Below are 72089 nucleotides of genomic sequence, written 5' to 3' on the forward strand. Positions count from 1 at the left end.
TGTAATGTGCTGGGCCCGCGGCTGGAGGTGTGAATGGTTTTGTATGTGTCACACGTATGAAAGGTGTATGAATGGCCTGTAAAGAGGTTGGTGCCTTGTCGTGGCTTTACAGCTCACGAGCTGTGAGTCAATGGTTCAGTTTCTCATCATTTCAATTATTAACAGTGCATTTCTTTTTTGTGAAATCTCTGGTTAATACAACTATATATACTGAACCATCGCTCACCCTCGTGCCAAATCCAACCAGTATGTATATGTGCTTGAGGAATAGGTGGTTGTGTAGAAAAAAATGTATTTTCTGGTTTTGTCAAGCAGTGTGTACCTTGTCCCTTTTTGTGAATGTTGTAATGTGCTGGATTTGTGCCTGGTGGTGTGAACGGTCTTGTGTGTATCATGTATGAAAGGTGTGTGAATGGCCTGTAAAGCGGTTGGTGCCTTGACGTGGCTTTACAGCTCACGAGCTGCGAGTCATTGGTTCGGTTTTTTGTCCATTTAATTATTGACAGTGCATTTCATTTTTGTGAAATCTCTTGTTAAGAAAATTGTACATACTGAACCATCACTCGCCCTCGTGCCAAATCCAACCAGTATGTGTGTGTGTTTGAGGAATAGATGGCTGTGCAGGAATATTTGTCTTTTTAGTCTCTCTGCCAAGGTGTACATTCCATCTAAGAATAACCTACCAACTGTAGATATTGTTGTAAACCCATGGGAGTACATGGTGATGTCTCTCTCGTGAATTCCAACAAGTTATTTTATCCACAATGTCCTGCAAACCTCAATATCTCACATTTTCCTTGCAATATTGTGCCAAAATTCTCACGCTGCAGAAATAAACAACTAATTATGTCAAAACGATTTTGTTTTGAAAGGGGAACGCCTACTCTGCATATCATTAGCTTTAGTTATCGCTCTCATCCGTGGCGATGTTTTTTGTGGCAGCTATTGCTGGAAAACTGGGGATATGGGCAGTTTGCACCTGCTTGGTAATAGTGTGACAAATCTATCGCCACCTTTGCGGTGCTAAAGTGCAGATACATCGGCGATAAGTCCTTGAGAATATGCCCTCATGTTTATTGCAGCTTTATGAGTAGTGCCTTTAGCAAGAGGTTACCCACACTGCCTTCCTTGTAGGGTGGGCGAACCGTGTTGGGGAAATCGGGGGGAGGGAGGCATCCAAGACTGATGCTGCCACCACCTGTACAACTCACCCTCCTTTAAGCTTAGCTACTTCTATGATAGATAAATGATATTCTTGCAGTAAGACAATATCTGACTTCTGGGAACCTTGGTAAGAAACTACCATTTTCCATTGTATGTCGGTTGTAATATCATTGACGACGAAAGATCAGCCTCTCGTTGTGTGCATCTTTGGTGAATTTTAGGGGGTTCGTTTTCACACTGTCTGTCTACATTCTGAAATTCTTGTTTGCCACAAGTGATGTGGCCGGATATCTCCAGCTGCGCTGGGTGTAACCCATGGGCAATGGTATATAGTTGGGAGGTCTTGCTATGAATACAAAGAGAAAGGGAAACGTGTTCAGGCGATCTAGAACAAGTCTGCGGGGAACTGCCTCGGTGTTTATATGGGTGAACAACCAACTGATCACACTGTGGGTTGCTCCCACTCCTAATTGGTAAAGAATGAAGTGGGCAACTTGATTGTAGACTCTGAGCTTTGAGGGGGATCATGATTTATATATGTTTCTTAAGAAGTGGCCCTCCTGTGATTGGCCTCTGAGGAGAGGATTCCTTGAGGACACAGAGGCAGGTGTACTAGATATTGCAGCGATAGAGTCTAACGTGTCGGACCATGATGATTCCTCACTTAGGAGAGGGGATGTTATCACTTCCATTTAAGTTTCCTCCTGTGTTTCCAATCAGTCTTCGGGTTCTTGTGGGTCATAGTATTCCCATGTTTTGACGAGTATCATAACTAGCATACTTACAGGATCAGGTATGCCATACTTGATTTTTATTTTTTATTTTAGGTGTGCATCGTAGGAGAAGCCACCAGCAAAGTAGAATGTTCTCTGTTTATAGATATTGGGGCTGTGTTGCTCAACTTGTCTGAAGAGTCGTTTTGGCATGGTGGTGGCATAATATGTACATCATTAATGGGCAAGATCGGTCAGTAGAGATTAGTCACTTAATTCTCAATCAATTAGCTCTCTGGAGCTCTATGGCTAAGCCAAAGTCACTAGTCATATGTTTAGGCAGGAAGGTGGTAGGTTGTCCCCCTCACAGCCTCAGGCAAGCCATATAAGTGGTTGTTGTCCCTCCTACTTCTGTCCTCGGGGTTAGTGACCGTCTCTCATAACTTCCATATTTCAGACCCGAATAAGAAGCTTCTGAACCCATTTTTTTAGTTCTGGTAGTCATGTTTAGGAGGTGTTTAATTGTAGCATGAAGCCAGAAATTTCAGAATGTATATCATTCACTTATAGGTTCAGCAGAGGCTTGCTACACTGAATGTATTGAGGTTTTAATTTCCTTAAGTTCATGCATTAGAGTGTCTAAAATAATGGAGAAAATTATGTGATTTGGAGGCGTAGCATGTGCATATTTTTATATTAAATATTAAAGTAAATTTATTTCATTTATTTACTTTAAATGTAGAGAAAAACAGAAAAAATGCTACATATCTATTAAATACATTTTCTGTTAAAACGTAATCAATTGAAATATATTAAATTAAACTACAATTACTTTTCCGTAATTCAAATTGAAAAATCAATTCCCACCTGAAGAAGAAAATGTTTTTAATGTGTATTAATAATTATTAAAATTGATGTATAGAATTAATTAAAATTAAAGCGTGTTAAGCTCCTCTTTGACTGCTCCAGTGTTGAAGCTATTGAATTATTGAGCCTGTTGCTTCGACGCTTTCAGATGTGCTCAGTCAATGGCATGGAGCAGATCAACGTCAATGGCTGTGTTGTCAGTCCAAGTGTTGTGGATTGTAGCAAAGGAGGCTGGTCAAGGAGGAGTAAATGAATTCCAGGAAGTTACCATTATGAGGTGATGACCCCCACAATAGGAAGCCTGGGGGGCTACAGTCTAAATGAGTTGTCCACTGTTTCGAAGGGATGTGGCCCGAGGCAGGATAGGATATGGCATGGATGAGACATGGTCAGCAGAGGTGAAACACCTGTCAGAGGGCGGAGCTAAGACAGGAAGTTTCAAGGTGTCACTCGAGTTATATTGTTTTCCTGTTCAAGTGCATCTGGAACGTTGGAGGATGACTTATAGCGAAATGCATCCACAGAAATGAAGACATATTGGTGGGATTGTGAATTAGGGTGAGAAGAGTTTTATAGGGATTAATGGGTAAAAGGCTGGTACTGCATCCACTTAAATTATTCTCATATTCTTGTGTGACAAGGTCTGATTAGTAAATTCAACGTACGTTTTACATGGAGAAATCAGAACAGAAGCGTTCAGCGGAGTATTGTGTGCATTTCATGTTTGTTGTATTTTGCATTAGTCTGTAAAAGTCTAACATATTAGTAATTTTTTGTATTTATGTTGACCATCGTGGTGCTTTTCTGCTAAACCTAGATGCTGTACATAACATACCCAGCATTACTATTGCAATATTTTCTTGTCACGTGTCCAAAGGCTGAGTGGTTTATAAATGTCACCAGAACTCCGAGGTGGCAATACAGCAAATCTATATATGTCAGTAATGGAACATATTACAAGTCACCTGTTATGCATTCTTTAGTTTTGATGTTTTCTATGCGGTAATTAGTTGGCAAAAACCTGTTCTCTTAATGGGCACTGATTGGAATTAGAATATTTAGGGTTTGTTTACCTTTCATTAATAATAACTCTTATAAAATAATGGGCAACGGTGAAGGGTTTTGGATTTATGTTATTCTGTGACTGCAGCGTTTACTGCGTAATTTATCACATTTAACACATAATTTGCAGATTTCAACGGAACATATTGTTTCTACCTCAAATGGATAAAAATAATATTTTCCGAGAATGTGCTACATAATTTGCCTTTTATTTCCTCTTAGTTTTGATAGCCATGACACATATTTTTGTTCTCCCTTGAGCCTAATTCTAGTAGCCCAGACAAGGGTAAAGGTCTGATGCAGAGTGCTTTTTGGGGCTGTGATTATGATGATGCAACCCATATTTCAATGAAAACTATTAAATATTTCCCAAACTTCATGGTAAATATGGGCTTTATACCACTGAATTTTGCACAATTATTGCACACACACGCTCACACATACATGACACCTTTCTTTCACAGCTGCATCACAGGAGGATTCATGGTAAAGTGTACCGCTGACAGCAAAGAGAAAAGACAGTTTCTATTTAAGGGCAATTTTATTTCAATAAATACAAACTCCAATATATTAAATAAGTTAAATACTATGTGTAGGTCCCTAAAACCCAAAATCTTCTATCAGTGATCCTTGAAGCTCCTCTCGATTGGGTGGCCGGCACCATCCAGTGAAGCCAATAGTTCTGGTTGCAACAATATGGGATGTCTGGATCTGACAGTATTCTGTCACACGAACCTGGTGAGAGGTCTGACAGGACCAGACATCCTAACAGTAACAAAATAAATAGAATTTTTCAACAACATCGGTATCAGCTATAAATTAAAATTCCTTTAGGGTAGAGGGTAAAAAAAATACATTTATGGTATAATGCTAGTATTTACCAGTGGATGTATTGTTATGTAATATTTGGCAGCTTAAATAGCTAAAACATGACGGACATCAAGGTATGATTGTGCATCTATCATTTAAATAGATATGGAAATGTACAGTTTTATAACTTCATTTATACGCAAAACACAAAATAAATTTGGATAAATACAGATAGAATGGTCCAAAAATAAATAAGGATAAAGACAGATGGAAAAGGCCAAAAACTAAATACCATAAAACCGGGAGCCTTAAATATAATGTACAAGCAAAGAACACAAACAGAATGCAACAGTATATATACATTGCATCTGTGCAGCTGCATCCTGAGGGGCGTGGAATCGAGGATCTATCGCTGTACACATCACCAAGCGCTGACTTTCAGGTCAATGCCCTGTCGGAGTGTGAAGGGTAGAAAATATCTGCAAATCAATCAAACTGAAGCATTCTGATAAAAAGTATTGTGAGCTGTCTGTAAGAATGTCCGACTCCACTGCCATCTGTAAGTCTGTTCTTGCAATGTCTTCCCTTCAGCTCAGGCTCGACGCGGATATCCGGCCTCAGATTGTGATACTTCTATTTCCGGTTAATAAAGTGCAAATGGCAGCTGGCTCAGGTCTTGTGCGGATGCTGCTGTGGTCAGTAGAACAAGACTTGTCGTAGCAAATGGTTGCCTCACACCTGCGCATTCTTCACCCGCTCGAACGTCTGCATGATGTGGCTGGTGGGGACGCAGCCCTCCCTCACGATGCTCAGGATCCCTGGAAAGGAAGAAGCACAACAGCATGAGATTGAGAGGGCTTAGAGAGTTATGAGGTCTGTGAGCAGCAGAGGGAAGGGAAGAGACAAGCATAATGAGCACAGTAGGGATTGGCTCCTCAGCATCCAATGGGTGATGGAGTCCAGGAGGGAACCGCCCTCTCACATGGCATATACTGACTGGAGAAAGCGTGGGGTCTGCGCCCTCAAGGAGACATTGAATGACTGGGGCAGGGTGGGATATCATGGAAACAACAAACTGCTAAAATACAGACTCGAAATCTTTCACTGCCAAAATATCTACCACAAACAACAATCCCCCTGCAAAAATGTCGACCCACAGTAAACTCACTATCAAGCACTTGACCAATAAATTCAGACAGGAGATGGAATAGTAAGTTAACTCTGTATTTCAATAATTATGGAGTGAGTCTCACTGGAATTAGGAACTTTTATCAGGTCTAGTGCTCTTTAAATAGATATTTGTGCATATTTGTGCATGGTCAATATTTTGTAAATCTGCATGTCAGAATCTGTGATTCTGAGATCTTTATTTTCAGATGGGAGCAGAGTAAGAACCTTCAGGCACTGGGTAACTTGGGCGGGTGGAATTGTCCCTGAGAAAGAACAATGGGTTTGGGGACAAAATAAAAGATCCCGCCTTGGGGAATATTGTCTTACTGAGGGAGGTTCTGGGTCCATGTGATAATTAAGTCGGAGTGAATTTGTAAGCACTATTACTAAATTTGATGAATTTGCAGTATGTAATGTGCATCATTTCTTCTTCACTAGAGATGGTTTTGAGCATTAAATGCCTCCGTAAGAGACATTTTTTGCTGATTAAGTCTTCTGCCAGTATCTAACATGACTTTTTAATGTGCGGTGTATACTACCATGAAAATTTCATGCAAGATAAAGGCGAACTGAATTTCACACCGTTCATGTAATTTTAGCAGAATTTTGTGAAACAAATTATGCAAGATGGTACACCAATAGTGCAGACTAATGATAAAGAGAAATGCTTGTAAAGTTGAAAGTAGGGGTCAGGGTTTGGCAGAGGTAAGAAACCTCAGGTGGCATCCCTGCAAACTTTGAACAAGCGCTTGAAGTTTTCCTCAGGGGCTCAATAAAGTGCATCTTTTTGTTACGCATTTATCTTAGCCCCTTTAATGATTCAGCTGTCCATTCATTCTGGGCTTTGTAAGTCTGAATGCCTTGGACACCAGGAATCCACTGGATTCGGACTGTTTTTTCCCAAATCTCATGGCAGGTGTTTGGCGGGTGGGAAGGGGTGGGGGGTGCAGAGCCCCCTGTTTATATCCAAGGATGCAACTGATCTAGTTTGGGAATAGCAGGGGACAGAGATGAAACAGAAACAAGCATTGGTTGAGACCCACCTTCGTCTATCCTCAGACAGTTCACCACCGTGGAGCCCACCATCTCGTAGGAGTCCCCATCACACAGCACCCCCTCCAGCTTGTGCCGTAGACGCCTGAAACACAGAGCGGAATACAAAATCACTCATTTAAAGAAATAATCGACAAAGGCTCAGGTGCTGGAGATTAAGGGAAAGCCGGAGGAAGGCAAACATCTACCTGACCTCAAGCTCAACTAGTCAAACACACCTGTGTTTAATGCGCCCACATATAGACTTATGCCAAGCATCTCAAATGCCCTAAAACATATGCGTGAGATATCATCAACACCATTTTCCCTCATTTCACCTTTCAGTAGCACCGGTCTAGTCACATGCTTAAAAAAAGTCTAAACTCATTCAAAATAGCTCACCGCCCATCAATACTCCAACACTCATTCATTCACCTTTCAGAATCTTCAGCTCACGCCCTTCCACAATCCTTGCCCCTGCCCTCAGCTCCTAGCAGCCATCTAGTAACTCTCAAACCCCAGGCACCATCTCTTACGCAGAAGGCCCACTCACAGCCTTTTCCTGATTTCAGCCCCTGTTCTGAATGAGTACTCACGAGATGACCATGTCATGGTGGGTGCTGTCACACTCCCCACTGGGATTGGCAGAAGTGATGGCCAGAGGGCCGGTCATGTCGGTCAGGTGGGCAGAGATAGTGTGGTCCGGCACTCGGATCATGATGGAGTCTTTGGTGCCCACAATGTCATAAGCTGGTCCAACTCCTACAGAAGGAGAACATAAAAAAATGAATCAGCAACAAGTCAGGTGTGAGTGATTGAGCATTTGAGTTTGAGTGTATTTATTTTCTCAGCATCATGAACAGAGTTGCTGTACAGTGGTGCCTTCATTTGGTTGTGCTTAATCTGAGCAGATGTTTGAATGGTCTAGCCTCAGAATATCAAGAGTTAATGAAGGTCCTTGAAGACGTGATTGCTCTAGTTGTGCAGTGGGCACGCATTGTCCATTAAGTATGAAAGAAGCTCTACTAAAGCATTTCAAACAGCCACGGTCTGTGCAGGATACAGAGGTGGGGCCGAGTTGGGGGGGTTTCTAAGGGACTATGCAGAGGGGAAATTAAATTAAAAATGTATTTTCCCTCTGTATGGTCCCTCGATATCCCCCCAACGCGGCCCTACCGCCCCACCGCTGTTACCTGCATGCACTGCGGCTGATTAAAAAACTGTGAAAGGCATGCACACATTTGTTTGTTATATCTTGAGAGGCCAGATGTCTGCAATACATATTGTTAAACATTCTTTAAAAAAGTATTTCTGTCTTATATCATTTTATGGCTGTTTAATATATCATTCTGTCTTCGCTAGGGACTATTTTACAACTGAAAAGTACACTGACTCAACACAATTCTTATACAGCCATAGTATACCGAGCGCAACCTTTCCTTGTTCTGTCATTGCTGCGGGGTTTAATTAATGTTTTAGTCAGGAATTGTGGAAGTCACATATATTTCTTTATCTGTTTTACACACATGTACACATACATCACACACACACACACATATATACATAATATATATAATATGTACATGCAATGGGTACATGAGATGGAGTCTGTGTGCTTATGGGGTGAATGTGCATGTAATACCTGCATGAGATTGGGGTTGCTACATATTAAAGGGGGGACCGGACCCTGATATGTATATGCAATAGCTCCATGTGATAGGAACCGCTACACAGAATTGGGGTCACTGAACCCTGATATGCACATACAATAGCTATATGAGATGGGGATCTGTAAACATCAGGAGGGTGAATGTACATGCAATGCTTGCATGAGATGGGGGTCTGTGGACATCAGGGGGTCCATGTGCATGTAATATCTCCATGAGATGGGGGTCTGTAGATATCAAGGGGTGAATGTGCAGGTAATATCTGCATGAACTGGGGTATGCATATATTGTGGGGGCTGAATGAACTCTGATATGTACATACAATAGGTACCTGAGATGGGGAGGTCTGTAGACATTAAGGGGTGAATAGACCCTGATCTGTACATACAATAGCTACATGAGATGGGGGTCTATAGACATTGGGGGGTGAATGGAGTGAAAGGTGCAAGTAATTTGGGCAAGAGATGGGGTCGGTACACATAAGGGGGGGTGAATAAAGCATGATTTAGACAAGCAACATATACATTAAGTGAGCACACCCCTGAATTTCCCAAGGCACAATTTCTGGCATTTGTATCCCTCACCCCTCTAGCCTCCCCAGCCCACCCTTCTTTGGAGAAAGAAACAGCCCATGCAAAAGTGGTCACACGTACCCATCCTCTTTAGCCACTCCCCCTTCTGGACAATGCAGCTGATACCCCCAGGGTAGACGCTCCCCATGAAGTCCCACAACAGGGGGCTGAACGGGGGTCTCACGGCCCGCAGCTGGTCCAAGTGGGAGATGCAGATACAGATGGGCTTCTCCAGGGGTCGGTCCTGCAGCGGATGGAAGAGAGGGAAGTAATGAATGGTTTAGAGAGAGAAGAGGGAGGGCAGGGCCTTCAGACATTATGTGCAGGATCATGTGATACCTAAGTGACCTTAGAACCAGTCACACCACCTCTGTAAATAAACTAAATGTCTCTAGTGCTAGACAACAGATTGTACAAGTTAAAAGTCTGTATGGCCTTCCAATGACACTTACACCGTGACTCCTAATGTATGATGATTTATGTTGAGCACAAGTTGTCTTTTGGCATTGTGACTGTTCTAAATATGTATCATTAATGTCACATATTGATGCAAATTCCTGAGGTCTGGAAATCTGTTGATTTCCATACCCGTCACGTTACCCACTGGACTATCAATGTTATTGTTCCTTTTTACTGCATGTTTAAATAAATACAATCCTTTCCATTTGGAAGTACCACACAGCTCTAATTGTAGTTCTGTGTTTATACACTTATATTGGTTGGTAGGAACCTATGTCTCTTGCAATACACTATTTCCCTCGGTCCCTCTTGACACACAGGGTTCCCTTGTTCTTTGTTACTCTCTTTCTAATGTCCTATAGCAGACAGACACTGGCCACAGAGTTCAACGCAATGGAATCTGCACAGTCTGAGAATGCAGACTCACTGTGTAATCTGGGGCATTAGTATCTTTCTTGTGCACGTGATAGCATCTCGCTGGGATCTACTGCCCCTAAAGCAGGGTTCTCTCCAGAGACAATGTGTGGACTGGAGCCCACACTTCCCTTATCACCCCCATCTCACACTCTCCCCCAAAGTATGACAAGCTACCCTTTAAACTGGCTGCTTTCCTTTTTAAAAATAAGTTTTGGAACTTTCTAGGCAGATATTACCATGAAAATCCTCACCTGCAGAATGGTTTTACCCTCTCATTTCCATGACAATATATCCAACTATATATACTACAGGCTGGTATCACCATGGTAATCACACCTCTGCAGAATGGTTTTACCCTGTCATTTACATGACAATATATCCAACTGTACATACTCCAGTCTGGTATCACAATGGTAACCACACCTCTGCAGAATGGTTTTACCCTGACATTTCCATGACAATGTCTCCGCCCACAGGGTGATTTCTAACTTATTCTAGTAAAAGGTGTCTCTTATTCTTGAATGACAGAGCATCTGTCTCGGCCTCGGGTAAATTCTGCGGAAGTTTGCTCCTCGGTGCTCACCTTGATGGTGTAAATCTTCTGTATGGCCTCGGGGTGTTTGCAGGAGGCTGCCAGGGCGTAGACAGTGTCTGTGGGGACCCCGCACACCCCACCCTGGTCCAGCAGGGCAGCGATGGTCCTTAGACTGCTGGTGCGATAGGAATCGGGGCACACGCAGGAGTCCGACGCCTCAACTTTCTCCTCTGACTTCGTTTCCTAAAAGTGCAAAGAGCAGACAAGGGGTGAGACAGCGTCACCTACAGCTGTCCTTAAGCAGCACATGCACATCCCAGAGTTAGAGGACTAAGATGGACTGGTTATTTGAGAGACACATTTATCAGAACTGAGTGTTAATTTAAGAATAGTAATCGTAACATATTGCATGTACTACCACTGTACCTTGAAGAAAGAGGGTCCCATGGGAATTAGGTCCTTGCTGAAAATGCAGTTTCCAAGAGATGCCGCTGCCCCGTAGATACAGACGAGACTGAAGACGGACAATACTGTGACTAAAAAAACACACAAAGATGGGAAAATTAGACTTTAAGTTCAATATTATCAACAAAAAAAAGAGGCGCGTGCTGATCACTGTCGTGTCTACTCACTTACAATGACGACAGACACGGAGGGTTCTCTATTCATGTGCTTTATTGCGTTCCTTACACCAGCATGTCTTTCCCTCAACTGCCGACCTGACCTCCCCACTCCGCCTCTTCCTGTCACCCCAGTCCTCCCCTATCTCCGCCCATACTGCTCCGCCCACACAGCCACTAGACCCCTCATCTCTACATCTCCCCCTTTGTTAGCAACGAACGGGGTCACCAAGAGTTACATCTCCTCAATCAGCCGCTTGGGCTGACGGATAGTTTGTCGTGGACGGAGTGTGCGGCCTTCAGGCACTGTATCTGATTCGGCTCCGGGTGTCTGCCCCACTGGACTGTCACCCTTGCTCTGTGCCTCGGGTTGCAGAGTTTTTGAAGGTGCAGGTTGCGACTCTAGAGTCTCTTGCAGAGCCGGGCTACACTTCTGAAAGTGAGACACATTCCGGGTTACACGCCTGGTGTCTGACTCTGCTGTCAGCATGGTGCCTTTCTGACGAGTGACCGTCAGAGGTTCCGCTCTGAACCTGCTGTCTGTCTTCTTGGATTGTTCTTGCTTGACAATCACGCAGTCCCCTTCGTGGAACGAGAGAGAGCGAGCCCGCCGTCTGCCATCTGCGCACGCTTTCATGCTTTCTTTACGAGCTTTGTCGGTGGCTTCAACCTCCCGATGAATACGGTTGGGAGAAATGGGTCGCAGCGCTCCCTCCCAAGTGGGTATCCGGGTCCTGACCGGGCGCCCCAACATAAGTGTAGCAGGGCATTTGCCTGTGGTGGCATGCGGCGTCGTCCGGTAGGCTCGGAGTACATCATTGAGGGCTGCCTGCGGGTCTCTTTTGTCCAGAGCGGCCTGTTGGAATGTCCTTTTTAAAGTGGCCATGAACCTCTCCGCTGTGCCGTTGGCCTGCGGCCATAGTGGTGTGACCCGTCGGTGTCGCACATTCATGAGCGTCAGGAAATCACTGAATTCCCGGCCATTGAACGGAGGCCCATTGTCTGTTTTCACCTCCGCGGGTAGGCCCCAGGCTGCAAAGACTTCATCCAGGATGGTGAGCGTGGCAGCTGCGTTGGTGGATGGGACGAACCGGGCGATGGGGAACCTTGAGTACTCATCTATTATAACTAACACATACTTGCCCGATGACATGGGGCCGTAGAAGTCCATGGCCAGTTCTTGCCATACCCCTGGTGGCAGGGGCGTCATCTGGAGTGGAGCGGGTGGGTCTCCTTGCCTTACCACTTGGCACTGCAGACAGTCTTTTAGGGTGTGCTCTACCATTTTGTCTAGGAAGGGGAACCAGACACGTTCACGAAGCGCTCTTTTCGTCGTGACTACTCCTCGATGACTTTCGTGTGCCAGGTTGACGACTCCCTGTCTCAGTTGTTGGGGTATTACAATTCGAATGTCTCGCAGCAGTAGGCCATCAGGTGTGACGGATAGTTCTTCGCACACATTCCGGAATGCTTGCCACTCCTGACGCCTTGTGGTATCACCCTTTTCGTCCTCCGACTCTTCGTGCCGCCACCTGTTCGTTCGGACCCTTCGGATCACCTGCTGCAGCATGGTGTCTTGCTGGGTGGCGTCCAGGATGGCCTCTAGGGGGACCGCCGGTGGCCGCGCTTGGTCCACCACAAAATGGACATACTCGTCTGCCATGGACGGTGTGTGTCGCTGTGAGTCTTCCGGGTGGCGCGACATATAGTCAGCCGGGTTGGCAGCCTTCCCTGGCTTGTGCACGATTGTGAATGTGTATTCTTGCAGACGGAGTCCCCACCTCTCGATGCGGGGTGGCATCTTGGACCGGGGGTTGCCATAGATGGTGACGAGGGCTTGGTGGTCTGTTACCATGGTGAAATGCTTCCCGTAGATGAACACGTGGAAATGCTCACACGCCCACACCACCGCAAGGCTCTCCTTTTCCGGTTGGGAGTAGGCTTTCTCCGTGTCGGAAAGGCTCCGGCTGGCGTGCGCCACAATGTGGCGGTGGTCCGTGTCCTTGTCATATTGAGCCAGGATGGCTCCTAGCCCGACGGGGCTTGCGTCCACTGTTATTTCTGTCTTGCGATCTGGGCTGAAATAGGCCAGGCTTTCCACCGAGCCCACCGCTCTCTTTATGTCCTGGAAAGCCTGCTCGCATTCGGGAGTCCACTCAAAGGCCTGTCCTTGCTTGGTGAGCGTGCGAAGTGGGTGACTTATTGTGGCATAGTCCTTGATATACCTTGAACAGTAACTCGCCATGCAAAGGAAGGATCGCACATCACTGACGTCAAGTGGACTCTTGGTGCTGTTCAGAGTACTCACTTTGGCAGGGTCTGGTTGCATTCCGGCTCCTGAAAAGATGTGGCCAAAGAATTTCAGTTGCGACTGATGGAACTCGCATTTCTCCTTGTTGAGCGTGAGGTTAGCCTCCAGGAGAGCATGGCAAACCCTATCTAGGGCCGTGTCGTGGACCTGGAGCGTCGCCCCGTAGACTAGAATGTCATCGCTGTAGTTCAGCGTATTTGGGATGTGATGTATCGTTTGCCGGATAGCTTCTTGGAATATTTCAGCGGCTGATGAAATGCCAAAATTCAGTCTCTTGTATCTGAACAACCCTAGGTGCGTTGCAAATGTTGTGATATAGCGGGAGCTCTCGTGTAGTTCCAGCTGATGATAGCCTTTGTTTAGGTCCAATTTAGAAAACACCCTCGCCCCATTGAGGGCGGCAATCATGTCACTTAAATGAGGTCCGGGATGACGCTCTCTCTCAATGGCGGTGTTGGGCATTCTCATGTCCACACAGAGCCGCACTTTCCCGGGTGTGCCTTTCTTTGGTACGATCACGACGGGAGATACCCACGGTGTGGCCCCCTCCGTCCGTTCGATGATGTCGGCGTCCAGCAGGTCTTGTAGCTCATCCTCCACCGCTTGCTGGAGGTGGAACGGAACTTTCCGCGGGTGTTGGGCAACCGGGCGGACCTGGTCATTTATGTGAAGGCGGATCTGGCCTCTGTTCATTTTCCCGAGTCCAGAAAACAGCTTTGGGAACTTGTGCACGGTGTCATTTTCACCAGTGACGCGGTACAGGATTTCCACCAGTTTCAACCGTTCAGCGGTTGGCAGACTGAGGAGACAGTCAGCTTCCGGTCCCTCGATGACGTGAATCACGGCCGGAATAGATGTTGTTCGATGCCTTAGTGTCGTTGAAAACTTCCCCAAGCATGGGAGCGGCTTCCTGGACATCCAGGTGTAGACACGCACATGTGCGGGGTCGAGCCGAGGCCGAGGGTTCATTTTCTGGTATTCGGTCACTGGGATGTAGTTGAGGGATGCCCCGCTGTCCATCACGAACTTTGTGGGATGCGTGCCAACGCAAATGTCCAACCGAGGGTATTTTTTGAGCTGATCGGGATCGGCAATCATGTTTGCATATTCTACAGAGTATTCGTGTTCACTCGAAGGTGATTCGGAGTCTCTTGATGGTGATCTTCTAGACCATCTTGAAGACCGTGACTCCCTGCTGGACTGGGAGGATTTGGAGGAGGACTTCCGGCGGTCACGTACCGCTCGCGCGTGGTGGCGGCGTCTCACCTCTTGGTGACCTCGTGGAGGCTTTTTCTTTCTCCCGGCGGTAGTCTCCGCACATGGTCTCAAAGTGATTGTTGCGACCACACTTGTGGCACTTCTGTCCCAGGGCCGGGCACGCTCCGATGTGTGGGAAGTCGTACCCGCATCGGTAACATCTTCTCAATGGCGCCTTCTTCCCATGATCCTGGCGCCTGCTTCTCTTCCCCGAATCAGGCCGTCGATGACCGGGGCGACGGTGGTGTCTCGATGGCGGCGGAGCTTGTCGTTCCCGCTCTCTCGACCACCGGCGAGGGCGGTCGGTGCGTACTTGACAGACTACCTCCTTGCGGTCCACGCGTCCTGCCTCCATTGTCTTGGCTTGCTCTTCAGTCTGATCATGGAGCCTCGTGATCTCTTCTATTTCATCCAGCGTGTGACTCTTTTTTAGTAACTTCCTGCGTAGCGTCTCCGACTGGCAGCCGTCGATCACCCGTAGGCGAATGGCGTCGTCCGTCGAGAACTCGTCGAACTCACAGTGGCGCGCCAGGCGCCGCAACCTTGTGATGTATGAGCCCATGACTTCATCTTTTTCTTGTCGCGCTCTTTGGAATACGTATCGTTCATAATCTACATTCTTCTTGTGCACAAACTTCCGATCCAGGGCTGCGCGCACATTCGCATATGTTCCCGCGTCCGCGGCGGGGAGTTCCTTTATCATCTTGCTGACATCCTTGCCCACGAGGTTTCGAAGTGCGATCAGTTGATCCTCGCCCCTGTCACCTTCGAGCCCTTAATGTAGTCCTCAAAGTCTTCAATCCACTCTTCCCAGCGAGGGCCCATGCTGCTCCCAACCACGAGCGCTAGGGGTTCTGGGGGGCGCAGGTGCGACAGCCCCATGATGATTGGCTTCGCATCTTGGCGCGCTGGAGAATGGGCTGGGGACCCATGATTCGACATCGCGGTGTGCGTGTGATGCGCGCAGCGGCAGCGCAGAGCAGGCCCAGGGAATCCCTCGTGGAGTCTTGCGCTGTATTTAGGTAGGTCCCCACGTTCTTTTTTTTTTTTTTTTGTATTTGCCTGTGCTTGATGAAATTTCAATGTTGCCTGACTTCAAAATGGCCGCCCGGGCCTATTTGCATGGGGCGTCTGAGAGTCCGCCTGACTTTAAGATGGCCGCCGGCTGGGGAGCGTGTGTAGACGTCCCACGTGGTGCCGGGCTCTCGAGTCATTCATTCCGGGGGCAGCGCGCTGCTTGGACGGCCCCTCTCATGGTCAGTTTCATTTATTATTATTCCTTTTCACTCACGGCTTCACAGGCGGGCGGGCGGGCGGAGTCCTCACATTCACTGCTCCGATCCGGCCTGGGAGACACGCGCGTCGGCGCTTTCACTTTTCCTCTTGCCTGTCACGGCGGCGGTCCTCTCCACCGCAGAGCGCTCGCTCCTTCAGCTGCTTGCCACGGCGGCGGTCCTCTCCACCGCAGAGCACTCGCTCCTTCAGCCGCAGGCTCTTCACACGCTGTCACGGGTGGCGGCGCTTTCGCTGGTTCCTTGCTACCAGCCCCTCGCCAGCTTACTCGGCGTGCTGGTGTTTCGGGAGAGCATCCAGCTCCATCCCACCTTCGTCGCCAGCTGTCGTGTCTACTCACTTACAATGACGACAGACACGGAGGGTTCTCTATTCATGTGCTTTATTGCGTTCCTTACACCAGCATGTCTTTCCCTCAACTGCCGACCTGACCTCCCCACTCCGCCTCTTCCTGTCACCCCAGTCCTCCCCTATCTCCGCCCATACTGCTCCGCCCACACAGCCACTAGACCCCTCATCTCTACAATCACGTTGATGTTAAACCAAGACAGGGGTTCCTTCAGGAGGGATTTAAAAAAGGTAAATGCCACCCAAGACGATAAAATATAAACATAAGACAGAGATTAATTTTTCACTCTACTTCGGTCTGTATGAAATTAAGTGTGGTAAAGCATTTAAACTGGTACATGAACCCCTGTGTTGGTTTATACTTAATTGCCCTGGTTCCCTGGGTTATGGGGCTCACCCCAACTCTTCGTATTATAACAAGGTGATGTTAAGGCAGCAGCGGAGAGACAGATACAAAAACTAAGAAATGTGGAGGTCTGGCAGAGAACTAGACACATGTCAGGGTTGTAACTGACTCCATTCCAGCCAGGCACACTCCAGTCCTTTCTACAGACCACTCGCCTTTGGCCACCACCACATTACAAGTGGACTCGGGATGGCACCAGTGCTTAATTTGTAAAATATTAAGTGCCAGGGCTCTGACCAGGAGGCCACTGCAGCTTGCACCGCACATCACCCTTATCATCGCTGCCAAAACAACTACTAATCATCTCTCTCGCATGAAAGTGCGACAGTTCAGATAGTTCCAGGTCCCCAAAGCTAAAGAAATGGCTGGGGAGGAAGGTGTTAGTAATTTTATAATGTATATTGTTTTCCTAAATAACTGTGATACTGCTCATCTCTAAATTACATGAGCAGCGCCACCTTGTGGCAGACTGCCCTAAGTGTGGTGTTGACAAGTAGGTGCCGGTGCCGAGCACCGGAAACCAATTAAGTGCCGGTGCTCAGCACCGGAAAGCTCCGGCTCAAATTCAGCACTGGATGGCACTTGATAGAAATTGCCTGTTAATCATGTATTAACCCTTTAGAGATCACTGACATGAATTAACTCACAAGAGGAACCCACATGGAAGGTGTCAACTTACTCTCGAGCGCGAGGGGCAGGCATTCCAAGGTGAAGAGCAGGAAACAGACCATCACCGCCTCCATCAGCAGGGCGAGCAGCACCAGCACCACGTTGGCATAGGCGACTATGGAACAAGCAGAATAAGATGGCATCAGAGGTCGGACATGACATATTTCAGAGGTCTGCGGGGGTCGCAGTTGCTTAAGTCCTCAGATGAGGACACTACGATGCCCCAGAACTGTGCATATGGACCATCGAGTGACAGACACCGGCCCGTACCCACTACAGCCGGAAGCAGCTGCTGTCTGTCAGGGCACTTGGGCCTCAAGTACTCAACCGAGGGATGACTGGACATCGGTATCCGGAGAGACTTACCCAAGGACATCAGGAAGACATTGATGACCAGGAAGGTGACGGCACCAACAGTGAATGCACCATAACTGGCGACGTGGATATTCAGCAGGGGACCTGGAGAGGGAAGAGAAGGAGGAGCAGAGGGTTAGTCATGGATGAAACAGAACATAGGAAGGAGCTCTTCCTTCAAAGGCAGGAGATGGCTAGGAGCAGAGACAAGGGATGGAGGAGGACCATATACTGCCCAACACCTCACTCATATAACAGCCAATCATGGTGTTGGATATTGACTTCTGATGATGTGTAAAACTGTATCTTCCACCTCATCCTGAACAGGTGCGCCCTGATTTGGTGAAACACACTTCTCAAAAACACCTAATCCCCGTTTATCTGAGTGATAATTCTGGTAAATATGCCCAGAGGTACAATAAATGAGCAGTTATTTGAACAAAGGTGATAATAACTATTGGTTCTTCCCACAACTGGATTATCAACAATAGTTTATCCAGATCCATTAATGGTTTCATAAGTCATTAGTCCCCTCCTAGTGGCCACCAGCTGCACTCCTCTTCCACCCTTTGCCCTCCACCTGGCAGCCATCAGATATGATCCCTACCAGGTACTTCTTCAGGTCACTGGTTACAAGGACCCCCAGTCAGAAAAAGAACTGCATGTGACATCATCAAGAAACTACCTGCATGCATGGCTACTCCAAATGAAACTCATACCCAGAAATATACATCACCCCCACTGCCCCTACTGGTATGCCTTAGAATCTAAACCACACAGAAACTTCATGACACTTGATCCCTAGGACTTTTCTGAAAACATTTTGCACATTGTAAAGATTAAGATTCAGAGATCACAAGTTACCTGCAAGTCGGAGCCACGCCCATGTGGCCCATACAGCCGCATAACAGAATGGTAGGACCGACCCAAATCTTCGACCTCTCTGGACCACGATCCTGCAGACGTACAACTGGAAGAGAGCGCCAGGGATCAGCACCCAAGGGATGGAGAGGTGGGCTCTGGTGGGGTCATCTAGGGACCCCTGGATGGCAGAGAGTGAGGCCAAGCCATTGCAGATGAAGAAGAGGGCATCCGGGAGGTGGCATCTGGTAGTGCTGACCTCCTGGCCCTCCTTAGACCTGCTGGTGACACGCTTCAGGCACAGCAGCAAGTCCTGGAGCGTAGCCGATGACATCACTTGAGGTCCAGTAGAGATCAATGACTTATCAGCGATGGAGTTAATGAGGCTGGCAAAAGTGGCGTAGAGGGAGGTGGCTGTGTAAATGCTGCAGACCACTCCGAAGAAGATATGGGATCCCTGGAGTGGAATTTGTTGGATGGTGGAGACAGTGAGGAGGAGGAAGCATGAATTCTGCAGCACCTCCAGGAGGTCTCTGTTGAGGGACATCAGGCAGAGGATGCAAGCGGCGACCAGAAAGAACCAGCCCCCCACCATGCCCGCTCGGCTCTTGTCCACATTGTCCCCCGAGAGGAGCACCGTGAGGATGAACTCTTCCCAGGACATCAGCAACCAGAACAGGCTGTGGAGTCCAAGCTTGGTGGTGTGGTAGACGTCTTCTCTCAAGTAACTGTAGTAGCTGGCGCAGAGCTGGGACAGCGCATTGATGCTGACCCAGATGGCGCCAATGTAGAAGGTCTTCATGTACCCAAAGCAATAAAAGGCAAAGATGAGCGAGGCCACAGCGTCAGCGATGTGTCCCAAGGCCATGGGCTCCGCGTACTTGGAGTTCTTCTTGGTCTCCTCCCCGATGCCACTGGAAGAGGTGCTGTTGGCCGTGCCCAGAAGCAAGACGCTGAACATGGGGTTCCCGAAGCCTGGAAGGACGTTCCTCTGGGTCAGGCCCTTCAGGAGCAGGGCAGTGGCACCATAGAACCCAAATAACACAATGAGCAGTTCCAGGGTCCCGGAGACCACCAGCGCCCACTGTCCGAAGAGCCCCACCGCCTCGCAGACCAGCGTGAGGGTGATGGCGCCAAACACAAAGGGCATGACGTAGTTGACGGTGGCCGAACAGAAGGAGAGGATGAAGGCGACGGCGGTGTATGCCACCAGCCCTGCTACTGCGCTCTCACTGAGCGGAAAAGGGGAGGCGGCCATGATGGTCTGGCTGTTAGAAATGTTCAGGGTTTGTGTGGTGTTGTGGATGGTGGGATACGCTCCCAGGACGACACGTGTAGCCCCGTAGCTGCTCCAGAGGGCCGCGAATGCCACAAAGGCGGTGCTTCCAAGGTGATCGTACTTCCGGAAGCACAGGAAGCCAGCAATGAGTTGTGTCAGTCCTCCAATCAGGATGAGATGGACCCCTGCAAGAGATAACACAGGAATTGAGCAACACGTGCGTGTGTGTGTCTGTTTGCGCGCGTGTGTACCCCCTCCCTCCAAGTGTCTTATGCATGTAATCCCAGCGCCACCTGTAACCCTTTGTGTGATCTGTGGCTGCCACACTCACCTGCCAGGATGTTCTCCACACCTTCAGCGTTCACTTTGGTGTGGAAGGAAAAGAAGTTCTGTAGGGCCACCAGGAAGGCGCTGATGACGTTGGCGAGGAAGCCCATGACGGATGGTTCACTGTAGTACACAGAGGCGAAGCCTTCCATGGTGAGTGGCAGACCTGGGGAGGGGTCAATAGATAAGAAATTAACCACAGTTGAGAGGGAACAAGAGGTGAGATTCGGACAGGAGGTGAGAGGGGCAGGAGGTAAGAATGAGATGGAAGACGGGTAGCTGGGTGGGTAAGACCCAGATTCGATTGGTGCGCGAGGTTAGATGGGGAATAGGAGGTGAGACAGGAGCCAGAGACCTAATATCAGACAGAGGTGAGATGGGAACAGGATGGGAGAGTGGGACAGTGAGTGAGATGGAAGACATATGTGCAGTGGGACAGTGGGTGAGATGGAACTCGTGAGAGTAGGACAGTGGGTGAGATGAAAGACACGTGAGTGGGAAAGTAGGTGAGATGGAAGAGACATGCCAGAGTGGGACAGTAAGTGAGATGGAAGAGACATGCCAGAGTGGGACAGTAAGTGAGATGGAAGACACATGTGAGAGTGGGACAGTAGGTGAGGTGGAAGAGATGTGAAAGTGGGACAGTGGGTGAGATGGAAGATATGTGAGAGTGGGACAGTGAGTGATATGGAAGACGTGAAAATGGGGCAGTGGGTGAGATGGAAGACGTGAAATTGGGACAGTAGGTGAGAAGGAAGACATACGTGAGAGTGGTACAGTGGGTGAGATGGAAGACACAAGTGGGACAGTGAGTGAGATGGAAGACACATGTGAGATTGGGACAGTGGGTGAGATGGAACACACATGTGAAAGTGAGACAGTAGGTGGGATTCGAGCCAGAATTAAGATAGGGGCACACGGTGTGAAGGGAACCGGAGGTGAACTGAGAACAGCCAGTGAAAGGGGTGCAGATGGGGTGGGCAGTGAAATTGAGACTAGGGCAGGAGGTACAATGGAGCTTAGAGGTGAGAACAGCATTTGAAAGCTGGTGAAAGTTTAGGAGGTGAGATGAGGTAAGGAGTTAAATCTGAACCACAGGTGAGATCTAGGCCAGGAGTGAGATAGGACATGAGAGGAGAGGTGGAGGGGAGGGAGGAGGGGGAGGGTCATAGACTGAGGAAGGGAGAAAGGTGAGAAAAGGAAATGCAGATGTTGACCTCAGGAAAGTACATGACATGAGACAAGGGTGGTCGAGGAAATGAACGGAGGTGAGGCGAGCTCTGTCCAAACTCTCAGAACACTGGAATGCATACATAGGACTCAGAGATCTGTACATCAGCTTATCTTATATATGTGATAAATGTCCGTGTAGACACTATAAGGGAAACGTTAAACACCAGGCGAACCCCATCGTGAGGTGGGCAGGCGCCCGGACAGCAGTAGGACAGCGCTTCTCACGAAGGGTGACGTCACCTGCCTGTCTATACCTTTAAAAAGGAGTAAAGAGAAGGTTCACCTAAAGAGATAGGAAAAGCTTGATGCATAATGTTGGCTCGGCGGGTTGATGCTAATGCTCGCGCCGCTGGCAGGTGTGATCTACAGTCACGAATCTGGATCCTGTCAGGGCCGGCTCAGCCTTCCATCCTTGTGAGGTCACCGCTGTTACTTTTGGAACAGTAATACTTGTTTTCATCGACTAGAAACTACAGGCGTTAGTTATAAAGCGCTACACAAAACACGTTCATATTATACAACCGCAGTGGGGTCATCGGAGCTGGTACCTGTAGTCACAGGCGGTCTGTTGAAACCTTTCTGCGGGCTCTAATGACTTAAATACTGTGACCTGCATCCAGGACTAGGACAGGCGTTCACTTCAGAGTCTGTCTCATCTTAATTCTTCCCTGATCCCTGCGGGTGGAGTGGGGGGGGGGTGAGGGGGGCTCTTGTAAGTGCTCTCTCTCTCTCTCGTGTTAAATCTGGGTCTCCAAAACCTGTGAGCCTTTCACTGCCAACTTAGCCCATCTCCCCCATTCAGGACAGTAGTGTAAAGAGGGACAGATTGTACACACCAGGACAGTAGTGTAAAGAGTGACAGCAGGAAAGGCAAACGAGGGAACCGCGAGGTGCTGTTTGTGTCCCCTCCATCCTACCTGGAGCCTCCCCGTTGTCTGCCTGGGCTCCTCTCGCCGCCGCCTCACCGTGCGGCCATAGAGCGGGGAAAACTACCGCTCCCAGGTGCCCCAGCGGCTCCTGACGCCGCAGAACGCGCCCGGAGGCGCTTAAAACTCTGGTGCTCCCTCCGCGTCGCGGGACGCGCGCGGGCGGACGCCGGGCTAAGCCCGGGCAAAGGGCGGGCCCTCTGTGGCCCTCAGAGGACCGATTGAGGCCGGGACGGGCCCCTCCACTAAACTGTAAGACTTTGGATTGTTTTTAATTGTGTGGTTGTTAAGATTCATTAGGTGTATTGACACATGTTGGCGTTGCCGCATCTGTGTAAGTTTAATTGAAGTTTTAGGCCCTCCCAGTGGTATAATAAAATATGGCTAAAGCGATAGCAGGAGGTAAATCGGCGCCTATCTCTACGTTGGATAACTATCTAGTTAAAGTTGTCACCAAAATCAACAGTGATAGACGTAAATCATTAGGTCATGGTTCAAACTCATTGCCTGATGGTCCTTTGTTGAATGATACAGATATTGTACTCTCTACTTCATCCCACGTCACAAATTGTGTAAATGGAAAGAATGATTTAACACCTTTGGATGATCACATCCCTAGTGAACAGGAATTACTTGAAGTAAATAGAGATTTAACAACTGACGTTAACGAGACTGTAGAAGACTCTCCGGAACGGCCATCCCAGAGAATGTTAAGATCCCGTAAACGGACTTATCTTAAACAGGGTCCCACACGAAGTAATCATAAGAAGACGGGCTCTGTGCCAACTATTCAGGCCACTAAGCATACAGCCACCACTAATCATCCTATGGCTAAGCTAGATTCTGATCAATTTGAATCCTTGTTAGGCCTCGTAGAGTCTAAAATCTTGAAAATTGTTGAACCCCTAGTCACCAAAATTGGCGAACTATCTGTTGAGATTGAAGGTCTACGTAATCTCTTGGCAAATAAGACCATTTCTTCTGAGAAACCGACCAAAGCCGCGGAGGACCTACCTGTCTCTGTTGATATTATGAGGCCCTCAAAGGACACTGTAAATAGCACAGCCCCATCGATGACTGTTCCACCAGCAAATGAGAAGATTATCTTTCCCCCTGGCAGTTGCCTAAGCAATAATAATGCAACATCAAGTACACCACTGGGAGGTGCAAAACCAGATCTCCCCCCTGACTGCGCCCCTTTTGTTATTGTGCTAAAAAATGTTCCTCCTTTGAAGGATGTTGCCCAGAACTCCTCCCTTGAAACCCATGAATCTCTTAAAAACAAATCAGTCTCGTGGCTAAACAGGAATTATGGTTTTCCAGTACATCTATCTCATCTGATTTTAACCGCGAGAAGAGTTTCCTGGGTTGGGCGATCACGCAAGACTATAAAGGGGGACTGTGTAATAATAAACTTTAGTAATCCCCATATAGTGCATAACATCCTATCAAAAGCCACCCTGCTTCCTTACACTGGTGAGGGTATCACCCTGCATTCACTGGGCCATTTCTATAAAGAACAGAAAATACTACCCCACAGTGTTCCATGGGAGTCCAGAGTAAGTCATCCTGAAAGTCAGTCTTCTCAGGGTCTTGCCGTTTCAAATCGCTTTCAGGCCCTGAGTAACTTAGACTCTAATGATTGACTGCATCATGGGGGCACTATAAGACTTAGCATGGAGAACTTGTCCGTTCTGGAGGGTGAGGTCATGGCACCAGGTGGTTCTGTATCAACCACATGTGGAGAGGACACACAAAATGTCATGCCTGCATCGGGGACTGTCAATGATGAAAGAGTGGATGCGACTGTCAGTATCCCTCAAATGCCCCTTGGCACAAGCGTCCTTAGTTGGAACATAGCTGGATTAAACAACAAACTTCATGACCCTATTTGGAGGGACACTTTATTAGGTAATGAAATCATTGGCTTGCAAGAAACTTGGGACACTGAAAACACCTTTCTACTTGACGGATTTTGTGCCTTTTGGTCACCAGCGGTGGCCTCAAATAGGGGAAGGGCTAAAGGCGGTCTTTTGACCCTTATTGCACTAACCATTGATGGCAAATATAGCAAAGTGGAAACGGGTTCGCCTTACTGTTTAGCAGTCGAAATTAATTCCAACTTAAATGGGATTTGGCTCATAGTAAATTTTTATAATTCTTTTATTCAGAATATGCCTAATGAACACTTACGCAGTCTATTTGATTTTTTACAAATGTATAATGAACTTTGTAAAAATCCGTATTCGGTTATTGTGCTTGGCGATTTTAATGTTCATCTATGTTTTAAAGATTGTTTTATATGGGACAGTTTAGGTCCACAAGATCAAGGTAACTCCCATTTTGAACACACACCACAGGGGACTTTTTTAGATGAGCTTCTAGTTGGGAATCATTTGGTTTATCCCGTAAATGATATAAATGACACCCCGACCTTTAAAGGAAGTGGAATAGGATCCACTATTGACTACATTTTTGTTACATCTAACTTAGCTGGTAATGTAAGTCATTATAAGGTTAATTGGTCTACTCTTAGTGACCATAATCCTGTCCAGTTAACTCTTACTGATGATCTTAAAAAAGGAATAGCGGATAAACCTTCTGTCAGTTTACTGGACATAAGGCCGACAGACCAAATGCGACGCCTGAAATGGTGTCAGTTGGTCCCAGAGGATTTTACCAAAAATTTGTGGGAGATGGTTGGGGACGAAATACTTCTGTGTTCACAGGATGGGATTTGTAGTGATGCAGTGTTGACAGCTTATCAAAAAATCTGCTGTCAGGTGAACAGTGATCTTAAAAAAGTATGTAAGGATAACCCCAAAGTTGGGGAGAAATGGTTTGATCACAGTTGCTCACTCTCCCAACGGAAGCTTATGTCAGCTCTTAAAGCGGTTCCACCGGACAGAGCGGAAATTACCATCTGTAGGAAGGCCTACAAATTGGCTCAGAAGAAACGCAAAACTGAAATTAGGGAAAATGCATGGAATGACTTACTGTCTACTGATGTCATTAACAATAGTGCGAAATTTTGGTCCATCATAAATAAACCTTTTTTTAACGGTAAAAGTAACACTGAGCTTGAATGCGGCATCCAAGAGGATGCCTGGTATGCTCATTTTAAACAGGTTTATGATGGAGATGGTTTAAGGGCGGGGCCCTTATTTAATTTTGACAATTATACGTTGACCTTCACAGAAATAGAGGTGACAAATGCTATTTTACAAATGACAAGTAATAAGGCGCCGGGACCCGATGGAGTCCCGGCTGACCTTTTCAAATCAGATATTAAACTCTGGTCTAAAATTCTTTTTAATGTTTTCATAAATGCATGCCAAAAGGGCCTCCCTTCAACATGGGCGAAATCGGTCATCGTCCCTATTTTTAAAAAGGGGGATAGAGGCGACCCGAGCTGCTATCGACCAATTTCTCTTATAGACTCCTCAGTGAAAGTCCTGGGGAGAGTTGTTCTTGCCCAACTAAATGGTTGGCTAGAGGAATCTGGAAAACTCTCTATGGTCCAGTATGGATTTAGGAAAGGGATGGGCACCATAGACCAATGTTTAAACCTACAACTTTTAATTGGTAAATACACGGTGGCCAAAAAAGGAACCTTATTGGTTGCCTTTATGGACTTGTCCTCGGCCTTTGACCGTGTTAATAGATCAAAACTATGGCCTATGCTCCTAGATCTTGGTGTTGATAAGGAGATTGTCTATTTTTTAGCGGACCTACATAGAGAGTTAATAGCTACAGTTCGTTATGACCAAAAGGGAAATTGTACCAAAGATATACCCATATCTTATGGGGTTAGGCAGGGGTGCATCTTGGCACCTCTCCTTTTTACTTTATATATAAACGATCTGGACACTACCCTTGTCGCCTCATGTAAAGATATCCCCCATGCGGGGAAATATTCAGTCCCTGCCCTCCTATATGCTGACGATGCTGCCCTAATCGCCAGAACGGGAGTGGGCCTTCAGCTACTGTTAAATTCTTTCGCTGATTTTATGAAGGATTTGGACTTATCTGTTAATTTTGTTAAATCTCATGTCATGGTCATTGGCCCTAAATCTGCCAAATCCAAAACTTTTTCTTGGGGGGGGCATCAATTATCGAGAGTTTCTTCTTTTCCTTATCTGGGCGTCCTCTTTGATGATCGCGATTCCGGGGTAACCCAGATACAGGCAAAAAAGATTGTGTTCGCAAGAGCTACAGTAGGAGTCCTGGGCTTTGCAAGAAAACTGGGAGCCAGACCACTGAAGGCTCTTATCCAAGTCTACAAGGCTAAGTGTCTCTCCATAGCCTTGTACGGAGCTGAGGTCTGGGGCATTAAAAATGCTAAAAGCATTCAGACTGTCGAGGATAGATTTTTAAAAAATCTCCTCTCAGTACCAATTTGTACGGCTAATTATATCGTCCACCAAGAACTAGGAATTGGTTATCTTGAAGACAGCATTGCCCTGGCCCCGATTCTGAAATGGACTAGCATCTGGCTCAACCCGGATTTACACTTGAACCACACCATTCTGAGAGATTGTCTCTCGCTCGATCATGGTTCGTATATACCTTGGTTGAAATACATTCGGACCCTGGCCAAAAATCTCGGGAGACCAGAGCTGTATCTTTCTCCCGAGACTTTGGTAAAAGGCGACATTAACTGGTGTAAAGAAAGTTATAGTTGCATATCCTCTTTGGCAAGGGAAGAGAAGGAGCTGGTTAAGGGTTCCGTTAGGAGCCACCAGCTCTGTAAAACAACACTTCTTATGGAACCTTATCTGGGATATGTAACAAACCCAAATCATTGTTTTCTTTTAACCAGATTTAGGTTGAATCAACTACACTTATTGATCGGAGCTAAGACAGATTGGAAAAGGGTGCTAGACCCTGGCCCTTGTTCCTGTGACAATTTCTCCCCCCAGGACACTATTCACCTTTTTTTCTTTTGTGAGCACTTTATTGACATCAGGAAACGTTTCTTAATCCCAATTTTAAAAGATAAAGGCTTTGTCCAAGTAAGACCTGCTTTTTTCTATCTACAGCTTTTAAATAATGTTTGGGAAACCTTCAACATTGCAAGTTTTTTAACTGTGGTAATTCGTACCCTGAAGAAATGAACTGCACCCTTTTTAATGTTGGTATTGTATTATTAATGACATTTCTGTTTTTAATATGTATTTATTGTAGTATGCTTTTATGGTTTGCACTAAAACCGAATAAAGACTTTATGACTGACTGACAGACTGTACACACCAGGACAGTAGTGTAAAGAGGGACAAACTGTACACACCTGGGAGCTGTATAAAGAGAGTTGAAGTGCAGAAATGTAACTTGAGACGCAGGCAGAATGTGCACACCAGGACAACAGTGTAACTTGAGACACAAGCAGACTGTGCACATCAGAGCAGCAGTCTAAAGAGAGACACGATCAGAGTGTACACACCTGAAGCAGTGTAAAGGGACAACAAGCAGCCAGCATATACCTGGATTGTAGTGTAAAGAGGGGCACACACTAGGAGAGCAATGGAAAGGAAGACACAAGCAGACTGCGCTCACCAGGATAGTAGTGTAAAGAGGGGGCACACACCAGGGCAGCAATGGAAAGAAAGACCTACGCAGACTGTGCACACAAGGATAGTAGTGTAAAGAGACGGGGCAGACTGTACACACCAGGATAGTAGTGTAAAGAGGGGCACACACCAGGACAGCAATGGAAAGGAAGACACACGCAGACTGTACACACAAGGATAGTAGTGTAAAGAGGGGCACACACCAGGGCAGCAATGGAAAGAAAGACACACGCAGACTGTACACACAAGTATAGTAGTGTAAAGAGGGGCACACACCAGGGCAGCAATGGAAAGAAAGACACACGCAGACTGTACACACAAGTATAGTAGTGTAAAGAGGGGCACACACCAGGGCAGCAATGGAAAGAATGACCTACGCAGACTGTGCACACAAGGATAGTAGTGTAAAGAGGGGCACACACCAGGGCAGCAATGGAAAGAAAGACCTACGCTGACTGTACACACAAGTATAGTAGTGTAAAGAGGGGCACACACCAGGGCAGCAATGGAAAGAAAGACACACGCAGACTGTACACACAAGTATAGTAGTGTAAAGAGGGGCACACACCAGGGCAGCAATGGAAAGAAAGACCTACGCAGACTGTGCACACAAGGATAGTAGTGTAAAGAGGGGCACACACCAGGGCAGCAATGGAAAGAAAGACACACGCAGACTGTACACACAAGTATAGTAGTGTAAAGAGGGTCACACACCAGGACAGCAATGGAAAGGAAGACACACGCAGACTGTGCACACAAGGATAGTAGTGTAAAGAGGGGCACACCCCAGGGCAGCAATGGAAAGAAAGACCTACGCTGACTGTGCACACAAGGATAGTAGTGTAAAGAAGCGGGACAGACCGTGGTATGCACCAGGAGAGTAGTGAAGTTTGTCTTGGCAGAGAGTACAGATCACGACAGCAGCGTAGAGACGGGCAGATTGAATTCACTAGGAGGGCAGTGTAAAGAGAGACGGGGCAGGCTACAGATCGGGACAGGAGTGCAAAGACTAGAGAGATAGAGCGGACAGTGCAGATCAGGACAACAGTGTACAGACTCAGGGAAGTGAGAAGGGCAGACTGCACCGATCAGTGTAAGACAGTGTAAAGGGGCCACACTGTGCAGTGTGGAGAGACAAGGGCAGGCTGATCACACTAAAAGATACAGGCATGGACAGGTTGTTCACAAGAGGAAAGTATCACAGAGGGACAGAAAGTTTGTACATACCGAGGGACGGGAGCTCTGTTTTCCGCCACGGGGCCGCGCCTCCGTTTTCTTTGAGGGACTCTCGGGTGAGGGTCGATGCTGTCTCTCCTCTATGAGGGCTGCTCTGGTGAGGGTCGATGCTGTCTCTTCTCTGTGAGGGCTGCTCTGGTGTGGGCCGTCTAGCTTCCTGTGCCTGATGAACTCTCTTTGAGGGTCCGTCCTGTTCTGCAAAGACGCTCTGTGAGGGCTGGTCCTAACTCCGAGGACAGCTCTGTGAGGACAGGTCTTGTTCCTTGGGGTGCACTTTGAGGGCCGGTCCTGCCTCCGAGGAGTTCTCTGTGAGGGTTGATGGGTCTCTCCTGTTTTCGACGGATGATCTCTGAGGGTCGGTGTGCGTCTCCTGACTGAAGAGTCCTGTGAGGGCTGGTCTCGTCTCTGAGGGGTGCTCTGTGAGGGCTGGTCTCGTCTCTGAGGGGTGCTCTGTGAGGGCTGGTCTCGTCTCTGATGAGCCCTCTGTAAGGTTTAGCCGGTTGTCCGTGCGAGGGTCGGTCTTGTGAAGTGTCCGCTCTGAGGATCGTTCTTGTTTGGAGTGCTGTGAAGGTCGTTCTTGTTTGGAGGTGCTGTGAGGTTCGTTGTTGTTTGGGGTGCTGTGAGGTTCGTTATTGTTTTGGGGTGCTCTGTGAGGTCCTGACCCCTCAGACAGCAGCTGCTCCTTTTCTGCCTGTTCCCCGCTCGGGCAGGTTTTATACAGTCTGAGGTGGGCGGGGCTGGTGGTGGTGTTGGTGGTGGGGGGGGGGGGCGGGCTGGAAGGTGGGTGGAATTTCCCCCTCGTCGCTCTCCATCCTCCACCCGTCACCTCACCCTGTCCCTCCTCCGAGCTCCTCCCACTCCAGGAGGCCGAGAATGGCCCGTAACTTTTATTTATCTTGAAACAAAATTTTAAACACAGAGATTTCTCTTCCTAGGACAAAGGTCATAGCGTGGAATGTAATCTTATTATTACTACAATTAATAGTAGTAGTAATAATAATAAGAATAATATTTTCAGGTCAGGTTCGGGCGCCGAGCTTGTGACACAGGGAGTGAAAGTGAAGGTCGCTCAGCCTTTCACAAGAATCTCCCCGCGGTGACTTCAGAGTGCCAGGAGTGGACCCGCGCCCGGACCCAGCCTTGTACAATATCATGGTGGCGGCACCAGGGCTGCGGGTGTTGTCTGGAGCCAGTGACCTGGATTGAGGGGGGGGGGGGGGAGGGGGTGCGGAGCCCTTGGTCTCGATCGCTCATTCACAAGGAGCTTACTGTGGTGACTTAGGGGGTGGACCCTCCCTAGGAGCAACCCTGTACAATGCCGCTGACCGCGGCCCCCGCAGGGGGCCACTCGGCGGTCGGCGCCTTAGTGGCCCCGGGGCCCCGGTCACCCCTCCCCACTCCCTCCTTCGGGGGGGGCGGGGGCAGGGATCCTGACTGTTGCCCCCCTCCGTGTCGGGGGCCGGAAGTGACGCGCAATGCGCGTCACTTCCGGGCCCAGGTGTGAGGGGAAGGCTATTTAGCCTTCCCCCACCCTCACTGGCGACCTCTTTGTCGCCCACCTCGCCTTTTTCCTCGCCGCATCGGTCCGTCGTCTTCGCCTCGCGGGTCCCGCCGCCACCATTTTAGTACTTAGGTGAGTCTTGCTTAACCCTTCTCGCCCCGGCCCCGTCCCTGGGCAGTACCAGGTCGACGGGGCCCTGTGGCCCGGATGGCCGCGGGCGGGGAGGGCGCAAGTTGGGCCACGATGGCTCGGGGCCTTGTGTGCGGTGTTGTCCTTTGCGTGCTAAGCGTTAAGGGGCTAACCTCTACTGGGGTTTATGGCTGGGGGGGGGGAATTTCGCTCGTCTGTCGGCCCCTCTCCCCCTTGCCCCGGCGGGTGCTCACGGGGCATCTCGGCGCTTCGATCCGGGATATCAGCATGCTCTTAGGGCTCAGCGAGGCGCGAGTGGGCTGAGCAGGCAGGACAGCTCAGTGGGCTAATGCGCATAACGGAGCAGTCGAAGGCGCTTAGGAAACGTTTCGCGGTTTCGTATACCACTGCGGATAGTAGAGTACAACCCAGCTTGGGTTTGAATATTAACTCTGACCTCTTCGGTCCGCTTGCCTGTAATTTAGAGAGCGTGTGTGTTCTGTTTACCGGTGCGACTGTTATGTGCCGAGTAACGAAATTATTGTCGTTTTACGCCCTGGCTGTGTGTTGTTTGAGGGAGGGCCTAATGATTAGTGCGCACCGTACCGCACCTGGAGGGACGCTGTTTTTGGGGGCACAGAAGCATGCATGGTTATGTTTTCGTGTCACATTGGGATGTTATTGGCGCCTCGCGGAAAGGTTTTCGTGGCCGAGTGGTCAGAGCTGCTTCGCCCGGCGTGCGGGGATAGCTTTTCCGAATAGGTGGGGGGGGCGTGTGTGTCGGCGGGCACTGGGAGCTGGGTATGTTCATGCCCTTCGACGGTCCGGGTCAGGTTCGTCTCCCCCCCCGGACACGGGTCAGGGGCACCATTGACTGGTGGCAGAGGCGCTGGGCTGGTGCCTCCTTTTGCCCCCTGCTTACAGCGCCCCTCGATGCGGGGGCCGGCACGCGTGCGCATGACAGGCCCATTCGAATGCGGATACGATTTTTTGAGCTCCGAGAATTTCGGGTCGAGCACGCCATTTTATGCATGTCAGGCCTATCGAATCGAACGAGGTGGAAAGTGTAACGATTCATTTAACGCGCTTGGTTAACGTTGGGCCTAGCTAGCGCGCGTCGCGGCATTACATAGGTGACAATGGCTCGATAAAGGGGGGTATAGAAATACAGCATTTATGCTCCAACGTGCGATTGGCCGGTTGTTCGTGGGTCTCAATGTCGGACATATTTGTGTGCTGAGGTCCGCAGGTGCTTGTCCAAGATCAAACGTCGTGTTTAGTTTTGCCAAATGTGGACAATTAAGTGTGTGTGACACAGACATAGTCCTATGAAATGTGGACTTCGCTGCGCTTTTTCAGAGATGGCTCTGTTCGTGCGAGCTCAAGGGGCTCGCTCAGCGCGGTCACGCTGCGCCCCACCCAGACCCCCCCCCCCCCCCCCCCCCCCCGCCAGCGCACTACCAGCCCTAAAAGCGATATGTGTGAACACCGGCAGTGAGCTCACGGGTTTCTTGGGTTTGAATCTCGGCAAGGCAGGTTCTAACCAATTCAACTTTCAGAGGCTAATAAACACAATGAATACAATTGAGTAACGTAGTAGCGTCAGTACATCGTATTTCATGCAATATTGAGGCGGCAACCTAAACAAAGGCATTTGTGTGCAGAAATGCCGCGCGCGCGCGGGTCACCGGCAGGGGATCGCGTAGTTGCTTTGTAGTCGAAATGAAATTTGTAACGGACATCCTAGGTCGGGGAAGCAGGCTGCGCCTCGTGGTCGCGTCTCCCTTTTTTGGGCAGCGCGGGTACTGTACAATTTTCACTTCCGGACAGTGAATTGGCCCCCGTGCCTGAATATGTAATGTAAAGCGCGCCAATAATTTCGTAGTGCACGCTATATAAAGGCGAATGAATGGAGATTTGACGCGTTCGCTTCACGCGAGACAGTGATTTTGGGGCAAATGGGCACCAGGAAAGTAGTATGGGGGTGGGGAGCACCATGCTGCTTGCCAGGTTCAAGGTGGGGATAGGGGCAGACGCGATCAGGGTGTGCATGGTTAAAAGTGATTTGTATGAGCACCTGTGTCCTCCCCCCCCCTCCCCCCCCCCCCCCCTTTTTTCTGCGGTTCAGTCACGCCTTTTCGTGTATGCATATTTCTTGTGCTTATGCTGGTTTCTCTTTCAGTACATTCGTCCGCTTTCGGTGACTGGAGGATTATTAATTGGCGACAGAGAGACGCGAGCCAAACATCATCCGTATTCGGGGCTCGGACGGGAGTAAGTACGGGCAGGTGGGGGACGGGGGTACCGTTCGGAGTAGCATGTGGCACTCAGGAGCGAAGAATCAGCCTCAAAGGGGGCGAACAGGCGGTTAACTTTCTCTCTTTCCCAATTGCAGATAAGAGAGAACAACTGCTAAGTGATGGACAGCCAAGGATTATCCCCCCCCCTTTTCACACCAGGGACACAGGTTGAGGAATCCGTGCCGGACACTTCGGAGGAAGCCCGGATTGCCGCATTCTTGGAGCTGACGAGGGCCAAGGGTTTAGCTTGGGCGACTGAACTATTGAAAGCCAGTACCCCCCCAGACTCTGGGATATCGATGGACGGTCCGGCTACGGATAAGGATGTAGGGGAGGTTGCGGGCCCGTCACGGTCGAAAAGAAACCGCCGCCCCACGAGCAAAGACTTTCCGGTTGAGCAACCACCGGCTCGAAATAGAGCGGCCCCTCTTCACAGGGCCTCAGCGACCCCCCAGGCGGCGGTTAGCTTGGGGACGGGGACGCACAACGTACTGCCTTGCCCGCCCCAGGCGACATTTGCCTCAGCAGAGGATCTGGGTAGGCTTTCAGACACTTTAAAAGACTTCATGGCTGAGGTCAGATCCGGTCTTCTGCTTGCCAGGTCACCCCTAGGGGTCGGCCCGTCCGCTCCACCGCCGCCGAGTGTGACCCCGGCGCCGGGGGGCTTCACGCAGGTCTGGGGTCAGCCGCCGGCTGCATTGGAACCTCCTCCGCGGCCCCCACCCCCAGCTGCTGCTGTGGCCGAGAGCGCGGCAAGTGCGGTCGATCCTGCAGTAGTGGTTCCCCCGGTGGTACCGACGCCGGCACCAACACTAGCCGTAGCACCTAAGCCTCTAGTTACCACGGCCCCGCTAGTATCGGGCCGCTGTTCACTCGCTTGGATGGTCCCTTTAGTGGCCAAAGAAGGGATTTGGCGCAGGGAATTTATCGATATCTTCACCCTTCTCATGCATGGGGCGGAGGGGGTAGATACCAGGAGGATGGGCAACAAGGAAGAGGACAAGAGGGTGCGGTATCATTTATATCCCACCAAAAATATTGTGACTTGGGGTCAGGCCTTTGCCATTTTTGCGGCAGTAATAGTGGAGAAATTCCCAGATGAAGGGCCAGGTCTCTTCCACTATGCAAGCGTGATTACAGAAGAGGCTGCTAAGGGTGGGGGCATGGGATGGTACCACTACGACTGTGACTTCCGTAGACAAAGAGCAATCTGCCCAGATCTTGAGTGGGACCAGTTGGAGGTCCGTTTATGGGTAAAACACATGGGCAAGCATACTGAGGGGTCTACGACGAAGTCAGGTACAGAGAGCGGTGTAAAGAGCAAAGAGAAAGAGGATAAACAGGAGAGGAAATGGCAGAACAGGAAGTCCTTTCGGGGCGGTCGTGGGGGGGGTCGCAGGCCTGGCTTTCGGGCACGGTCTTCTGGGACCTGCAGGCTCTTTAATGCAGGGTTCTGCTCCTGGGACAAAACATGCCGTTTCTCACACAATTGCAGTGTGTGCGGGGCACCCCATGCCGCCACCGTATGCTCCAAGCGCGACACTCCCGACAAGCCTTCCTCGAGCAAGTAGCCCAGGGGGGGTTCCCCCTCCCGCGCTTTGGCCCCCCGCGAACACATCTGCTAGCGCGCATGCCCTTGCCCCACACGACCATGTGAAAGGGCCCTCTCCCATCAGCGTAAAGAACCTCCTCAGTGCCCTCCGCGGATACACTAGCAGGGAAGGGTCCCTCATTTCTGAGGGCTTCTTAGACGGTTTCCGCATTCCTTATCAAGGCCCCTTAGTGAGCAGGGATGCGGAGAATCAGAAATCAGCTAGGGAGCACCCGGAGGTAGTGCGGGATAAAATAGCGAAGGAGGTGTCTTTGGGCAGGGTGGCGGGCCCTTTTTCCTCACCCCCTATGCCCCACTTTGTGATTTCTCCCCTGGGGGTGGTACCAAAAAAGGAGCCAGGGGCTTTCCGTCTTATTCATAACCTATCACACCCTGAAGGGGACTCCGTGAATTCCTGGCTTGACGAAGGTAGATGCTCAGTGTCTTACTGCTCCCTAGACCTGGCAGTCGACATGATCAGGAGGGCAGGGAAGGGAGCCTGGTTGGCCAAGTCTGATATCGAATCGGCCTTCAGGCTCCTGCCAGTACACCCGGACAGCCAACACCTTCTGGGCTTCAAGTGGGGGGACCAGGTCTTTTATGATAGGTGTATGCCCATGGGTTGCTCGGTGTCTTGTGCGTACTTTGAGGCGTTCAGCTCCTTCCTACAGTGGGCCTTAACAAACAGGTATGGCATTGAGGGAGTGACCCACTACCTGGATGATTTCCTGTTCATCGGGGGAGCTGACTCGCAAGATTGTGCACGGGCGCTGCAATGTTTCAAGGAATTGGCAGGACACTTGGGCGTACCTTTAGCTCCTGGTAAGACCGAGGGTCCGGCGCAGGTTTTGATATTCTTGGGCATCGAGTTGGACACGGTAAAGGGCGTGTCCCGACTCCCTGCGGATAAGGTACAGGCCTTGCGTCAGGAGATCTGCGATCTACTGGGTAGGGACAAGGCTACTCTGGGTGAAATCCAATGCCTGCTAGGGACCCTGAATTTTGCGGTAAAGGTCATACCCATGGGGAGGGTCTTTGCACGCAGGTTAGCAAGGGCGACCGCTGGTATAAAAAAGAAACATCACTGGGTCAAGCTGGGGACAGGTCTGAAGCAGGATCTGGTGGTATGGAGCGAATTCCTAGCCTGCTTTAATGGGACGGTTATTTGGAAGCAGCCCTGGATTGATAGTCAGGAACTTTGTCTTTTCACAGATGCCTCAGGCAGGGAAGGTTTCGGGGCTATCTTGGGCGAGGAATGGTGCGCGCAGGGATGGCCCAATGTTTGGCGCAGGCATAGGATCACCAAAAATGTGACTGTTCTGGAGCTCTTCCCGATTGTTGTTGCACTACACCTATGGCCGGCGGCGTTGTCAGATAGGAAGGTGGTATTTTGGTCTGACAACATGGCGGTTGTTCAGGCAATTAACAACCAGTCCGCTAGGTGCCGGCTGGTGCTGTGCTTACTAAGGGAGTTGGTCCGGGCATGCCTGCGCATCAATGTCGAGTTTAAAGCCAGGCACATTGAGGGTATTCAAAATGTGGCAGCTGACGCTCTTTCTCGTTTTCAGTGGCTCCGATTCAGGGAGGCCTGGCCGCGGGCGAGAGCGCAGATGACCCCATTCCCGGACCATCTATGGAAGATCCTGCAGTGGGACTGAGCCTGAAGGAGATGGGAGAAAGAGCTCTGGCCCCAGGTACCAGAAAGCGTTACAGCGCCCACATGGCAACATTCAGAGCAACTTCTGTAGCGCTGGGTACTTCAGGGGCTGCGTTGGTGTCCCAGGTCCGAGCATTTCTGGTGTGGGCTAGGGGACAGGGGAAAAGCCGTTCATGGGTAGGCAGCCACTTGGCGGCCGTAAGCCACGACACCAAGTTGTCTGGCGGGGCGGATCCCACTAACTCCTATCCCATCCGGGCCGCCTTGAAGGGCTGGGCTAGGGAGGAGCCCAGGGCCCCTGATAATCGGGCCCCCATTGATTTCGAAATCCTGAAAGGCATGCTAGGGGCTCTCGAGCTAGTCACCTACTCTCATTACGAGGCCACGCTGTTTTCAGCCACGTTCTGCTTAGCATTTTTTGGGGCATTCAGAGTCAGCGAGTTAGTGGCTAGGTCCAAGGTCGACTTTTCAGGGGATGCGCTGGCAATTTCAGATGTGTCCATTTCCGGGTCACTGACCATTCATTTACGCAAGTCCAAGACTGACCAGGCGGGGCGGGGGATCAGGGTGGTTCTTCAGCCCCTAGGTGACCCCAGGTTCTGCCCAGTACAATGGGTAAAGGCGTTGTTGGAGTACAGACCGCCCGGCCCTGGTTATCTTCTGTTGCATTCAAATGGTACCCCCGTAACTAGATACCAGTTCGAGCAGGTAATCAGGGCCAGCTTAGCCAAGGCGGGGCTCGCCCGGCCGGACAGAAGGTATTCCAGCCACTCCTTCCGCATTGGCGCTGCCACCGCCGCTCACCTGGCGGGATTAGAGGCCGCTCAGGTGAAGAAATTGGGGCGTTGGGAATCTGATTGCTATAAGATATATGTTCGCCCGTGAGGCAGCTTTTAGTAATGTGTTTGTGATTTTGTAGTGTGTATCGTTGAAATCACCCTTTCTGATTAAATAACTTGTGTGTACACCATGTCTCCTCTTTATTAGGACGAGTGGTGTGGGTGATCGGGCATTCATTTGTCGCCCGGGCGGCCCAATGGGCATCGCACCGGAATTGGATGCGACACTTCCCTCAGACTGAAGTGGAATGGATGGGGGTGCCGGGGATGAGATGGTTCGAACTCAGGAATAAGATCGAGCAGAGACTAAGAGCACACGGGTCCACCTTGCCCCACCTGTTGGTGATACACCTGGGTGGAAACGACCTTGTTACCCTAGGGAGACGATTGCTGTTATTAGCCATGAAAAGAGACTTAGGGGAAATCTGCAAGCGTCTGGGCGAGTGTGAGATCGTGTGGTCGGAGATCATCCCCCGCAGGTCTTGGCGGGGAGCTAAATCCTTAGAAGCGGTAGAGCACTCCAGGAGGCGCATTAATGGAGCAATGCGTAAGTTCACATCCCAAAGGGGGGAAAGGGGGAATGTAAAGGGGTACTTCGACTTGGATGGAGTACACCTCTCCCAAATAGGCATGGACCTGTTTTTATTGGATTTAAGCGAAGCATTGGTGAATAGAGGGTGCAGGTAAAGAGCTAGGTTGGTGGGGGGCCCTGGCTGCGACGGTTAGCCGCCTCCAGGGCTGTGGCGGAGTTACAGGGCGATCTGGAAGCAGGCCGGTACAAAGGGTACCTCTGCGCGGCACCACGTGGTGCCTGAGCCAAAACGAGGAGCCTCCAGAGAGGTCCCGGAAGCCGGTCGGCGCCCCGCTAGGCCTGCGGGCGGTTGTGGGCCTGAACAACCGGGGGCTTGCTATGCGACGCTCCGCCCCGAGAGGGGGGGTGTGAGTAGAATTTCAACGGCACGTGATCGAAAAAAGAATCACTTGGGGGGCAGCACTTGCGGGTCATTCCCGTGCTGCCCGGCTCATCAGGCGGGGCAGGTGAAGTAGATGGCCGCCTGCCCTTGGATCGCCCGTAAGATAACCCACCTATTACATATCCTGGAATTATGTAATAAATCCTGCAGCATTTGTTACCCACTTACAACTGTTTCTGGTGTCTTCTTTGGGTAACCTAATTTGGGGGGAGGGGGGAAAGCGGGGTGCCCCTGGGGGTACTATGCCGCTGACCGCGGCCCCCGCAGGGGGCCACTCGGCGGTCGGCGCCTTAGTGGCCCCGGGGCCCCGGTCACCCCTCCCCACTCCCTCCTTCGGGGGGGGCGGGGGCAGGGATCCTGACTGTTGCCCCCCTCCGTGTCGGGGGCCGGAAGTGACGCGCAATGCGCGTCACTTCCGGGCCCAGGTGTGAGGGGAAGGCTATTTAGCCTTCCCCCACCCTCACTGGCGACCTCTTTGTCGCCCACCTCGCCTTTTTACCCTCCCTACCGCTTACCCGGCGTAGGTGTGGTGGGGTGGAGTTTTTTGCTGAACGTTTTAATGTTTTCCTTTTCGTTGCAGGCGGAGTTACAGGGCGATCTGGAAGCAGGCCGGTACAAAGGGTACCTCTGCGCGGCACCACGTGGTGCCTGAGCCAAAACGAGGAGCCTCCAGAGAGGTCCCGGAAGCCGGTCGGCGCCCCGCTAGGCCTGCGGGCGGTTGTGGGCCTGAACAACCGGGGGCTTGCTATGCGACGCTCCGCCCCGAGAGGGGGGGTGTGAGTAGAATTTCAACGGCACGTGATCGAAAAAAGAATCACTTGGGGGGCAGCACTTGCGGGTCATTCCCGTGCTGCCCGGCTCATCAGGCGGGGCAGGTGAAGTAGATGGCCGCCTGCCCTTGGATCGCCCGTAAGATAACCCACCTATTACATATCCTGGAATTATGTAATAAATCCTGCAGCATTTGTTACCCACTTACAACTGTTTCTGGTGTCTTCTTTGGGTAACCTAATTTGGGGGGAGGGGGGAAAGCGGGGTGCCCCTGGGGGTACTATGAGCTCAGAGAGGGTACACCAGGAGTGCAGAGGGTGGTACAAGGCCCAGGGCACACATTCGCAAGGAGCTAAAGTGATGCCCAGGTATGTCTTTCACAAGAAGCTCAGTGTGGTGACCTCACGAGTGGAGTAAATGGTGCCCAGGGCCAGGTATGTCTTTCACAGGACGCCCACTGTGGTGACCTCACGAGTGGGGGAAGTGGTGCCAGCCCCTGCGCTACCGGATGAACCGGTGTCTGGAACGGAACGACCAACGCGGCCTTAGCAGAAGGCCAAATAAATACTGCCAATAAGGGGTTGTGATCACTCCCAACATGCCAAACGACTTTAAAGCCGATTAAAAAAATAGAAAGACAACTAGGAACGAAAATAAATATAATAGAGTTAGGTGTATGTACACCTGTCCGGATGTATGGAGAAGACAGCCTAACACAGCTGCCGACTTTGAAACAACTGGGGAGCTAGGTTTGGATCCCAGCGTTTGTTCATCATCCTGTGATTCTCGGCAAATCACTTATTCGTCCCGTGCCTAGAAACCGAAAAGAACAAAGCTAAATTGACCTTATGTAATGTAATGTGGTGTTAATGTAAAGCCTGTAATATCCTTTGTCCAAACTCACGCTTCAGATTTCCTTCTCTTAATGCAGGGTATGTTGTTTGTAATTCTATATTGTACATATGTTGACATCTATGTAAAGCGCTTTGACATCGGCAATGACGTGGGCGCTTAAAGAGATGTTTATTGCCGGAGTTTTTTCTACCCCGAAACAAAGGCCTTGAGTAGAGGTCCCCAACGGGGTCGAGATGTCAGGTGCTACTTCAACACCCCTCCGCCCCAGAAGAGATGGAACATCCCAAAGGATCTCAAAGTAATGGGGAATTCCCGGAGTGAGCCCCACCTTCCCGTCTGCGCCCCTCCGCTTTGGAGCTCTCACCTCACAGAAACCCGAAGAGGAGGGGTCATTTATTTTATGGTTTGGAGATATTTTATATTTGTGATAAAACCTGGAGATTCTGAGGGGAAAAGAGCGATAACACAGTACTCGCCTAGAGGGAGAATGTCCGACGCCATGCACCCCCTTACAATTCTATAGTGACGTGGTGGCGATAGGGACCGCGTCTTATGTACAAGGCAGAGTTAAGCCACTCAATGTGGCTAACGCTGCCTTGTACATAAGGCCCCCTTTCTCGCTATGGTTAGCGTGAAAGGGCTGGCAGTGGGTGTTGCGGTGCGCATTCCACCGCAACACCCATTCATTTTGACGCTGCCCCATATTTACAAGGGTGGTGTGAATAGAAGGCAGCGCCAAAAATAAGACCAGGTAAAACTGGTCTTAAGATGGCGAAATGAGGAAAAATGCATTATTTCTCATCATTTTTGCTTTTTCCAATTGTGCTGCCTTGTGCAGCACACATGGAAAAAGCAAAAGGCCATTGTTTGTTTATGTACAGGAAGGTGTCCCTTCCTGTACATAAACAAATGTTTAAAAAAAAAATCAATTTTGCGGGCTGCCCAAGGCCCACGAAGGGGGCCCTCCTAAGAGGGCGGCCCCCCTTAGTGCCACATGATGGCACACGAGGCAGCCGCCCAGTGTTTGGGACCCCTTAAGGGTCCACATGCCTCGTCACTTCCGGGCAGGAGTGGGAGGGGGCGATACCTCTCCCGCCTGCTGGACGCCCTCTTTGTTCCGCTGCGCTGATGCCGTTTGGATGTGCACCGACCTCCAGGAGTTGTTATTCGGTGAGTTAACCCCCCTCTCCCCTCCCTCCCCACCTCCCCATTGTAGGGGCAGTCCCACAGGCAGGGCGGGTTAGCCCGGCCATTGCCGAGGGGGTTGTGCGCCTTGAGGGTGGGGAGGGGCGGGGGGGGGGGTTTGGGCATCTCCCGGTGGGCACAGGCCAGCATCCTTCGCCCCAGTTCTAGACCACTGGGCCAGGCCGCGTGGCTCTGGCTAAGGACCTGGCCCCGTGGGTCGGGGGGTAGGAGGGTCAGAGAGTATAGCCAGGCTCCCCTCCTGCCGCTTCGAGGGGCAGGAGCACAATTCGTGGGGTGGGGGAGGAGCGCAACGGGTGCCCCCACATCTCTGGTAGTGTTGGTTTGGCAGGGCCCGTGTCGCCTGCCACCACGGGGACTCAGCCCACTAGTGGGCCTGTAGATGCGGGGGGCAGCGAGCGATGTGCGGCTCCCCCTCCAGGAAGGCTAACGCCTCTCTCCGCCACTTCATTGTACATATGGCCTCTAGTGTCACCACATGGAGCTCCTTGTGAAAGACACACGCAAGCCCTGCACTATTCTCCCTTACTGATGATGTCACTACATGGATCTCCATGTAAAACACAAACCTGGCCATGGCCCAGTCCCTGCACTTCTGACATCACCAGACCTAGCTCTGGTGAGACACCTGGAGCTTCTTCTGAAACACATTCCTGGCCATGGCCCGGTCCTTGCACTCCTGATGTCACCATATCTAGCTCTGGTGAGACACCTAGAGCTCCTTGTGAAACACAAACCTGGCCGTGGCCCGGTCCCTGCACTCCTGATGTCACCGTACCAAACTCTGATGTGACACATGGAGCTTCTTGTGAAACACATACGTGGCCCTGGCCCAGTCCATGCACTCCTGATGTCAGCGTGCCTAGCTCTGGTGTCACACATGGTGCTCCTTGTGAAACACATACTTGGCCCTGGCCCAGTCCATGCACTCCTGATGTCAACGTATCTAGCTCTGGTGAGACACCTGGAGCTCCTTGTGAAACACATTCCTGGCCATGGCCCAGTCCTTGCACTCCTGATGTCACCATATCTAGCTCTGGTGAGACACCTGGAGCTCCTTGTGAAACACATTCCTGGCCGTGGCCCAGTCCTTGCACTCCTGATGTCACCATATCTAGCTCTGGTGAGACACCTGGAGCTCCTTGTGAAACACAAACCTGGCCGTGGCCCCGTCCCTGCACTCTTGATGTCACCTTATCTAGCTCTGGTGTGACACATGGAGCTCTTTGTGAAACACATACATGCCCGTGGTCCAGTCCCTGAACTCTTAATGTCACTATATCTAGCTCTGGTGAGACACACGAAGCTCTTTGTGAAACACGTACCTGGCACTGGCCCAGTCCCTGCACTCCTGACGTCACCATATCGAGCTCTGGTGTGACACATAGAGCTCTCTGTGAAACACGTACCTGGCAGTTGCCCAGTCCATGCACTCCTCTCCTGATGTCACCATATCTAGCTCTGGTGCGACACATGAAGCTCTTTGTGAAAGTCATTGCTGCACTCATTGGTTTCACCACATGGAGCTCTTTGTGAAAGACATGCATGGAAACAGCATTACTTTCCTCAACTCCAGTGTCACCACATGGAGCTCTTTGTGAAAGTCATTGCTGGGCCCTGCACTCATTGGTTTCACCACATGGAGCTCTTTGTGAAAGACATGCCTGGAAACAGCATTACTTTCCTCAACTCCAGTGTCACCACATGGAGCTCCATGTGAAAGACAGACGTAGGACCTTTGCCATTACCCTGACTTCTGATGTCACCTCATGGAGGTCTTTGTTAAAGCCATATGAAGGCCCTGCACCAATCCCTGCACCCCTAGTTTCAGCACACTGACCTACTTGTGAAATAAATACCCTAGTCCAGCATCACTCCCGCATCCCTTTTCTCAGGACATGGAGCTCCTTATCAAGGACATACCTGGGCCTGCACCACTCCCCACACTGCTAGTCTCACCACATGGAGCTGCTTTTGAAAGACATTTATGGGCCCTGCACCACTCCCTGTGTCCCTTGGTGTCACCACACAGAGCTCTTTGTGAAAGACATGCCCAGGACCTGTATCACCTCCTTAACCCCGGTGGAACCACATGCACTCCTTAGATAGAAGTACCAGGGCCCTGCTCCACTCCCTGCACTCCTGGTGTCACCACAGGAGGAGCTCCTTGTGAAAGGCATAGCTGGATCCTGCACCTCTCTCTGCACTTCTAGTTTCCGAAATAGAGCATTTTGTGAAAGAGTCCCCGGGCACCACTACTTCCACTTGTGAGGTCTCCACAGTGACCCTCTTGTGAAATACATATATGTGCACCACTTCCCCACTCATGAGGGCACCATATTGATCTTCTTGTGAAAGACATACCTGGCACCACTTCCCACTCACCTGACGGCAACACGTGAAACTCCTTGTGAATGTGTGACTCAGGCACTGGTCCCTGTAACACTCCCTGCACTCCTGGTGTAACCTCTCTGATCTTATTGTACAAGGTTGTCCCTGGGGAGGGTCCACCCCCTAAGTCACCATAGTAAGCCCCTTGGGAATAAGTGATCAAGGTCAAGGGCTCTGCACCACTCCCGGCACCCCTGGTCCATCACATGGAGCTGCTTGTGAAAGACATTCATGGGCCCTGTACCACTTCCTGTGTCCCTTGCTGTCACCGTGCAGACCTCTTTGTGAAAGACATGCCCAGGACCCGTATCACCTCTGTGAGAAGCTGGCCCGGAACATGATGTCCACTAATGGAAGTGGGCACCTTGCACCAGTCCAGACAACCCTTATGGTGATTTAAGAGGTCTTAGACAACCTTAGAAGCTCTCTGAGTGGTAGCTGTGGTGAGCAGCCCCCAGGCTTAGTCCAGGAGTGTAAAGCAGCTTGTTTTACCAGAATGCAATCTTATAGTATAGATTAAGTGAAAAAGAACCACACCAAGTATTTATAAAAATATTTATTTATTATAGAATACTCTCTTGTACGTTCAAGTATCTCTCACACGGAGATAAACACAATGCCCGCAATACTTTAACAAGAATTACAGTAAATAGCACAAAATACACAGAGGGCCCCGGGGGGGAACCAAACCATATATTAAGAAAGTGGTATAAAAACCAAACATCGGGTCAGGACGATGTCCAGAGGACGTAAATGTGCTGGGGACCCACAGAGCCACCCAAAGTAAGTTGATAGGGACCCCACGGAGAGCGTGTGCAGTGTGTGAACAGGACCGCGTGCCCCGTCTACGTGCAAGTCGCGGTTGGTTTTTTAAAGATTAAGGACCCTTCCCAATGGACCCTAGAAGAACCCCTTGGAAGACAGAAGGTTGGAGAGCCACCCCACCCATGGATACCCCAGTACCCATGTTACCTACCCCAGGGAATCCGGGTGCATACGTGTGAAGTGGTGTCAGAAATCTCCATCTAATCCAATGGAGGACTTCAGGAAAGTGCCACTGCTGGAAGAGGAGAAAGTGTCCATGGGAATCCAAATGTGGATTCTTGAAGAGTGTACCTGAAAGCAGAGGGGACAGAGTCTATGTCACTCAGGAGTGACCAGGAGACTTGGAAGACGAATGCCCTCCGATGTCGGGTGCTTCAGGGAAGATGACGATGACCTTGACTCTGCAGCTGTGAGGACCAGGCGACGCTGAGGAAGACCAGGACCTGGGTATGAGCTGTACCATGAAGATTGTTGAGTGTTGAGGGGTCAGTGTCTGGCGGGAGCTCCAACAAACCTTTGCAAATGCAACCCACGTAGGAATCAAAGAAGGAGCAACGTTGGGACCAGCAAGGTTCAGGGGACTCACCAAAAGTAGGGGAGTCAGGGCAGTGCCCGAGCAATCAGGGGATCCTAAAAGAAACAAGTGTGACCCTCAATTGGACCCACAGGCTGGAGGCACTGGAGTCGCGAGACGACCTCAAGTAGCTCATAAAAAAGATGCAGGCCACAATGCACATAATGCGGTGTGGCTGAAGATTCTGGTCACAGGAGATGCTCGAGGTTGGGGCTACGTGAAGCCTGAAGATCTTCTTGGAAGGAAGCCAACAAGCCTTTGCAACTGTAAGTTGGACGCGGAGCACAGGGGTTTGTTTCTACAGCCCGAAGTTGAAGCTGCACCGATATTAGCACTGGGATTCCCCCGGGTAGCCATGCGCTCTAGAAATGCCTTTTCATTCATTCATTCATTATTGCAACCCCCACGAGGGATACTGGCCTCAAACCTTGTGAGTGGGCAGCAGTGGCGTAGCTAGGAGTGGGCGGTGGGGGCGGTCCGCCCCAGGCGGCACTATTTTGGGGGCGGACAAAGGCATTCAGATAAGGCTCGGCTTGCTTTCCTGGACTTTCGGGGACGGGCAGAGAAGGAATAGGACTCGAGCAATGTCCTCTTCTTTTTGTGCTGGCAGCTGTCCCCCCCTCTCTTCCTTTTGTTCCCTCTCTTTCTGTCTTGCTCCTCACTTACGGAAAACCGTAACTTGAAGAAACGGTTTACAACCTCTTCTTTCATTTAGTTGCTTCCCTGTGAAATGGATCCAAAAAAGAGAAACACTCTTGCAGGAAATGCCCTTTTTCTGACATTTTTCTATTCCAAAGTGTAGCGGAATGGAGAGAAATAGAAGGTTTTAAATATGAAAAATAAATACATAACTAAATAAAGCAAGACTGGGGGCCTGATCGAGGCAAGATGGCCGCTGTAACGTTGTGCTGAGAGGACGCATCCTTTCTCTCCCGCGCTGGACGAATGAGTTATTGAGTAAAATGCTCTGTTATCCGTAAAAAACTACCCCTGATGGAGTGCGCACGATGGTGGCATAAAGGATTACCTAAAGCCCAGCATATCAAGAGACAAGCGCTCTGGATCGGGCAGCTTTGGATCTATGTCAAGGAAGCGATTACGAGGTACTTAGCCGGGCATCCCATGGCTCCTAAGGTACACACTCGAGCTGCGAATCAAGAGAAAGTGAGTGAGAGGGGGAACAAGGCATCGGACCCTCCAGTAGCAGCGAAGACAGGAATAGCTGTTAGCTCCAAAACAGACACTCTCGCGGGCGCGATCAGGAAAGTATTCCCCCCACCTCTGATGGAGAAATCGAAGAAAGTAAAGAAAGGAGATACACGGAAGCCGAGTGCGGATACTAAAAGCAGGAATCAGGACACGGGAATGCGTCAACCTACCATGTCAGAGATCCTGTCTGCGAAGGTCCCCGAGGCTCCAGAGCCACTAGATCCCCTCCATGAAACTGGCGCTGTCACTTTGGCCTTGGGAAACGTCCTCGAGGACGTAGCTGACGGCGAAGGCTCAGAGAGTCTGGTTGCTAGGCAACGAGCTGAGTCAGCGCCGAAAGTGCCGAAAGTGAAACAGAACTCGGTTGAACCACAGATACCGGTGAAAGTAGGTGGATTGAACACTGGAGGTGAGCAACAAAATGAGCCTGAAGGCGGTGGTAAAGGGGAGTCCAGAGGGGGCCTGGCTATCAGTAAAGGGAATTCGGGAGGCACGACTGCAGATATGCTGGGGGCTTTAATGCTTGTGGAAGAAGAGCTGAATGCCTCCAAGAAAGTGATCGGCACCTGGGGCAGCAGGGACAGCCTTGCAAATCAGAACTTCTTGGGGGAATCAAACGCGGGCAAGCACCCCCTGGAGGGAGGGGATTGTACTTCTCTAGAAGGGGAGTTTTTTTCTGTAAATGAAGATTCGGGGTCAGCACCTTCATCGGAATCCAACACAGAGGAGGATGACCTGGATGACCAGGATGGTACTGAGTCAGACATTAGCACACCAGGGAAAGAATCCACAACTAAGAAAGGGTATGCAAAATTAATGAGGCAGGAACCCAACTCATCCAGGCACTCAGAGAAACGGCTATTGTGGGATTATTCTGCGACCTCGCAAGTATACCAGGAGGAGGACAATATTACTGAGATTGCGGCAGCTGGCTGTACCCCTCCCCAGGGGGGTCCCTTTCATACTCTGTTTACTACTCTTAAACAGATGCAAAGCGAAGCAAGAGCTGAAAGCCGCAGAACGAGACAGGCATCAAAGAAAATCCAGTGTAGCTTAAAGAAGGTTAATAAGCTATACGATGAACTTGTGGATCGCGTAACAGAGGTTGAGGAGCGTACCGGCAAACTTGAGGATGATGTTGGGAGTTGGCATTCATTCAAGACAGAGCAAGAAAAAATGGCGGAGGATATGCGCTGGAAGATGGAGGATTTTGAAAATAGACAGAGGAGGAACAATGTTAGATTGCTGGGTGTGGCAGAGGGGTCAGAGGGACAGGATGCTAGACAATTTGTGATAAATCTCTTGAAGGGAGCTTTTCCAGAATCCCAGTGGCAGTGGGAAATAGAAATACAGAGGGCGCACAGGTTCCCTTTCACAATGAAGAAAGCTCAGGGCACAGGAGGAGCAGGGAGGGGCGGTCAGCAAAATCACCCGAGGGCAATACTAGTCTATGTTGGGAACTTCTTGCTTAGGGAGGAGATTCTGAGCAAGGCAAGGTCAGACAGTAGGAAGACTTTTGAAGGCAACACTTTTTTTGCCAGGCCTGACTTCTGTCATTTTACCGTAGAGAGGAGATGGAAGTTAAGGCAGATGATTGCTCCCTTTCAAGCCCTGGGGTTGGAAGCATATCTACTGTACCCGGCTAGGCTTAAAGTGGTTGTGAGGGGGAAAATTTGGATGTTCAATTCTGAGATCAAAGCCGAGCTTTTCCTGGAGGAAATGAGGAAGCAGAAGGGAGGATAGGAGATATGGGTATCTGCATACACAAAAGTACCACCTGAGTATAGATGAAAGTGCTTGGGATAAAAAGGGATAAAAAGGGTAACACAGCATAGGTAAGGTACTTGGCGGGAGAGGGATGCGACTAGTGCAACTGAAGGCGGGCACACATAGGTCTGTTGACCTATTTGCCTGTAAGAGGGAGGGGGGCGGGGGGAGCAGCACAGGGGGGGAGAAGGAGGGGGTGGAGGCAGGGGGGGGAAACAGCAACAATTGTGTTTTCTGTTAAATGATAAGGTTTGGCACATTGCTACTTACGTAGGAAACACTGGATGTACACAAGCTGATTTGAAGATGGCGAATAAAGGTTATCTCTGGCTGAATCTACGAATATCAACGATATGGCGTGCAGGATAGCATCAATTAATGTATGTGGTCTTAATGAGCCGAGTAAGAGGATGAGAGTAGCAGCGTATCTGAAACCTATGCGATTGGATTTGATATGTCTACAAGAGACTCATATAGAAGCGGGGAGGACATATCTTCTGGAGCAATTAGGGTTTAAGGTATTGGCTTGCACTAAGCAGGGGTCTAGGACTAGAGGGGTAGCAGTTCTGGGCAGGCAAAGGGATGTGACTGTAGGGAAGAAAAAGGAAGATCAATGGGGTAGATGGGTTATTCTAGAAGTATGTTTTAGGGGCCAGAAATTAACTCTTGTTTCAATTTATGGTTCTACGGAAGACGATCCAGATGTATTTCAGTTCCTTGAAATAGAGTTAGCTCAGTGGCCTGAGCCCATAGTATGCTGTGGAGATTTCAACATCCATGATCTAGAGAGCTCATTTACACGTCCAGATGCGATATATCGGGGTAGGAAGAGGAAAGTATTTAGGGCATTAGCTGATATGGTCACACATAATGCCCTGGTTGATCCTTGGGTGAAGCTACATCCCCACCTAGATGGCAGCACCTTCTTCTCCGCCCCACATAAGATCATGGTTAGGCTGGACTACTTTCTGATATCTAATTGTCTGCTCTCTGGATCACAAGTGGAGAAGCTACCTAGGGTGATTTCAGATCATAGTCCGGTAATTCTCACTATCAAAATTAATCAAACACCAAAAATACCCTCACAGTGGACTTTTGAGAGAGGCCTGCTAAAGGATCCTGTATATAGGGAGCACATGACAGCTTGGATTAAATTCTTTTGGGATATTAATAGGGGGACAGCAGCTCCAGGAGTGGTCTGGGACACTTTCAAGGCATGAGTACGGGGAGAAACAATTAGTTTTGTTCTGGGAAGACAAAAGAGCGAAAGAGATAAGAGAGAGCAGGTTGGGCAGAGACTATTAAGAGAGGAAGGGAATTTAAGTAGGGCCATAGTACAAAATCTACCTTTAGAAGAGTACCTGCTTAAAATTACAGTTTTAAAAGCTGAAGCAGTGGAAGGGTTGGCTAGGCAAGCTGCAGATAATTTTTTGACAAAGAAGGAAAAGACGTACGAACTTAGTGAGAAGGTGGGTCGAGTCCTGGCTAGCAGAACCAGGCAGAGAGTGGCTGCAGCGGGAATAAAAGAAATCAGGGATGCATATGGAAATATGGTTATGGATTCTGATCTAGTAAGGGAAGTGTTTAGAAAGTTTTATGCAGATCTGTATACCCCAGAGGGTCCAACAAGACTACGAGAGGTTGAAGAATACTTGAGAGATATTTCTCCGCCGATAATGTCCGAAGAAGATAGGGAGCTATTAGATGGGCCCCTACAGTTGGAAGAACTCAACGAGGCCCTTGGTAGCTTACCAGTTGTAAAGCAGCAGGACCCGACCAAATTCCGCTTGAATTTTACCAAATATTTAAAAAAGTGCTTGTGGCAGATATGTTTTTAATAATGCAACAAGCTCAACTAGGGGAATCCAGTCCGGAATCATGGGGAGGGGCTGACATAATTGTAATTTTGAAAAAAGGGAAGCCACCAGAAGCACCAGGATCATATAGACCAATTACACTGATGAATTCGGATATTAAAATATATTCTAAAATTCTAGCAAAGAGGCTGGCTGGGATCATTGAGCAGTTGGTAACCCCCATACAGCATGGATTTATTCCTGGAAAAGGGACAACGCAGCACGTTAGGACTGTTGTTACAATGTTCGACTCTGCAGGCATCCTAGGGGATCCTGTCGCAGCACTTTTTCTAGATGCTGAGAAGGCATTTGACAGGGTCTCCTGGGATTACCTTTGGCAGGTCATGAGGTGGTGTGGGATGGGGGAACCTTTTGTTAAAGCCATACGGATACTTTACAGTAACCCAATAGCGAGAATTAGAGTAAATGGAGGGCTGTCAGATACAGTTAAAATCGCTAGGGGGACAAGGCAGGGTTGTCCCTCCTCTCCCCTCCTATTTGCGTTATATCTCGAACCGCTACTGCGACGACTGGAAGCTAATCAGGAGATTTTTTTTTTTTTAACAAAACTATATAGGAAACAATTCAACAAAGGTAATGCACAAACAATCAAACACTTCAGTTTTGATCCCCTATTGGTTGAATACGACAACTAATACACATATTTTTTCCATTAACTCATTTTATTTCTTACTTTCTTGTTCTCATTTATATATATATATGTATAGCTCTTCTTTATACATATTCTGTATCAAAATCATTATGTCATATCATATTCGTGTAGACACTTGTGATTCTACTATACAATAAAATACCAACAGGAGACACAAAAACAATGAAAAACAAAAAACAACACAGGAAATAATCATTGGTTATGGCTAATGCTTGATTCTACGCGCGTTTCGGCGTTCAGCCTTCTTCAGGTGGCCATAATTCTGATACCTCCTTATTACTTTGTATACATGCCGCCGACTGATTTTCACTAGCTGGGGCGTTTTGGCAGGTCTGTCCACCTAGTACCGGGATGCTTTATTACTGTTAAGGAGTTATGGGACGTATTAGTACCAAAAGCTTCTTAAATCTCCGCGTATTTCCAATGGACTCCAGGTAGAAATTCCCGCCAACCTAAAGTGCATCAAACAAGTCGGTACTTTTCAGATTGAGTTCTTGTGTTAAAATCTAATAACGTTTCACCAACCCGCGATGATCAAATTTCTACCGTTGGATTTTAAATGTGCGGGTGAGCCACTGGTATTTCACAGATGTAGCAACGCGTGTTGAAAGAAGCTCACTGAAGAGCCAATATTGCCCTTCAATTTGACAAAGTGTAAACATTCAGCGTTAGGACTGTCCCATCCGAACCGCGACGTGTGCGTAAGTCGTTCGGTTTTTTTTGGGGAAAGACGTGCAGTAACGTCATCAAATCAGCGTTGGGGCTGTCCCTTCCGAACTGCGGCGTGTGCGTATGTCGTTCGTTTTTTTGGAGAAGACGTGCAGTAACGTCATCAAGTGATCTTCATTCTCTGCTCATCCAACTTCAGGGAGTCGTATCAGGAGATACCACCGATGAGGGTAAACAGCTGCACGGTAAAGACCTTAGCCTATGCAGACGATGTAGCTATTTTAACGCCGAACCCCACTCTAGCTATAAAGGAGGTCGAGACAGAGGCCCAGGTGTTTGGACAGATATCGGGCTATAGTTTAAATAGATTAAAAACGCAGATTATAAAAAACACCTATACTATATGTAATGATGATAGGGTGGTTAACTCGGCAGTGTATTTAGGGGTATCATTAGTGGCGGATTTGGATAAGATTGTAGAAATGAATTTGACCCCCTTGATTGATAAGGTGAAGAGAGACCTGGAAAGGATGAATAACTTACATCTTTCTTTACTGGGGTGTATTAACGTGATTAAAATGCTGATCTTGCCCAAATTTTTATATTTCTTTCGCTCTATCCCTTTGGTTTTTGAAGCCAAATGGTTTAATATGCTAGAGAGAGTATTAAATAGGTTTATCTGGGCGCATGGGAAAACCAGGCGGGCCTATAGGTATATGACTCTCCCAAGAGAAAGAGGGGGATGGGGGGCCCCTGATTTTAGGTTATATCAAATGGCTGCAGCACTACAGTATATGCAGGGGTTAATTGGGGGTGGGGGGCTCGATACAGGGGTTACGATCATGTCTACGGAAGTCTACTCTATAGTACTGGGGGCAGAGGCAGAAAATAATTTTTTAAACAGGGTTGAGTTTGGATACCATAAAAGGACCAGATTTAAGACTGTAGTGGCAGCATATAGGATATGGAATGTCTTTCTAAAAAAAATGGGACTCGGAAGATACAATAGATATACCAGGCTCTATAAGAATAAATCCTTCCCTACAGAAGTATTTGCTGATCCGATAATGGCAAGATGGTCTCAAAAAGGGATAGTACAGATTGGAGACTTAATGGACGAGGAGGGGATCGTACAGTTTGTAGACCTCACCCTTAAGTATGGTATTGAGAGAAAGGACTTTTTAAAATATTTACAGTTAAGGAGTTTTCTTTGTCGTAAGCAGGGTGGCAGTGCGGGGTTTAACAGTAATGAAGTACTGGAGAAAATAAAAATAGGAGGGGACTGTACAATTAGATCCTTTTATGCATTTTTAGTAAAAGGGAAGATGGATGATATGGAAAAAGTTAGTAATAAGTGGGTTGAAAAACTGGGGGGGAGCCTGGAAGTTTTCAAGAATCCTTGAACATGGGTTGTAATATTTTGTGTTCGGTTCCCCTACAATCGCAGCACTACAAGACTTTATTCTCACTGTACCACACCCCTGCCAGAATAGCTAAATGGGGAGGCTCCTCTGGCACCACCTGTCCCCGATGTAATGCAGGGGACGCAGATATAATTCATATGTTTGCTACCTGCCCCCAGCTGTATAGTTTGATTAAAAATGTAGAAGATTTTCTTGTTAATATACTTGACATACGAATAAAATTGACACCTTTGAGGATTCTGTTTGGGAGAGATAACCGGGATGGACCTGAATATAAGGAATTTATGTTTATGGCTACTGCAGTTCTGGGGCTGACAATAGCAAGAGCATGGTTAGAAAAGATACCCCCGGGAATGCAAAGATGGTTGGCAAATTTATTAGCTAGCTATAACCTTGAGAAAGCAATATATGCACGTAAGGGGAAAAGGGGAAGAAGGCTAGGGTTAAAAATTTGGGAACCAATAGCGAAGTGGAAAGAGACCATGGCATTACAGGATAATGCAATACAATATGCAATATAGGTTTATTTATTACCTGTTGTTTAATTTGTGCTCTTTGTTAGTTGATATTGTTTAAATTTCAAACCAGATAAAGTGAAATTATGGATGTTTTTTAAAAATTGGCTGGAAAATGTACAAATGTAAAATATGTAATACAATGTGTATACTGAGAAAAAGGGGTAAAATAATAAAAAAATAAATAAATAAATAAATAAATAAATAAAGCAAGACAGAGTGGTTGCAAAGTGGCCAGATTGGTTTTATTCACATCAAAACACATCAGCCTCACTTTACAAACTTTGCAGTGAAGCGCTACTTTTGTTTTCTCGTCTTTCTTTGAACAGCATTGTTGTCCCCCGGTTGGGAAGTGCACAATTCCGGGAGGTACTGCAATACCTGGTTCATGGATGAATTGGAAAACAAAATGTGTACCATGGCTCTGTTTATGGATGTGGTCTTTTTAAACCATACTGCTTACGTTTATTAAGGATATAAGCAATTGACATTGAAACGGTTCCCTTCAGGGCCCTGTAGTCAGGTCCTTAACTTTTCAGGTAAAACCACTCGCTGATTTCTGAATAGTGAGTGAGAGATCGTTAAGGTAACCATGTTGTGTCTGCTTACATTTCACATGCTTTACTAAATCTTGCATTCCCTATGAGTGTTTGCTTTTACTTTTTTTTTTAGGCAGCATATTACTCTTATCAAGTGCATAATTTGAATTGAGCCACATCCAAGTGTTTAAAGCGGGCACAATTAGGTTGCAGCTGAAGACAGTGCGAGTTTCTCTCAGTGGGGCAGTATGGTGTTCAGTGGGGGAGCGGATGTGACACTATGGCCAGAGCTGTCGAATTTGGAACTGGGGAACTGGGTTCAGCCGTCATTACCAGTCCACCAGACCACTCTACTGAGGGAGCATATTCCCATGCTAGACCTTACAAGGCCCCACTAGACCTTAGAAGGCTTGATGTCTTAGCACAAGCAGGTGTACCCTAGAGGTGTTAATTGTGAGTTAACCTTGAAGGCCTGTCCACCACAATCCATACTGAAGTTCATCTCCATACAAGAGTCATTCAGATTCCCAAATATAATCCATTGTTATTTCAAATTTATTCCAAATTTAATCGGCAAACAGCCAACGCGTTTCGTCCCTTTTGCCAGGAGACTTCTTCAGGGCTAAAGATCAGATGAGATAAGGCTACTTTTCGCCACTTCAGCTCAATAAATAGCCAAAGCGTCCGCAAACCGCGCAAAGTTCATCATATGTGTATCCCAATATATTCATCAAGAGTATATAGCAGCAAGGTAAATATCGTCATTCGTAAATTCTAGATTGGAAGGAGCTTCATAATAATTGCACTCCCACTTTGTCAATAGAAGGGGAGCAACAGCGTGATAACTGGCCTTCAAAAAAAGGTTTTGAAGGCCAGTTATTGGCTATTTATTGAGCTGAAGTGGCGAAAAGTAGCCTTATCTCATCTGATCTTTAGTCCTGAAGAAGTCCCCTGGCAAAAGGGACGAAACGCGTTGGCTGTTTGCCGATTAAATTTGGAATAAATTTGAAATAACAACGGATTATATTTGTGAATCTGAATGACTCTTGTATTGAGTGCACCTTCCTTATGTTTGTGAACTTTTGGAACCATTAGAGCATCTTTCAACGACGGATGCTGGAAGTGGATGCACCGTTTCAGATATAACTGTACCTGGGAATTCAAGTGCTTAACCATTGTCTGTCGTTGGTGGCCCTTTTATTTTATGAAGTTCATCTCCAGTCTTGCGGGCAGGCCTACGAAGCAGCACACCCTAGAGCAACAGTGATCCAGTCACTATGACTCTGTCACTGAGGTCACATGAACCTTAAGCAGGTTAGGGCAGTGCAAACGGTGTGACCGCACTGGGTACCTATTTCGGCTGGGTGCGTAGTGTTTGCAAGTATATTATGGTTTTAAAAAAACTTGCTGCCACCTTCCTGGCCTCCAGCAATTTTCAGAAACAATAAAAGTGTCATGATAACTTTGGTGATTAATGTTCTTCCTAGAGAGAGATCCGAGTTTTGTCTAGTGGAAGGGTTGACTCCTGGAAAGGTAGCACAGAGGGTTAATATGCCTAATGCAAAGAACATGTACCATGCAGATCACAAAGTGCACTGCTTTAATGGGGGGACCATGATGAATGGTCATTTAATGTCAGCTGTAGATGATGGATCCCTGAACAGTGTCATGTATGTGCATGTTTGCATTGTGCTGAGGGGATTACCAGGTAATTGATCACGCAGCTCTCTGATGGATGCGAAGTGAAGTTTATCTGAGTCCCCAGATAGATCATGCAGTCTGTGTGTTCTCTTTTGTACTGCCAGTCACTGGTGTATACAACTGTGTAGCCTTGGACCGTGTCATGCATGTGCATGTAACTTGCATGATCGAGGTAACTATTAGCGGCGATACTACGTCTCTTGGTCCTCTTTCAAGTGCTTGCCGTCCTTTTTACCCCGGCAACACCCCTCCCCCCCCCAGGGGCGGCAATCTGAGGGATAGCCCTGGGTGCCACAAGCTCTAGCTACGCCTCGGGAGGGGAGGCCTTGGGAGCTGTGGAAAACTACCACCTGTGTTGCAGACCCCACGGAGTCCAGAGGAGCTCAGGATCTGCAGAACGGTCGGCTTAGTTGCGGTGCCTGCAAATGCAGGGGGGTGACTCCTGCACACCAAGGGAGATTTCTTCAGTTGTCTTTGATGCTTCAAAGGCCTTGGCAGGTTCCTGCATGATGCACATGCACAGATGATGAAGCAGACTGGAAGGGAGATGAAGTCAGGCCCAAACAAAGTCCAGTGAAGTCCATAGTGCCCAGAGAGTAGAAGTGTAGTGGTGTCTGATCTGAATCTTATACCACGGTAAATCCACAGACCTACACCCAGGTAAGTCTTTAAATACCCCAGGGAAAGGGTTGGGAAGATTCGGGGGACCCTCCCAGTGGAGGGTTTGGACGGGGAGAGGTTACTCCCATGTCCTTTGTCCAGTATTGCGCCAGAGTGGGAGCCAATAGCTCCCAGGACTGGTTTGAACTGGACTATGCACAGGGACACCAAATGTGCCCCTTATGCAGACTTTCTGGCCCTGGCAAGCACACCCACCCAGCCCTAATACACTAAATCCTGTCCGGGAGGTTGTCACACCTCCCTGTGACAGAATGCCTATTGTTCTACCTTCCTCTGCTTGAGCTTGGTTCAGCAGCAGGAGGGCATAAATGTGCCTCTGGTCGGCAGCAACCAATTTGTGCTGTCCCGGTCTAGAAGGCTTGTATCGGGAACACTGAGAGCCTAAAGGAGGGCTATGATTCCAACATGTTTGATACCAAACATGATAGGATTCGTTGCAGCCATTTCAGAGCTTGTCATCGCGTAATTACGCAATGCCCCTCTATATAGTATATGGCTGCTTCACTGACAACCCAGGAGAATGGACTCCGTAGGCTGCAGGGGTGTCCTGCTCATGCAGGGGCACCCTCTCATTTAGAACCAAGCACCCTGCCTTCAGGATTGTAAAGGCCTGCTATAGGGGTGACTTATAGGTTTCAAGTGCAGTGACCCTTAGATATAGTAAACCCTATACCTTTATTAAGTGGTGCATGCACCAACTTACACAGGCCATTTTGAATGGTCTCTCATTGGTGGCATAATACATGCTTCAGGCCATGGAAGACCTCTGGGGTACCTATGCCCTGGGTACATGGGAACCATATACTAGGGACTGACAAGGGTACCCCATTTTCCAATCTGGGATGTATCTAAGTACTGAACACAACAGTTTAAGGAGAAAGCAGATAGACTGGGGTCCTGATTAGCAGAATCCCAGACAGACTAGTCACAAATAGCATCACATCAAGCAAAAAATGGGGGTAACCATAGAAGCATTTTCTACAACCTCCTCAACCTTGGTGGAACCACATGCACTCCTTAGATGGGCGTACTAAGGCCCTGCTCCAATCCCTGCACTCCTTTCACCAGAGTGAGCTGAGCTCCTTGTGAAAGGCATAGCTGGGTCCTGCACATCTCTCTGCACTGCTGATATCACCAGAGTGAGCTGAGCTCCTCGTGAAAGGCATAGCTGGGTCCTGCACATCTCTATGCACTGCTGATATCACCAGAGTGAGCTGAGCTTCTCGTGAAAGGCATAGCTGGATCCTGCACATCTATCTGCACTCCCAGTTTCACATACAGAGCATTTTGTGAAAGACATACCTGGGCTAGGGGCATAACACAGGCCCTCGCAGCCCCTGCGGTGCGGGGGGCCCTGAGCTGCAGGGGGGCCCCTCAGCACAGTACTCTTGTCGAGAGCTTCTGACAAAAGCCGGAGCGGGGCCCCTCCATGCACCTTGCAGTGGGAAAAAATGCAAACGTGTTGCTCTGAGGTTTTTCACAGAGATCACATGATCCAGTACTATCTTTAATTTAAAGAAAATTTAACAAACATATTTTGGCTTACGCTCAGATTCATCTCCATACTTTAAAAATATATAAATATATTTGTGTCAACGGGTAGTATTTATATGTCACAGTCACGCACATATTAGGATATTCAGGGGTACTCGACTTTTGCCTTGGTGCAAATTGATTTGTAAAACATAGTGGAGCGTATCCGGTTTGCTCCATGTTTTGTTGCACAAGCAGTAAACACAGTGGAGAAGAGAATTCACGCGAGTTTATCACTGTCCACGACTATAGGGGATTACACCAAGAGCGGATGCACCGTGTAATAACACCAGTGAAATAACATCAGCTAATATCAGAAATCGTGTTCACTTTTGTACCTTCACGCTTCACACCAGAGGACGGCTGGGATTCTAGTTCATGGCTTATATTTTTATTATTTACTCTTCTTCTCTTCCTCGTCATGGGACTGTAGAGATGCTAATGGTAGGGCACCAGCTCAAGGTGATGTCACTTCCGTTTTTCCTGGCTTTTGGCGAATTTACTTCAATGAAGGGTAGAAAAGAGGAAAGGACCCCAATGCTCACTGATCTGCTGCAGCAGGCGCATTAACCGCCTGGGCTTCTGTAAAAGCCGATGTTGCACCTCAGACATTGAAGCTTTGGTAAACAGGTTGAAGAACCTTAAACCCCTTACCTAGATTTTTAATAGAGTCACTGTAATTCCATCAAAAACACAAAAGTTCCAACAAAGCTGGCGATGTCTTTGGAAATGAGTCAAACCAATAAAGAGAAATACCTGCCAGGATAATTCAAAAAGGCCCTGTAAAGGGTCCAACGATTAGTAACCACAAACCGTGGGCAAACCAGGACACAATTCAACTTGACTGCGGTGTCATTGAATCACACTCAAGTTTATTGCTTTTTCAGAGTGATCAACGTCATAACATTAGACTAATAACATAACATTTCAAGATTCATGTAAATATAATAGCTCAGTCCCACACATCTCATTCACAAAACACAATCATACTAACACACATTCCACAATAACATCATATTATTAACAACACATAGAATCGGTTCACAGAAATAAAAGCACACTGAAATCATAGAGTTGCCATCAGATGGTTAGATAACAATTTTTCAATTCACATTCACAACGTATGGGTAGTGAAGTTTCAGCAACCCAGTGATCTAAAAAACGGCAACGCGAGTTTCGGTGTCAGGCCCCAGCCGGGGCTACACCTCCATCAGGGGAAGATGGACAAGTAGTGTGGGACAGACACACCTATAATCGAAAAAGAAGTATATACATATTCAAAGTGCAAAACAATTTAAAGTCAGAGCAACAAAAGAGTACTCAAAAAAGGTTGACAATTTTTTATGTCATAATGATTTTTTTTTTAAACTATATATATACATATATTTCTTTATTGTATAAATTGTTTGTCGCTTAAGGTTTGCCACGATGGTGGTATTAAGTTAAAGGATGAGTGTAACAATTTAAAATTGGAATCGAGTGCAATAACAAAATGGAGAAAAGGAAACATTTTTTAATATAGAAAGAGGAAAACAATAAGGGTATTCTCCAAGTGTTAAGACTATAGAATAAAGGGTGCATAAATCTAAACGCCAAAGACTCGTCAAAGCGACATAGGGTGCCAGGAAAATAAGAAAAAGAGAAGATATGAGAATAGTACCAGATGCCCAGTAGGTGAGTTAAAGGAGTGGGAAAATGACATCAGAAAGATACATGTGGCACCTTATAGCCCATCAAGAAATGATTTATCAAACGGACTTCTTCGAAAAGAAGCCACAAGGTACCTAGCGATCGTATTTTTTTCAGAAGATCGAATAGCAGTTTTTCCACAGCCTATGGAATGAGTTCCAAAGATGGTCGAGGACCGGGGATATCTATCCAGAATAATAATTAAAAAAAGGAAATAAAAAACATAACTAACAGTCAAGTCTGGGGGATTCACTATATAGTAGGATAGGCGCAAGTTGGCAAAAGATAACAAATGCCACCTACCAACAACAGGCCAACATAGGATCCTTGCCCAACGGGAGGAATAATCAGTCTCCAGAATACGGACTGGGTATAGGAGCTATCTCATCAGGAGGTGCGGTAGGCGATGGAGGACTTCTGACCAATTAAACGCAATAAACAGGATTGATATCTATGAGGTCCCAAAAAGAATATGAGATCATAGGATTAAAGCACATAAACTGTGTAAACAAAAAAGTAAGATTTTGTAGACAGTACATAAATGAGGGAAATGAAAAATACATAGCAAATGTTGAAACCAACAATGAAGATAACAGATAAATATAAACATAAATATAGAGATACCTTCTCTATGAAAGTAAGCTTAGGGTACCCCTAATGTAAGAGACGGAGCTGTTCTACTCATCAATCGTTTTCTAGTAGAGAACAGATGTGACAAATTATGTAATAAACGGGGAGAGAAGGGAAGAAAATATCCACCCCAGGGTAACCTAAAAAATGGAAGTAATAGAGGTAAGATACTACATGGACAGTCGCTACAATAGCGGAGATAAGCCAGTGCTTAAGACACCAAGTTTCGCCAAAACTTAAGAGGCGGTGGTCGAAAAAACCCTTCTCATATAGGGCCATATGTAGATAGCTAAATACCGGTCGGTAACGGCCGAAAATCGGTAATTTTCCCGTTACCGACCGGTATTTAGCCCTTTCTAATGTAGGAGGCAGGTTTTAAGGATTCGGTAATTTACCGAATCGGTATTTTAAGAAATCGGTAAAATACCGAATCGGTAAATTACCGAATCCTTAAATCCTATGTAGGGAGCACTCAAGTGAGTGCATTTGTGGTTTAAGGATTTGTTATTTACCACCAACTACAAGTTGATGGTAAATACCGAATACCTTTTCAAAAGCAATTTTGTGCTTTTTTAAAAGTGCCTTGGGCAGGGTTACTCATAGTACGGCCCGCGGGCCGCCAGCGGCCCGGCAAGCCTTTCTTGGCGGCCCGCGGACCTTGCAGATATCCTACATGTGTTTAAAAAATAAAATAAAAAATAGTGTTAGCAGTCCGGACTCTGAGACTCTGCTCTGTGAGGGCCGGGGGATTCCAGTGATTGTCAAAGTGGAGATGCAGGGGCCTAAGAGGTGAAATACAACAAAGCTTTATTAACATGTAAATGGTCTTTTAAAGACCTGTGAAGTACTCGGGTGCGGGCTGTGTGTGAGTGCTGGAAAGCTGTCTCAGTGCGGCTGTGTGTGCGCTGGGAAGCTGTCTCAGCCCGGGCTGAGGGCTGACACACACACGGGGTGAGATGACAGAGGGTGGCGGAGGGAGGGAGAGGGAGACAGAGGGAGAGGAGGGAAACAGAGGTTGACAGAGGGTGACAGAGAGGCGCAGTCTGGGGGAGACGGAGGGAGACGGAAGAAGAGGAAGGGAGACCGAGAGAGGCAGAGAGGGAGGCAGAGAGGGAGAGGGAGGGAGGGAGACAGAGGGAGGGAGACGGAGGGTGACAGAGGGAGGGAGGGAGAGAGAGAGACAGAGGGAGAGGGAGGGAGACAGAGGGAGATAGAGGGAGGGAGAGAGACAGGGAGAGATAGAGGGAGGGAGACAGAGAGAGGGAGGGAGGGAGACAGAGGGAGGGAGACGGAGGAAGGGAGAGGGAGACGGAGGGAGGGAGACGGAGGGAGACAGAGGGAGAGAGACAGAGGGAGACGGAGGGAGGGAGACAGAGGGAGGGAGACAGAGGGAGGAAGAGAGATGGAGGGAGGGAGGGAGACGGAGGGAGACAGAGGGAGACGGAGGGAGACAGAGGGAGACGGAGGATGACGGAGGGAGAGAGACAGAGAGGGAGGGAGACAGGGAGGAACACGGAGGGTGACAGAGAGAGGGAGGGGGAGAGAGACAGAGGGAGAGAGACAGAGGGAGAGAGACAGAGGGGGAGGGAGACGGAGGAAGGGCGACGGAGGGAGGGCGACGGAGGGAGGGAGACAGAGGAAGGGAGACAGAGGGAGGGAGACAGAGGGAGGGAGATGGAGGGAGAGGGAGGGAGACAGAGGGAGAGAGACAGAGGGAGGGAGACAGAGGGAGAGAGACAGAGGGAGATGGAGGGAGAGAGACAGAGGGAGAGAGGCGGAGGGAGAGGGAGTGTGACAGATGGAGAGAGAGGTAGGGAGAGAGAGAGACAGGGAGGGAGACGGAGGGAGGGAGACGGAGGGAGGGAGACGGAAGGAGACAGAGGGAGGGAGGGAGACGGAGGGAGGGAGGGAGGGAGATGGAGGGAGAGGGAAGGAGGGAGATGGAGGGAGAGGGAAGGAGGGAGAGGGAGGGAGGGAGATGGAGGGAGGGAGACGGAGGGAGATGGGATGGAGGGCGACGGAGGGAGACAGGGAGGGAGGGAGATGGAGGGAGAAAGAGCGAGGGTGGGAGACGGAGGGAGACAGAGGGAGGGAGACAGGGAGATGGAGGGAGACAGGGAGACGGAGGGAGGGAGGGAGACGGAGGGAGAGGGAGGGAGAGGGAGACAGAGGGAGGGAGACAGAAGGAGGGAGACAGAGGGGGAGACAGAGAGGGAGACAGAGGGAGGAGGGCGACAGAGGGGGAGGAGGGAGACAGGGAGGAGGGAGACAGAAGGAGGAGGGAGACGGAGGGAGGGTGACGGAGGGAGGGCGACAGAGGGAGGACGACGGGGGGAGAGAGACAGGGGGAGAGAGACAGGGGGAGAGAGACAGGGAGAGAGAGAGAGGGAGAGAGAGAGAGGGAGGGGGGAGGGAGGGGGAGAGGGAGAGAGAGAGAGAGAGAGAGAGGGATGTGTGTATGCTGGGTCTGGTGGCTCAGTGGACCTCATGGTCACAATTTGTTTGCTTTAGCCCCTCCCCTTCCCCTCTGACCCCACCCCCACCGGTGCGGCCCTCGGCCACAAACCACACTGTAAATTTGGCCCCCGAGAGAAAGTTTGTGAGTACCCATGCCTTAGGGCATGTTTGTGCGCCACATGTGCACACATGCACGATTCAGGGGTGCAACAGGGTGTCAATGTGACACCCTGCCACCCTTGAATATGCTCCCCCTATTACCGATTCGGGATTTACCGAATCGGTAATAGTGAATGGCTTCCCATTCATTCCTATGGGCCTCCGGGCCCATAGGAATGAATGGGAAGGTATGCCTTATTACTGATTCGGTAAATACCGAATCGGTAATAACGAATATTACCGAATCGGTAAAATTTACCGATTTTTTACCTACATTTTATTTACCGATTCTTAAATACCGAATCGGTAAAATTCGGTCTTTAGGAATCGGTAAATAGAAATTACCTACATATGGCCCATAGAGTTTTGCAGTAACATACAACTAATATTAGGGCAAAGCGCGAGAAGTCGATATCACGTAACAATAGGAGCCACATATAAGCGTGAGTAAAGGGATAGAGTCCCACGAAGGTCCCAAGCAGCTACCTGAATATTCAAGCAGAATGACATGCAGCGGAACGTTCATCTCAGCAGTTTACAAGCTATTAGGCTTCTTCTGGAAACGGGTGGTACGTGGGAGGCAGAGAGACGTAATAACCCGTAACAAAATGTCGGCTAGCCAATAGGAGACAAAGAGTCATCAACAGAGATAGGAAATAGAAGGAGGACTGCGGGTGAATAGTCAAAAAAAGCAAGGTGGCCATCTTGAAAGGGTGGAAAGACTAGATTCAATGAGACAATCTGGTCATTCTATAAAAAAAAGAGGAAAGCAAGAAGATAATAAAACAATAGGAAAGGAGAAATAGAGCGTCTCCAAGCTATTCCAGGGCTAAATGGTCCAATGTATCTCATACTTGGAAAGAAACATTAGAATACAAATATTTTAAAATGGATATATGTATATCTAAAGGGTGTGACGCAGGCATGACCAGAGTAAAATTTTTAAAAAAAAACAATAAATCAAAGGGAGGGCTAGAGGATCCATCAATTTAACTAGGGATCCAACAATCAAGCCAATTGAAAGGCAGGATAGGCTAAAGAAGTGGGCAATAAAAATGTCAAAGGGAACAGTGAATTAGGATCTGGGCAGATCAAGGGGGATCCAGGTGGATCCATCAAGTAAAGGGTGCGCGTTCAATAACCCAAGAGGTTATATTATCGCGTTCTCCCAGGGGCAATGTTCATTCAGACCCTTATTTACTGCATTGAGGAAGTAGATCCAAAACACCTCTCTTTTTTGCGTATCAGGGTAGGGTCTTTTCCAGGGTTGGCCACGATTTTCTCCAGAATCGACCACTTTACGTCCTGTTCAGTGTGGTTGTTCTCAAGCCAATGAGGAACTAAAGGGGCAGACAATTTCTTAGTCCGGATGTTGGACTTGTGTTCCCCAATTCTGGTCCTACATTCACGTCTAGTCTCTCCAACATAAACTAGACGACATGGGCATAAGATGACATACACAATGTTAGAGGTTCGACAGTTCGTCATCCTTGATAGCTTAACCGAGCATTCAGGAGTATCAATGGTATCTCCTATAAGGGCATTGGGGCAAGCCTGGAAGTTGCCACACCGATGGTTGCCTAGAATGGGTCCAAGGCCAATTATGGCTTTTTGGTGAGGAGATGGTGGTTCCTGCATTTTGCCTTTAACCAGATAGTTCTTAAGGTTCTTATTTCTCTTGAACGCAAAAATCGGTTTGGGGAGTATGTCGCCTTCATTGCCCATGTTGAGGAGATACCAACAAGAATTAATGGTCTGTCTCAATTTGTGGTCAATGTTGGAGTGTTTAGTCACACATACCAATTTGTCCATCGATTGTTTTTCCTTTTGTAGGAACATGGCATCTCGGTTAAAATATCTAGCCCTTTTGAGAGATTCTTTTATCAGTTTATGGGGGTAACCTCGATGAATGAATTTCCTCTTGAGGACATCAGCTTGCTGGAGAAAATCCTTGATGTCAGAACAGTTTCTTCGAATACGAAGAAATTGACTGAACGGGATACTGTCCCTTTGGCAGCGAGGATGGTAGCTACCATACTGCAGTAGTGTGTTTCTAGCAGTGGGTTTAGTGAATAAAGATACATAAAGTTTATTTGTTTATGCCAAATCCAGGCATAAAGGAACTCCAGTTTGAGATAGCTGGAATGAGCCATAAACTTAAGGTTGATATCAGCAATGTTAATCCACAAGATGAAATCCTCTAATGAGGTTTGATCACCCTTCCAAATGAAGAAGATGTCATCAATAAATCCAGCCCAGGCTCGAACATTCTCATAAAAAGGGTCCATCGCATTGTATATATTCTTATGTTCAAAGTGTCCCATATATAGACAAGGAATACTAGGGGCACATGAAGCCCCCATACTGACTCCCTGTATTTGTTGGAAGAAGCAATGATTAAATTCAAAATAGTTTTCATAGGGAACTATCTTGAGACATTGTATGATAAAGGGGACGTTGGTAATATCCAGTTCAATAGACAGGATCTCTTGCATAACCATAAGGGCTCCTTCCTGGGGAATGTTGGTATATAGGGATTCAAGGTCCAAAGTTACCAAGAGTTCCCTATCAGCATAGTACGGAGTTCCGTCAGTTCTAGAAATGAAGTGACCAGTGTCCTTGACAAAGGACTCCCATTTATTGACCAAAGGTTGAAGGAAACGGTCAATATATTTGGAGAGGGGTTCCGTAGCTGATCCGATCGTGGATACGACGGGCCTCAGCGGAGGGTCAAGGACATTTTTGTGGGTCTTGGGGACCCCATAAATGATAGGCATACGGGTGTGACTGGGAGTCAAAAATTCCGCTTCCTTGGGACATATGTATCCTTTGTCAACAGCATCCTCCACCATCAATAAAATACGTTGTTTCAGGGCGTATTCAGGGTTCTTTCCAATTCGTTTATAGTGTCTATCAGCAGCCAGGAGGGTGTTCATTTTATCAACATATGAGGGAGTTTCAAAGATCACAATGCCTCCACCCTTGTCGCAGGGTTTGATGGTAAGATTTTGATTAGTATTTAAAGATAGCAGCGTGTTGTTTTCCACCCTGGAGAGGTTACAAGGAGGTTTGGGGACATATTTAATGATTTTGTGAATCTTTTTAGTCACGGCCTTCTCAAAGATACCGACCTCCGGTCCAACTACATCCAAGGGGGGGGGGGGGGGGGGGGTGAAGTTGGACGGAGGTTTCAAACCAGACAAATTTTCATCGGTTTCAGGGGAGGGTCTATTGAGAAAATACTTTTTTAATCTGATTTTACGAAAAAATAGGTACAGGTCTTTCAAAAATTCAAATCTATTGAAGCTACTTGTGGGGACAAAAGAAAGGTCCCTAGATAGAAGAGTCAGAGCTCCAGCATCAACATGAGTGGTAGACAAGTTGAAAACAGGAATATTTTTTACGTTTTCCAATATTGTTGATGACGTGTCTGGATGTACATTTGTGGCTGACCCTGACCCTGATGGTAGTTCCTCTGTTGTGGATTTCGCGTTCTGGGGCGGAAATTCCCCCTGCGGTTGCCTAAAAAACGATTCGGCATTGCAGATCTTTCAAAGGAATCTTGCCTGGGCTGGTAGTTAGGGTCATAGTTGCTCGGGCCCTCACCCTCGGAGTCAGTTGTGTCCGAGAAAGTGGTAACCCGTCTATTGCCCCATCTGGGGGTACCACTCCCAGGGGCATGATCTTCTGGGATGTTATAGAAATTGATTGTCAAATATGGATATGCACGTTCTTGGGTGACTAAGCGGATATCTTTCCTGAGTTTATCCGTTTTTCTCTTTAGAAGATAATCTGTAAAGGAATCTAGTTCTAAACAAATTTCCTCTAATTTCTTCTTTCCCATTTCAACTGGGTTATCTTTTTTCAATTTCTCCTCCAGTTCTTCTATCTCTCTATTGAGGATAGCTATAACTTCTCTTGCAGTCTCTACGATCAACATCATCCAATCTCTGGAACACTTGTTGGATATTAGAGCCCATTTTTCAAGAAATTGTCTAATCTCTATAAAGACGCCAGGTATGTTTCTGACCCTTAGTCCAATAGGGATCGTTCCAGCTTTTAGATATTCCAGCATAAAATTAGCATGGAATTCAGTACGCTTAGATTTTTTCTTTAAGTTGAGGAGTTTAGCCGACTCCCCCTCCAATCCTTTACTAAGGGAAAATTGTTTATCGTTACCAGCAGATAAACCTATCATTCTAGCGAAGTCTTCCTCTGAAACCCAAAGGTTTTGACACTTTCCATAATATAGGGACACTGGGGACCCAGAAGGAGAGAAAGATCCCAAGCCAATCAATAGCCTCAAACAATGTTTCTAAAAAAGGAATAATAAGATAAAAAGAAAGAAAAGAGAAAAGGACATATATTGCACAAATATTCCAAGGGGAGAACAGAACAGCCCCCACAGCACAAGGCTGTGACTTAACAACCACTAAGAAGAGGGACCCCTGAAATATGATTGTGGCAGGTAAAGCAGGGGAAATAAGGAAAACCAATAAAGAGAAATACCTGCCAGGATAATTCAAAAAGGCCCTGTAAAGGGTCCAACGATTAGTAACCACAAACCGTGGGCAAACCAGGACACAATTCAACTTGATTGCGGTGTCATTGAATCACACTCAAGTTTATTGATTTTTCAGAGTGATCAACGTCATAACATTAGACTAATAACATAACATTTCAAGATTCATGTAAATATAATAGCTCAGTCCCACACATCTCATTCACAAAACACAATCATACTAACACACATTCCACAATAACATCATATTATTAACAACAACACATAGAATCGGTTCACAGAAATAAAAGCACACTGAAATCATAGAGTTGCCTTCAGATGGTTAGATAACAATTTTGCAATTCACATTCACAACGTATGGGTAGTGAAGTTTCAGCAACCCAGTGGTCTAAAAACACGCCAACGCGCGTTTCGGTGTCAGGCCCCAGCCGGGGCTACACCTTCATCAGGGCAAAGATGGACAAGTAGTGTGGGACAGACACACCTATAATCGAAAAAGAAGTATATACATATTCAAAGTGCAAAACAATTTAAAGTCAGAGCAACAAAAGAGTACTCAAAAAAGGTTGACAATTTTTTATGTCATAATGATTTTTTTTTTAACTATATATATACATATATTTCTTTATTGTATAAATTGTTTGTCGCTTAAGGTTTGCCACGATGGAGGTATTAAGTTAAAAGATGAGTGTAACAATTTAAAATTGGAATAGAGTGAAATAACAAAATGGAGAAAAGGAAACATTTTTAATATACAAAAAGTAAAACAATAAGGGTATTCTCCAAGTGTTAAGACTATAGAATAAAGGGTGCATAAATCTAAACGCCAAAGACTCGTCAAAGCGACATAGGTTGCCAGGAAAATAAGAAAATGTCTCTGGAAATGAACATGCCCAGATCTTGAGAAGAGCCTGTTTTGAGCGCTTTTAGATGAGTCAAATAAAAGAACCCCGGCAGAGGGAGATGAAGTCACCAGCCTGAGGATCAAATGTTTCTGACAACCGGGGAAGCGGGGATTAGGAATTGGAAGACAGATTATGTAAAATTTGCACTCGTCCAAAACAAGGAAAAAATCAATTTGCCTTGTTCTGGCTGAGCGCATATTCAAAGTTTATTGCTCCAGCCCAAATCACTGAAACACATTTGTATCATAACAAAAAGTGGAGCATTATGAATTTGCACACTTTCCTATATTTGTGTGTAGTGAAACAATGTTCTCTTTTTTTTACATGTGAAAGGTTAAGCTAAGAGCATCGTGGTAATAATTTGCACCAAATTGCTAATTGTAGGAGAGTAGGGTCTGCTATCCTATGGTCACCCCAAATTTTTGCTTTTTGCTTCACTGGTTTTTGACATATTGAGGCTGTGGGCCTGCTAATCAGACCCCCAGCCTGCTGTTCTCTCTAACTAAATTGACACTATGCACCCTAGGTGCATAACCAATTGGAAGTGGATCACCCTGTGAGCCCCTGTACCAGTGTACACTAGGTACCCAGGGCATTGGTGTATCTAAGGCCTGCCAGGGGCTGAAGCATGTATTATGCCACCCCAGGCTTGGCCTAACAAATTTGACACAACTGGCTGATCACTCAGCTGGGGTAAGTTGGTGTAACCACCTCTTACTTAGGTGTAGTATACCTATACCTAACCTTAAATGGGACACATGTTAACCTATAAGTCACTCCTATGGCAGGCCTTAACAATCATGAAGGCAGAGTGCTTGGTTCCATGTGAGATGGTGCTCTGGCATGAGCTGAGCCTGTCTGCAGTGGTCGGAACCATTTCCTTCTACTGTTTCCAGATATCGTCATACCATATACTCTTAAGTGCATTATGAACCTCGCGGTTAAATGCTATCTTTGGTTTGGCTTTATCAAAACATGTCGAGTAAGGTGTCATACGAATTGGAATACTAACCCCTCACCAATTCTGGCGACGGGGTTAGCATTCCACCCTTCTAGAGGGACACGACATGTACAGTACCTGAAACCGGGTAAAATCAGACATAGCCTCAGCTCCACAAAATGGATGCTGCCACCACAGACACAAGTCTGCCCTCCTGCTGCTGGGAGTCCTTCCAGCTTGGGAGGTGTGGACAAAGGGTTTCCTGCCAGGGGAGGTGCGTGCACCACCCCAGACAGGATTTTGTGTATTGGTCAGGTAGGGCTTGAAAGAAACCAGACATGCCTGAGGCTCACAAGGAGCCTCGGTGCATATGCCAGTTCAATCCGGTCCTGGGGCACACCAGTCCCGGGCCTGGGGCGAGCTGGACAAAGGATTGGGGGTGTAACCACCCCCCTTCCTGGTCCCACCCTTAGGGAGGGACCTAGCAGGTAGTCCGGCCCCTAGAATCCGCTTAAAGGTAGGAGCTGTCTCCTAAGACTTCAGACATCCTGGAATCAACTTAACTACAAGAAGAAGACGGGAACTTCGACGCTCTGCCGCACAGAGGACTGAAGGAAATCTCCCCTGTGGTCAGGGAGTGACCACCTTGCTAACGCAAGCACCATCCAGCAAATCAACGTCTGCTTTGCCGCCGCCTCCCGCCGGAGCCCGAGCCCAGAGACTGACAAGACCTGGACCTCCAGACCTCTCACCGCCCGATTCACAGTCCCTGAAAAGAAGGAACCCGTGGAGGCACCGAGACACGTGGAGCCAGCCATCTTGAAAAGACCATGACAAGCTGCAAGCGCGACAACCGAGGCTCCCTCCAAGTTGTGCTGTGGGTCCTGAGAAGCCCAACACCCGAGCAGCATCTGCACCGAAGGTGAGCCCTTCAGCATCTCCACGATCTGCGTGGGGCCCCTCTGCATTTTCCCACTCGACGCGCCTAACCGGTTGCTGGCCTGTTGGCTAGTGGCCATCTTGGCAATGAACTTCAAGAACTACACCGCTGGTCTGGTTGCTCCAGACTGGCCCTTGCTCCCCTCCAAAGGAGCAGTCCCTCTGACCTTGCTGGTCAGAACCATCAGTTTATTTCGTTTTCCACAACAATTGCTTTTGCCAAGGCTTGTTTGCTTCGATCAAGTCGCTGACAACGCCGTCAGCGAGAACCTGCGTGGGACAGCTCGTGAACCGACTCCTGGACGTCGTCGACCTTCAGGGACCACGTGGCTGCAGAGACAAGCTGCACCTTTCCTCCTGTTTGCACCCGACATCGCCTGGTACCCACCTGGTGCCACGCTGGTCACTGGCTAGTGACTGTGAACACTTTCCCCTCTGCTTACAGGTCTTCTACAACTCCGATCCACTCTTGGATCCACCGCATCTCTTCCGGACCGACCGCCTGCAGCATCTTTGTCTTCAGGCTCCATTGAACATATAGAAGAAACCCGACGCACTTCGAGACCTATGCACCCGCTTCCTGTGGGTGAGGTAAAGCTGGCACTCCGGTGCCCAAGTGTAGAGTATCATCTCTAGTGTCTGGGTTTCCAATCTTGAGTTCATAATCCATCCGGAAGATCCTTTTTGCAGTAACTTTGTAACTTTTACGCACCCATTGAAAACCTATGGGAGCCCGCGTGTGACTATTTGCTCTGCACACGCAACCCGTGGACCTCCTGGTCACTAACTAAAGTTAGCTCCTTGTAGGCCCAGCGATTCTAGAGGCCCTAGGCCTTTTCCCTTTTCTGTTCGTGGTACTTATACCACTATTTTAGTATATGGTTCGAGTGGCCACCAGGGCCTATCCATATAAAGTGCAACTTCTGTGTATTCTAACGTATTCTTGTTTAACGATTTGTGCTCCTGTGCTCATAAAGAGTCTAGGGGATACTTTGAGAAATAAATACATATATATTTTCAATATATATCTGTGTGGTGTCCTTTCATTGGTATAAAGGGGGGTTACATTTGGTAAAACAGCCTGCTTAACACGCTTTCACGAGTTTAGCCTCAAAGACTGCTTAGCCTACGCTACCACTAGGGCAGCTAGTCCGAAAAGGTTGACTTACAACCACACCATAAGGGTTGCTTGGCATGGTACAAGGTGGTCACTTTAACTAGTGAACATCATATACCAGGCCAACTTCTCACATTGGTGAGCAGCAGTTGGATTTGAGCTTGCTGTGTTTTACCATTGTAATCTCTTTGTTACCAATTGAAAGATCACATAGGTACCTGTAGGTACATATAAAACAAGATTAGATATACTTAAGTTCTACTGAACTTAGTTGTTGTAGAGCAAAGGGAGTAGCACACCCTGACTACAACTACTAGACAGGTTTAGTAGGAAAACCCAAGTGTAGGTAGATTGCAACACATCCACCCACACTTAAGAGCAATGGGTGGGGCAGAGGGGTCCAATGTACCCATCTCTGTTGAGAGTGACCCCCAGAGGGCACCATCCATCTTTGCTACCCTAAACCAAAATGAGCTCAGACAGTTGGCAAATATCAGGGGCCTTAAACAGCCCAAGAATCCTACTTCTGCTGAACTCAGAGAGCTCTTACAGGCTGATGAAGATCAGAAAGCTCTCAGGAAAGCCTCCCAGTTAGGCCCCTTAGGGACAGGAACAGGAGGCCTCCCTTCTGAAGATGCTACTGAAGTACCCCTTTCCAATAGTCATCCCTTAGACGAGAATCATACAACAGAGGAGGAAAGTGATGGGGATACAGATGCTAGTGGGGATGAAGGGAGAACTAGCCCAGTGTCAAGTGTTATACGTGGCCCAGCTAACCTAAGGCTATTGGGGACTGACAATGGGATCATCCCATTGGATCTCCCCAGTGGACTTAACCAGGGGTCTGGGAGGCAAAGGAATCACTCAGGTGAATCTAATGCTTCTCATGCCTCTAGAGGCTCTCAAGGTCGCTCCAGGAGAAGGATGACCACCCCTCAGAGGAGGGAGCATGAGGCCAGAATGCAGGAAGCCCAGCTGAGGATCAGGAAGCAGGAGCTAGAGGTAGCCCTGATGGAAGAGAAACTGAACAAGGCTAGGCAACCTAGAGAGAGTGGGTCTATACCCACTGGTGGCAGCATTATCCCTAAGGACAAAGATAGGGTCTTTGACAATAGGAACCTGTCCAAGGTTGTGCCCCCCTACAAAAGTGGGGATGACATCCACAAATGGATGACTGCTCTTGAGAGAGCTTGCAAAGTGCAGCAGGTTCCTGAAGACCAGTGGGCAGCAATCTAATGGCTCTCTTTTGAAGGAAGAGGCAGAGATAGACTCCTCACTGTTAGGGAGGAGGTTGTCAGAAATTACAGAGTCCTGAAGAGTGTCCTAGTTGATGGGTTAGGCTTAACCACTGAACAATACAGGTTAATGTTCAGAGACACCCAGAAGACACAGACTC

At 48.3% G+C, this 72089-nt stretch overlaps 1 protein-coding gene across 1 annotated transcript; it reads right to left on the minus strand.

Moving 5' to 3' along the window:
• Positions 1–4328: 4328 nt before the first annotated feature.
• LOC146789107 (uncharacterized) lies at positions 4329–29847 on the minus strand. The gene is made up of 11 exons (XM_085630004.1): positions 29150–29847; positions 20198–20359; positions 18591–20051; positions 17739–17831; positions 17383–17487; positions 10895–11004; positions 10517–10711; positions 9139–9301; positions 7415–7580; positions 6830–6924; positions 4329–5434 (listed from the first exon to the last, which is right to left on the minus strand). The coding sequence occupies exons 2-11, from the start codon at positions 20343–20345 to the stop codon at positions 5349–5351; spliced, it is 2622 nt and encodes an 873-aa protein (XP_085486130.1). The 5' UTR covers positions 20346–20359; positions 29150–29847; the 3' UTR covers positions 4329–5348.
• Positions 29848–72089: the final 42242 nt, after the last annotated feature.

The sequence above is a fragment of the Triturus cristatus genome, chromosome 10 (genome assembly GCF_964204655.1).
Source record: "Triturus cristatus chromosome 10, aTriCri1.1, whole genome shotgun sequence".
NCBI classification, from domain to species: domain Eukaryota; kingdom Metazoa; phylum Chordata; class Amphibia; order Caudata; family Salamandridae; genus Triturus; species Triturus cristatus.

Bases quoted from the DNA above. Each gene is read 5' to 3' on its own strand.
- LOC146789107 (XM_085630004.1), bottom strand. From the start codon at position 20,345: ATGGAAGGCTTCGCCTCTGTGTACTACAGTGAACCATCCGTCATGGGC. The intron at 17,832-18,590 runs GTAACTTGTGAT...TTCCCTCTCCAG, and splicing joins GGCGTGGCTCCGACTTGCAG to GTCCCCTGCTGAATATCCAC. The intron at 11,005-17,382 runs GTAAGTTGACAC...GTGTTTTTTTAG, and splicing joins CCTGCCCCTCGCGCTCGAGA to TCACAGTATTGTCCGTCTTC.